General features: G+C 44.8%; 1 protein-coding gene across 2 annotated transcripts; it reads left to right on the forward strand.

Annotated features, from left to right (window-relative positions):
- Positions 1-15597: 15597 nt before the first annotated feature.
- On the forward strand, positions 15598-39556 carry LOC140713906 (sterile alpha motif domain-containing protein 9-like). 2 transcript variants are annotated; one of them, XM_073024572.1, is made up of 2 exons: positions 15598-15738; positions 35688-39556. In XM_073024572.1, exons 1-2 carry the CDS (start codon positions 15714-15716, stop codon positions 39170-39172), a joined length of 3510 nt encoding a protein of 1169 aa, XP_072880673.1. In that variant the 5' UTR covers positions 15598-15713; the 3' UTR covers positions 39173-39556. The 2 variants fall into 2 exon arrangements, with proteins under 2 accessions (XP_072880673.1, XP_072880674.1); XM_073024573.1 differs by lacking the exon at positions 15598-15738 and adding an exon at positions 34535-34618.
- Positions 39557-72089: the final 32533 nt, after the last annotated feature.

Consider the following 72089-nt stretch of genomic DNA (forward strand, 5'->3'; position numbering starts at 1 on the left):
GAGCCACTTTTATCTGGTTTAATATTCGTAAAGAATTCTTTAAGGTAAAGTTTTGTTGGATTAGCTTATCTGTTGAGGCATAAGTGGAAAGCAGAAGAGCAGGAAGTGAAGAATATTTAACAACAGAGGCTTCCAGCTGTAGCCATGAAGGATTTTCTTCGGTCTCAGCACCTTCACATTTCCAGTGTGTAAGAGCCCTGGAGTTAGCTGCCCAATAGTAACGTCTGAAAATTGGCAGACTCTTCTTGAGAGGTTTGTGTAGGTGAGCCTTAGATATCCTGTGTGATTTATAGCCCCACACGAAGGGCAATATGATAGTCAAGTTTCTTAACAAAGGATGCATTTAAGTATATAGGCAGGTTTTGAAAAAGATATAGAAACCTGGGTAGGGTCACCATTTTGATCGCATTTACCCGTCCAATCATGGATAAGGGCAGTATCCTCCAGGACTCGATATTCCTTCTGAGCTTTTCGAAGGATTCTGTAAAGTTAAATTTGAAAAGAGGCTTTGGGTTCTTAGTCAGTTTAATCCCCAAATTGGTGAAACAGTCCTTCTCTACTCTAAAAGGCAATTTTTTCAGGAAGTCTTCAGTAAATTGATCCACTAAGGGCATGAATTCGCTCTTTCCCCACTTTATGGTATAGCCAGAAATGCTCCCAAAGGAATTTATATATTCTAGTAGGATGGGAATAGAGACCGCTGGGTCAGCTAGACAAACAAGGAGGTCGTCTGCGTACAGGGTCACATGGGTCTCAATATTGCCCAGCTTAATACCCTTAATATGTGGGTGGCTCCTAATGCCAATTGCCAGGGGCTCCAGCGCTATGTTAAACCGCAGGGGGGACAATGGGTCCCCTTGGCGAACACCACATTGCAGGGAGAACGGATTGGATTTATCCCCATTTGTGAAAATGGAGGATTTTGGATTAGCATGTAATATTTTAACCCGTTCTATAAAAGTATCGCCGAATCCAAACTTCTTGAGTGTTGCAATTAGATAGGGCCACTCTATCATATCGAATGCCTTGTGGGCATCTAGAGACTGTAGAGCAGCTCTATCATCTTTCCCATAATCGACATACAAAATATTGAGAATTTTGCGAACATTACAAAAGGAGTACCTGCCCGGGATAAATCCCGTTTGGTCCGGGTGAATGATATTTGCTATATGCTTACCAAGCCGATTCGCTAACACTTTTGTAATTATTTTCCGATCATAATTTAGTAATGCAATGGGCCTATAGCTTCCAGGGTCCGTTTCGTCTTTATCTTTCTTTAATAAAATACAGATATTTGCTTCACTGAGAGAGAATGGGAGCCTCTTGTTTATAAAGGTATCCCGAACTATTCTCAGCAAAGTCGGTGTGAGGACATCTCGGAAGGCTTTGTAGAACTCTGGCCCGAACCTGTCAGGTCCAGCTGCCTTACCAGTGGGAAATGCTTTGATGGCATCCTGTAACTCAGACAGCGAGATTCCAAATCTAAATTCTCCCTGAAAGCTGCATCTAATTGTGGGAAGTAAAGCGGATCAAAAAACTTATCAAAATCTTCCTGTGTAGCTGTTGATTTGGAGGTGTAAATTTCTGAATAGAACTCACTAAATGGTTTGTTAATATCCTTTAAGTCCATAAGCATCAGGCTAGATTTGGATATTATTTTGTAAATGGCTCATTTTGCTTGTTCTCCTTTTAACTGCCTTGCCAATAACTTCTGTGGTTTGTCACCAAACTCAAAATGTCGCTGTTTAAGTTTAAGTAGTACGTTGCCAATTTGTTCCCCTAGAATGGAGATGTATTCGTATTTTAATTTGAGAATGTTATTATAATCTGATTGGAGCAAAGAGTTTTTGTAAGCCTGTTCAGCCGCTAGTAATTCTTTCTCAATCACTTCCAATCTACCTCGCTTAGCCCTTTTCAGTGTTGCTTCATAAGAAATAGTTTGTCCTCTGATATACACTTTAAGTGTTTCCCAGAGTGTTGAGTCATTCACCTTGCCGTTGCCGTTGGTCTCAAGGAACTGCAAGATGTGCATCGTAATATATTCTTTAAATGCCTGATCCTTGAGCAAAAAGGGATTAAGGCGCCAGTTATATGTTTGCTTAGGGAGGAACAATTGAAGATTGAGATTGACAGGACTATGGTCAGATATCATTATGCTGTGATATTTGGTGTGATCAATATTAGAGAATAATCTAGAATCAACTAAAAAATAATCGATCCGTGCATATGATCTGTGTGCATGAGAATAAAAAGAATAATCACGGTCAGGTGGGTGTTGTAGTCTCCAAATATCCACCACTTTCTTTGACTTCATCAAATTGTTAAGAGTTTGCACAGCAAGAATATTGGGTGGTGGGGGGGGCAGAGGAGAGCCTGTCTAAATACGGGTCCAGGTAACAATTAAAGTCACCTCCAATCAATAAGTGGCTTGAATCGTTATCTGGGATCAAGTCAAACACCTTATGGAAAAAACCTGGATCATCCGAGTTCAGCCCATAATTGTTTACCAGTGTAATGGGAAGTGAATTGATATGCCCAGTTAAAATTATAAACCTGCCATTTGGATCAATTGTGGATGAGTGAAAACAAAAAGGAACAGTCTTACGGAAGAGAATGGCAACGCCTCTGGCTTTGGAAGTGAAAGGAGCCTGATAAACCTGTGAAATGTAATTAGCCCTGAGTTTCCTATGCTGAGTGGTTTTAACATGAGTTTCTTGTAAGAATATAATGTCAGATTTCAGTGACTTCAAATGTGCGAAAACTTTACCTGGCTTTATTGGGTGACCGAAACCAGGAACATTCCAAGAGACCAAGGATATGAAGTCAAGAGTATTATTCATTTGTGATACCTTTTGCATTATAATGAAACGCAAACTTAACATTCAGTCTGGCAGCCAGCAAAAACCAACAAAAAATAACATGAACTGTTAACAAATATATGAACAAAACCCCCACCCATTGCTTCCCCAAAAGGAGCAGAGTTGCCCTCATCCTAATCCGGGACCGCCGGACAAAAGCAGAGATAACCACGTCCAACTAACGGCCCCTCATTAGCACATAGTAAAGAACAAATTGAGGATAGATAACAGAACTGCCATAATTAAAGTCTGCTCAGGGCACGTTTAGACTCTCTTCATTTATGTTGTGAAAAATAGCCTTTCAAAGTTTTTGGTCTACAAAAGTCTTGGCTTCAACCAGGTTGCTGAATACTTTCACTTGCCCTTGGTGATGAACATGGAGCCTGGTCGGGAACCGTAGCAAATGCCGGACCTGCCTCTCTCAGCAGTTGTAGCACCTCACGGAAACTCCGCCATTGCTCCATAACCTCCACAGTGTAGTCGGGATGGATTAAGATTCGATGACCTCCATAATCCATCAAGTGTTGCCTCCCGAGTCGCAGAATCTTTTCTTTCTCCTGTGTGAAATGCACCCGTGCAGTTATCGTGCGGGGCCTTGAGCCTTCCGGTGGTTTGGGCTGTTGTAAGCGGTGCGCTCTATCGATAACGACCGGCTTGGTGAAGTTATCATCCCCAGAAGCTTGGGGGATCGGATTAGTGACGAATTGAGTCGGCCTCCCTTTCTCCTCACCTTCTGGGTTGCCAACAATCTTTATGTTATTGCGTCTGGATCTCCCTTCCAGATCTGAAAGCTTGGCCCGCAGCCTTTTATTTTCTTGCTGCAGCTCGGTGACTGAAGTTTCCATGACATGGACTCGCTGCTCGTGGTCAGCGGTCTGATTTTCGGTGTTCGACAGTCTCTCAGTGAGCGCTTGCTGGGCGGACAACAGACTCTGAAAACTGTGCTCAAACTTGTCAAACCGCTCATTGAAGGACTGCAAGAGCTTGTTTAACATTTTCTGCCAAATAAGCGGAAGCTTGTCTTCCTCTTTGGCTGACGACATTTCTGGAGGGTTCTTGCTAGTTTGGTCCCGGCTAACGTTAGTTGCAGCATTGGCTAGCGGGCAAGCGGTTTGCTTCCTGCCTCGTGCATTTTACTGGACGTGTTCATGTTACACTTTTTGGTGGTGTAAAAGAGAAACAAACAACAGATCTTGTAACAAAAACTGAGAGTCAAGTGTTCAAAAAGGCAGTTGTAACTCGTAAAGTTTGGTGTATGATGAGGAGCTGGAAAAAACACGTCTATCAACTCATCTCACTAGCGCCCCTCCCTTCCTGCACGTCTCATGCCATTTTTCAATCTTTTTTATTGATTTCCAAATGAAGAATATACAAATCGGAAGAGGAGTTTAACAAGTAGATAATATAAAAGACATATAAACAGCAACAGTAAAAACAAAAAGTATGTAATATCAAAATCAAATAAGTAAAATATTATGCTGTTAAATATACAATGGTCAAAAAAAACTACAACTCCTCATAACAATCATAAAAAAAAGATTGGAAATTTTATTGATAAGGAAAAAAAACCCCACTAACTAAACTGAAACAAAAAACAAAAAAAAAGAAAAGAAAAAGAAAGATTGGGCAGTCCAATTGAGGATAAAATTAGAAAAAACAGAGAGAGAGAAAAAAAAACACATCCTTCCAGTCATCTCCGAACCTTCATGGATAAGGATTTTCCCCAAAGAGAATAAAGAAAAATAAATAAATAAAAATAAATTAAATCATGTGAAAATATTGAATAAAAGGTTGCCAGATTTGTTCAAAATTAAAGGATGTATCAAATGTCTGGCTTCTAATTTTCTCCAAGCTTAGACATGACATAATGGAGGAGAGCCAATAGAAAACAGTAGGTGGGTTAAATTCTTTCCAGTGTAGCAAAATAGCTCTCCTTGCCAGTAAAGTTGGAAAAGCTATCACGTGTTGGGCGGAAGCAGACATTTTGCTTGCTTCCTCTGGAAAACTCCCAAAAATTGCCGTAAGTGGGTTAGGTTGAACATCCATATCTATAACTTTAGATAATATTCCAAACACATCCCTCCAAAAATTGTTTAAACTTACACATGACCAAAACATATGAGTTAGAGTAGCCACTTCTGCGTTACATCTGTCACAAATAGGGCTTATATTAGGAAAAATATGTGCCAATTTATCTTTGGACATAAGGGCCCTGTGTACTATCTTAAACTGAATTAAGATATGGTGTGCGCAGATAGATGAATTATTGACTAAATAATAAATTTTACCCCATTGATTACCTGAAAGTGAATGTTGAAGTTCTACTTCTCAGGTGCATTGAACCCTATCATTAGGCAACATGCAAGCATTCATTAACTGTTTATAAATGATAGCTATTAATCGTTTTTGAAAAGGTTTAAACTGAAAAATAACATAAGCCAAATTTGAAGAGCAGGCCAAGGGGTAATTCGGTAAAAAAATCACGTAAGAAATTCCTAACCTGTAAATACCTGAAAAAATGTGTATTAGAGATATCATATTTATTCATTAACTGTGAAAAAGACATTAAACAGTCCTGTAAAAACAAATCTAAAAAAGTTTTTATTCCCTTAATTTTCCATGTTAAAAAAGCCTTATCCAAAGTTGATGGTTTAAAAAAGAAATTGGAATAAATATTACTGGAAAGTAGAAAATCATTTAATTCAAAAAATCGACGAAACTGAAACCAAATTTTTAAAGTATGTTTAACAATAGGGTTAAAAGCTTGTCTACCTATTCTGGAGAGCGAAAACGGAAGAGGAGCTCCTAATAAAGAAGCTAACGAAAACCCCACTACTGAATTTTCCTCCAGCTGTAACCATAAAGGGCGATCTTGGTCGTCTATATCATAAATCCAAAAAGTAATATAGTGAATATTAATTGCCCAATAATAAAATCTAAAATTTGGTAAAGCCAGTCCTCCATCTTTTTTTGATTTTTGCAATAAAAGTTTAATCACTCTAGAGCTTTTATTATTCCAAACATAAGATAAAATCAAAGGATCTATTTTATCAAAAAATGTTTTTGGAATAAAAGAGGGAACTGCTTGAAATATATATTAAAATTTCAGTAGAATAACCATGTTTATAGCATTTATTCGACCTATCAATGACATCGACATAGGTGACCATTTAGAAAGCGCCTGTTGAGTATATTCAACTAAAGGGAAGAAATTATACCTATATAGGTCTTTAAAATTTTTTGTAATTTTGATACCAAGGTAAGTAAAATGGTTTTTGGCAATATTAAAAGGTATTTGATCATAATAATCAGAATAATTATTAATAGGAAATAATTCACTTTTATGTAAATTAAGTTTATATCCAGAAAAAGTACCAAATTCCATAAATATAGATAACATAGAAGGAATAGATTTCTTAGGATTTGAAATGCATGTCTATACTGCAGTCATCTCACTAGCACCCCACCGTGGTGGGCTCTCTTCTTCACACAGTTCAATTTCATCCTCACTTATCGACCCAGCCGATGCTCTCTCCCGGCAGTTCGACAGATCTGAGGACATTGCCAATCCAGAGCCCATTCTTCTTCTCTCGTGTTTCGCTGCTCCGGTGATCTGGGGAATAGAGGCTGAGGTGAGGGCCACCCAACAAGCAGATCCAGGCCCGGGTGAGGGACCTCCCATGCTGCGGTGAATTCCAAAGTGCTGAAATGCAGTCACTCCTCCCGTCTGGCTGGACGTCCAGGAACTCAACAGACTCAGGAGTTTTATAAAGAGACAATTTTGGTGGCCATCTATGTCCCAGGATGTCCCCGACTTTGTATCTGCCTGTCCCACCTGCGCTCAGAACAAGACATCACGCCAGCGTCCTGCCGGTCTGTTATGTCCACTGCCTGTGCCCCACAGCCCCTGGTCCCACCTCTCGGTAGATTTCATCACTGGTCTGCCCCTGTCTAATGGAAACACCACCATTTTGGTCGTTGTGGATCAATTTTCCAAGGCTGCCCACTTCAGTGCCCTCCCCAAGCTCCCATTGGCTCGTGAGACTGCCACACTCATGGTTCAGCATGTGTTCAGGCTCCATGGCTTTCCTCAGACAGCGTCTGATCATGGACCGCATTTCACTTCCCACTTTTGGAAGGCTTTCTGCTCTCTTGTAGGAGCCACAGCCAGCCTCTCATCTGGCTTCCACCCCCAATCTAACGGCCAGACTGAGAGAGTGAACCAGGAGTTGGAGACAACCTTGCGCTGTCTTGCCTCCTCCAACCCCACGTCCTGGAGCTCCCAACTGGTTTGGGCAGAGATCACCCACAATAACCTCCAGTTGTTCTCCACGGGTATGTCTCCCTTTGAATGCCAGAAGGGATTCCAGCCCTCGCTCTTTCCTGATCAGGAGATTGACGTAGGAGTTCCTGCTGCTGAACAGCTGATCCAGCACTACAAACTCACTTAGAGACACAAACAAGGAAATCTGCAGATGCTGGAAATTCAAACAACACACACAAAATGCTGGTGGAACACAGCAGGCCAGGCAGCATCTATAGGGAGAAGCACTGTCAACATTTCGGGCCGAGACCCTTCGTCAGGACTAACTGAAAGGAAAGATACTAAGAGATTTGAAAGTAGTGGGAGGAGGGGGAAATGTGAAATGATAGGAGAAGACCGGAGGGGGTGGGATGAAGCTAAGAGCTGGAAAGGTGATTGGTGAAAGTAGTACAGAGCTGGAGAAGGGAAAGGATCATGGGACAGGAGGCCTCAGGAGAAAGAAAGGGGGAGGGCGGAGCACCAGAGGGAGGTGGAGAACAGGCAGAGTGATGGGCAGAGGGAGAGAGAGTAAAAAAACAAGCAACTAAATATTGTCAGGGATGGGGTAAGAAGGGGAGGAGGGGCATTAACAGAAGTTAGAGAAGTCAATGTTCATACCATCAGGTTGGAGGCTACCCAGCTGGTATATAAGGTGTTGTTCCTCCAACCTGAGTGACTTGGAGACAGGCCACGGCTTCTCTGCTGCGTGCACAGAAACAGCATCCCTGGCAGGCTGATCGGCTCCGTCGACAGGTAAGGCCATTCAAGTCAGGGGAGGAGGTCTGAGTGGCATCACGGGATCTTCCCCTGAAATTCAAGAACCGGAAATTGGCACCGCGCTACATGGGACTGTTTGTAGTGGAAAGGTGTCCTATAGTTTGTGTCTACCAGCATCACTGAAGATCCAATCAGTATTCCATGCTTCCGAGCTCAAGCCAGTTGTTATCTTTCCCCTGGCCCCAGTTACCCCACCTCCCCCTCCTCCCCACCTGGTACATGGTTCCCTCGTCTATACTGTGCTGCGCCTCCTGGCATCTCACCGGGTACACGGTAAGGTCCAGTACCTTGTGGACTGGGAAGGGTACGGTCCAGAAGAACGTATTTGGATCCTGGCGAAGGACATCTTGGACTGATCCAGGACTTCCAGCGGACACAGTCTGTGGCATCTCAGGGGCTGCACCTGGAGAGGGGGACCCTGTCACAACAACGGATTCGGCAGCATAGTAGATACAGCAATTGCTCTTTGTGAATTTGCACGTGTCAGCTAATTATTTAATTGGGGCTTCCCCACGTGCTGATCCTTATCGTGGTGGGGAGGTTTGTGTGCCTTAATGATCCTGGGAGCTATACCAGCTGGGACTTCAGTCCCTGGTAGGTTCAGCCTTGCTGGGCAGGTTCCAGGTGAAGGGCCAGACGAATACAGCACCTGGTCCTCCAGGTTGGGGGTTGGGCCTACGTAGGGCCAGCAACCCTACCCTGTAAAATCTTTACCGCTACAGAAACTGAAACAAGGAAATTTATTGATGCCGGTGAGAGGAGTGATGCAGAACTGGGAACAGAAATTATGATGGACGGAGATCAAAGCCACCAGGACATCTCTGGACTGAGAGCTAATCTTCTTTCACCCAAAGTAACTCTCCATATTGGATGCTGGAATGTTCGAACTTTATATCAAACTGGAAAGCTTGCACAGACTATCAAAGAGATGCATAACTACCGACTGCAGCTGCTTGGAATACAAGATACACATTGGACAGATTCTGGAAGGCAACCCCTAGCATCTGGCGATAGAATTATATGGTCAGGCCACATAGACAACCATCATTTACAAGGTGTGGCACTCATCATGGACAAGGATGCCTTAAGGGCCTTATTAGAATGGAACCCCATCTCTGAAAGACTCCTGTATGTTCGTTTAAACTCTAAGTTCACTAAACTGTCCATAATTGTGGTATATGCACCTACTGAGGATGCAGAAGAAGAAACTAAAGATGAGCTTTATAACAGCCTTCAAGCTGCCGTGGAAAAGATCCCCAAACACAATGTGCTCATTATAATGGGGGACCTTAATACAAGAGTTGGGAGTGAAAACAGCAATCGCCAAAGTACTATTGGAAGGCATGGTGTTGGAATCATGAATGACAATGGTGAAAGACTTTGTGACTTTTATGAAATGAACCATCTTACAGTAGGAGGCACCATTTTCCAGCTTAAAGATATCCATAAACTCACATGGAAATCCCCAGATGGGAAAACTGAGAGTCAGATTGACCGTATCATTATCAACAACAAATGGAAGAGATCACTCAATGATGTTCGGGTAAAAAGGCTAGTGGACGTTGGCAGCGATCACCATCTCCTTGTAGCAAAAGTGAAACTAAAGTTGAGGAAAGTGAGAATAGGCTTAGGCAGAGGCCGACACTTCAATTCCAGCAAACTTCAAAACTTCGAGATACAGAGAAAATTTACACTCAAACTTACAAACAGATTTAGCATACTTGGCAAAGATACTGACATGACAATCCACGACTTTAATAATGTGATGAAGGAGACTAGTAAAGAGATCCTGGGATACCAAAAGAAAAGGAAAGAAGATTAGTGAGACAACCTGGATGAAAATAACGAAAAGGAAAGAAACCAAGAAAATACAACTTCCCGTCGGCTGAAGGAGAGACTTGCTGCTGAATATGCCGAGAATGACAAGGACATTAAACGAAGCTGCAGAAAGGACAAGCGACAGTATTTCGAGACACTTGCCTCAAAAGCTGAAGAAGCTGCAAAAGTTATGGATATGAGAACATTATACAAAATAACCAAGTGCGTGAAGGGGAACTAGGGAAACAAGCATGATATCGCTATAAAAGCAAAGGATGGCAATATTATCAAAAACGAGAAAGGAATAACCAGCAGATGGAAAGAACATTTTGAAGCAGTTTTGAATAGACCAACTCCTCGAGAAACCCCTGAGATCTGTGACAGTAATGAAGACCTTGATATCTCCACGGAACCACCCACAGTTGAAGAAGTCCAGCAAGCCATTAAGAAAATGAAATCAGGAAAGGCACCCAGAGAAGATGAGATAAATGCAGAAATGCTTAAGGGAGATAGCAGAGAAATGCGCCATGTGCTGTGTCAAATCTTTAACACCATCTGGAAACGTGAAGTAATACCCGAGGAGTGGAAAACTGGACTTATTGTAAAACTGCCAAAGAAAGGAGTTTTGAGTATATGCAACAACTGGAGAGGTGTTACACTCCTCTCAATTACAAGCAAAGTTTTCACTCGCATCTTGTTAAATCAGCTCTCAGAGGTTGTGGAAGATATCATCCGGAAAGAACAAGCTGGCTTTAGAAAAGGTCGATCTTGCATAGACCATATATTTGTACTAAAACAAATTCTCGAACAATCTGCAGAGTGGAACAGCAATCTTTATGTACTATTTGTGGACTTCGAAAAAGCATTTGACAGTATCCACTGAGAAACACTCTGGAAAATTTTAAGAAGATACGGATTTCCCCAAAAAATTGTAAGCATTATCCAAATGATGTACAGCGACTTTCAATGCAAGGTGATTTGTGGAAAGCAAGCTTCAGGGTATGCACAGGAGTTAAACAGGGATGTATTCTATCACCTTCTCTCTTCATTTCGGCAATGGATTGGCTTATGAGGGAAACAATCACGGAAAAGAAATGGGGTATTCAATGGACACTTACCTCAACACTTGAAGACCTAGTTTTTGCTGACGATATCAGTCTGCTAGCGAGTCATCATTGTGACATTCAGGAGAAATCAGACAGACTTACATCATATGCATCGCAACTTGGGATGAACATTCAAGTGAGAAAAACAAAGATCCTAAAGATGAGCGCTTCCAACCTCCAACCAGTAATCATCAATAATCAGCAAGTGGAAGAGGTAGATGAGTTCACTTACCTTGGGAGTAAAGTCAGCACTGATGGAGATATTGGTAAGGATGTATTAGCAAGACTATCTAAAGCAAATCAAGCTTCTGGCAGCCTCAATGCAGTTTCAAAATCCACACAACTCAAACTTAACACCAAAATCAGAATTTTTTAAAAGCAACGTCCTAAGCGTGCTACTTTATGGAAGTGAATGTTGGAAGATGACGAAAGACATCTGCAAGAAACTTGACACGTTCCAGACAAAATGTCTATGATGTATCAAGAAGATCTTCTAGCCTGAGAAAATCAGAAACCAAGACCTGCTTACATCTTGCAATATGGAATCAATCTCAGTTTGTGTGAAAAGACGACAATGGAGATGGCTGGGCCACGTGATGAGAATGCCAAATGATCAGCTGGAAAAAGTAGCACTAAGGTTGTCCCCACAGGGAAAGTGAAGTAGGGGCAGGCCCAAAATGATGTGGTGAAGATCTGCGGAAGTAGCACTAAGGTGGACTCGACAGGGAAAACAAAGTAGGGGCAGGCCCAAACTGACGTGGTGAAGATGTGTGGAAGCAGAACTGAAAGAAGTAGGCATGAACTGGGTAACGGCGAGCAGTAGAGCAAAAGACCGGCAGAAATGGAAGACCCTTGTGGAGGCCCCATGTGCCACCTAGGCACTAAGGGTTCAGACGATGACTAAATCACCTGGACCAGATGGTGTACACACCAGAGTTCTGAAAGGGCTAGCTGAAGAGATCGTGGTGCCATTAGTAATGATTTTTCAAGAGTCACTACAGTCTGGAATCATTCCAGAAGCCTGGAAAATTGCAAATGTCACTCCACTGTTCAAGAAGAGAGAGGGGCAGAATAATGCAACTCTACAAATCTCTGGTGAGACCGCACTTAGAGTATTGTGTTCAATTCTGGTCACCTCATTACAGGAAGGATGTGGAAGCTATGGAGAGGGTGCAGAGGAGATTTTCCAGGATGTTGCCTGGATTGGAGAACAAGTCATATGAAGCAAGGTTAGCAGAGCTGGGACTTTTCTCTTTGGAGCATAGAAGAATGAGAGGGGACTTGATAGAGGTCTACAAGATTATAGATAGGGTGGATAGTCAGTATCTATTTCCCAGGGCACCAATAGCAAACACCGGAGGGCATAGGTACAAAATTAAGGGAGGGAAGTTTAGGGGAGACATCAGGGGTAAGTTTTTTACACAGAGGGTTGTAAGTGCCTGAAATGACTTACCAGATATGGTGTTGGAGGCTAAAACATTAGGGGTATTTAAGAGCCTCTTGGACAGGCACATGGATGAAAGAAAAATGGAGGGTTATGGGGTAGTGTGGGTTTAGTACTTTTTTTTAAGGATTATATGGGTCGGCACAACATGGAGGGCTGAAGGGCCTGTACTGTGCTGTAGTGTTCTATGTTCTATGGTTCTATAGACCAGTTAGTCTGACCTCAGTGGTTAGGAAGATGGTGGAGTCGATTTTTAAGGATGAGGTCTCACGGCACTGGGTGGCACATGATACAATAGGTCATTGTCAGGATGGTTTCCCCAAGGGAAACTATTGCCTGACAAATCTGTTGGAATTATTTGAAGAAATAACAAGGAGAACAGACAAAGAAGAATCGGTTGATATTGTGTACTTGGATTTTCAGAAGGCCTTTGACAAGATGGCACAAAAAAGGCATAGAACATAGAACAGAACAATACAGCACAGTACAAGCCCCTCGGCCCACAATGTTGTGCTGACCCTTAAACCCTGCCCCCCAAATAACCCTCCACCTTAAATTCCTCCATATATCTGTCTAGTAGTCTCATAAATTTCACTAGTGTATCTGCCTCCACCATAGATTCAGGCAATGCATTCCACGTACCAACCACTCTCTGAGTAAAAAACCTTCCTCTAATATCGCCCTTGAACTTCCCACCCCTTACCTTAAAGCCATGTCCTCTTGTACTGAGCAGCGGTGCCTTGGAGAAGAGGCGCTGGCTGTCCGCTCTGTCTATTCCTCTTAATACCTTGTACACCTCTATCATGTCTCCTCTCATCCTCCTTTTCTCCAGAGAGTTAAGCCCTAGCTCCCTTAATCTCTGATCATAATGCATACTCTCTAAACCAGGTAGCATCCTGGTAAATCTCCTCTGTACCCTTTCCAATGCTTCCACATCCTTCCCATAGTGAGGCGACCAGAACTGGACACAGTACTCCAAGTGTGGCCTAACCAAAGTTTTTTAGAGCTGCATGATTACATCGTGTCTCTTAAACTCTTTTCCTCGACTTATGAAAACTAACACCCCATAAGCTTTCTTAACTACCCTATCTACCTGTGAGGCAACTTTCAGGGATCTGTGGACATGAACCCCCAGATCCCTCTGCTCCTTCACACTACCAAGTATCCTGCCATTTACTTTGTACTCTGCCTTGGAGTTTGTCCTTCCAAAGTGTACCACCTCACACTTCTCCGGGTTGAACTCCATCTGCCACTTCTCAGCCCACTTCTACATCCTATCAATGTCTCTCTGCAATCTTTGACAATCCTTTACGCTATCCACAACACCAGCAACCTTTGTGTCATCTGCAAACTTGTCAACCCACCCTTCTACCCCCACATCCAGGTCTTTAATAAAAATCACGAAAAGTAGAGGTCCCAGAACTGACCCTTGTGGGACACCACTAGTCACAACCCTCCAATCCGAATGTATTCCCTCCACCACGACCCTCTGCTTTCTGCGGGCAAGCCAATTCTGAATCCACCGGGCCAAACTTCCCTGGATCCCATGCCTGTCTTTCTGAATAAGCCTACCGTGTGGTACCTTGTCAAATGCCTTACTAAAATCCATATAGATCACATCCACTGCATTACCCATATCTATATGCCTGGTCACCTCTTCAAAGAACTCTAACAGGCTTGTTAGACACGATCTGCCCTTCACAAAGCCATGCTGGCTGTCCCTGATCAGACCATGATTCTCTAAATGCCCATAGATCCTATCTCTAAGAATCTTAAGGCAGCTTAACAAGCTATGAGCCCATGGTATTACAGGAAAGATTCTAGCATGGATAAAGCAGTGGCTGATTGACAGAAGGCAAAGAGCTGGAACAAAGGGAGCTTTTGCTGGTTGTTCCACAGGGGTCTGGGTTGGGTCCGATTCTTTTTATGTTATAGGTCAATGTTTTGATTAATGGAATTGATGGCTTTGTTGCAAAGTTTGCAAATGATAGAAGGATAGGTGGAGGGGCAGGTAGTTTTGACAAAGCAGAGAGGATACAGAAGGACTTAAACAAATTAGGAGAATCAACAAAGAAATGGCAGATGGAATACAGAGTCGGGAAGTGTATGGTCATGCACTTTGGTGGAAGAAATGAAAGGGTTAACTATTTTCTAAATGTCGAGAAAATACAAAAAAACTGAGGTGCAAAGGGACGGGAGTTCTTGTGCAGAATTCACTAAAGATTAATTTGCAGGTTGAGTCTGTGGTGAGGAAGACAAATACAATGTTAGCATTCATTTCAGGAGGACTGGAATTAAAGGCAAGGATGTGATGTTGAGACTTTATAAAGCACTGATGAGGCCTCCCTTGGAGTATTGTGAACTGGTTTGGGCTCCTTACCTTATAACGGATGTGCTGAAACTGGAGGGGGTTCATGAAAATGATTCCAGGATTGAATGGCATGTCATATGAAGAGCGTTTGATAGAATTCAGAAGATTGAGGGGTGACCTCATTGAAACCTATGGTAAGGTGAAAGGCCTTGATAGAGTGGATGTGGAGAGGATGCTTCCTCTGCTAAGTTCAGGGGACACAGCCTCAGAATAGAGCCGAGTCCTTCTGGAGTGGAGATGAGGAGGAATTTCTGCAGCCAGAGAATGGGAAATCTGTGGAATTCTTTGCTGTGGAGGCCAAGTCTTTATGTACATTTAAGGCTGAAATTGATAGATTCTTGATTGGTCAGGGTATGAAGGGATATGGGGAGAAGGCAGGAGATTAGGATTGATAGGAAAATTGGATCGGCCATGATGAAATGGTGGAGCAGACTCGATGGGCCAAATGGCCTAATTCTGCTCCTATATCTTATGATCTAATAACCGGATAACAAAGTTACCCCTAACGGCCAGTAAATTACCCCTATCAGTCAGTTACCAAATTTACTCCGAACAGCAAGATACCAAAGTTACGGCTAATGTCAAAGTACTAAAGTTGTCCCTAATGGTCAGGGACTAAAGTCACCGCTAACCGGCGGGTACCAAAGCTACACCTAACGGCGAACTCCATGGTGAAATAAGTTTTGTGGCCGTCGGACAGAATGCACCGTGAAGTGCTGTACAACAATCATCGGATAGATTCCCACCGATCTTCATGGTTTGGCTGCCTGACTGCTGCAGGTATCCGGACATCGGTCCCGTCCCTCACGAAGAGATACTTCCGCGTTTCTCAGGCTCTGACGTAAAAGCTGATTGTAAATAAGCAAACTGAGGGAAATCGGAATGAGAATCGAAACTGAAGGTTGTTTGTGATTCGAGCCCTTCGGCGGACTTTCGCCGTCTCGGCGGGACAGTGTCTCCCGGTCCCCGGCAGGGCTTTCATCCCCTGTGCCGACGGGTGGCTTTTCCTTGAGCCGGTTTGTCACGCTCCCCGACGATGCAGAGTACCGGAGAAGAACCAGGTGAGCCCCGCGCCTCGCTTATCTGACTGAGATTAGCTCAAATGTCTTCCAGTCTCACTTCCTTAGTTATCAAAAACACCGAAAAGATGGGCACGACGAGACGCAGTTGTCAGTGTTAACAACGGTGCGTTATGTATGGCAGGGTGAGAGAGAGCGAGAGAGATTGTACATTATGACGAGATTGTGCGCAGGATGTGGGTCCCTTCCAAAAGGACTGACACCAAATACCCGAGATCAGGCAGCGACGGGACTGAACTTGGTTTAACACTGTAGTTCCAGAACTTCCATTGGACCCGGCTTCTCGGCTTTTACAGTATGTGCTATATTTTGCTTTCAGTTCCCAAATGGATATGTTTAAGGATGTTTTTAACCCAGTTGTCGCATTAAGACCATAAACCATAAAACATAGGAATAGAATTAGGCCATTTAACCCATCATTTCTGCTCCATCATTACATCATGATTGATTTATTTACACACGAAGAACTAGATTATTATAACACACTACAGCCCCTTGGCCTATGGTATTGTGCCAACTTTTAACTTTCTCCAAGATCAATCTAACCCTTCTCTCCCACGTAAACACCCCTCCCCCATTTTCTACCATCCATATGCCTATCTAATAGTCTCTAAAATTGTCCCTAATGAATCTGTCTCTACCCCCATCCCAGCAGGATCACAAACAAGAGAAAATCTGCAGATGCTGGAAATCCGAGCAACACACACAAAATGCTGGAGGAACTCAGCAGGTCAGGCAGTATCTATGGAAAAGAGTACAGGTGACGTTTTGCGTCTTGCCCAAGGGTTTCGGTCCAAAACGTCGATTGTACTGTTTGCCAAGATGCTGCCTGGCCTGCTGAGTTCCTCCGGCATTGTGTGTGTTAACCCTAGCAGGATGTTCTATGCACCCACCACTCAAACCGTCTGCAGTTGTGGAGGTTGAGAGGAGATTTGATTCGGGTTTATAAGGTTATGTGAGGCATCAATAGAATAGACAGACAATTTCATTTTCCCAGGGTGGATAGTCAGAGGCTTTTTCCCAGGGCTGAAATGGCTAGCACGAGAGGGCATAGTTTTAAGGTACTGGGCAGTAGGTACACGGGAGATGTCAGGGGTAAGTTTATTACGCAGAGACTGGTGAGTGCGTGGAATGGGCTGCCGGCAGTGGTGGTGGAGGCAGATACGAAAGGGTACATGGAGCTCAGAAAAATAGAGGGCTATGGGTAACCCTAGGTAATTTCTAAAGTAAGGACATGTTCGGCGCAGTTTTGTGAGCCGAAGGACCTGTATTGTGCTGTAGGTTTTCTATGTTTCTATGAAATGTCTAATACCAGAGAGCATGCACTTAAGGTGAGAGGGGGGTAATTTCAAAGCAGACGTGAGGGGCAAGTTTTTTTACAAATTGGTGAGGGCCTGGACTGTGCTGCCTGGGGAGGGGGTAGAGGCAGATATGTGAGAGGTTAAGAGACCTTTAGATAGGAGCATGAATGTGAGGAAAATGGAAGGATATGGACATTGTGTAGGCAGTAGGGATTAGTCTAATTGCCCATTTGATTGCTAATTTAATTGGTTCAGCACGACATTGTGGGCTGAATGGCCTGTTCCTGTGCTGGACTGTTTACGTTCTAAACCCATGGGCTGGGATTTGCAGGCTCATGCCAAAGTGTTGAGAATATTCAGTGACTCATTGTCTGAACTTGGCAAATTCAGAGATTCAGCACTGTAGCTATGCACAATGGAAATCCTGACTTACAAAGTGATTCACTGATAAATTTTGCTGAAATTCTCCAGACTTTATGCTGGGGAATTGCACCTGGATCCACTGTATATTTAGTCCAGGCATAAAATCTAACAACATGCTGATTTATTCCAGCTGGGATAAGAGGCTTCAGATTAAATAATAGTGGGCGGGGTATGTTATATTTAGTTTTAAACACATTCTACAAATGCTGGAAATCCATAGCAACTCAAACAAAATGCTGGAGGAATTCATTATGTCAGGCAGCATCAGGAAATGAATAAACAGTCAACAATTCGGGCTGAGGCCATTCATCAGAATGGAAAGGAAAGCGGAGGAGAAGCCAGAATAAGGGAGGTGGGACAAAGAAAGAAGCTGGGAGGTAATAGGCGGAAAAGTTAAAGGGCTGATTCCCCTTCCCTCTTCTTCCATACCCCACTCCGACACTCCTCTCACCTCTCCTCTTCCACTCACCTGCCTATCACCTCCACTTCCCTTTCTCCCATGGTCCACTCTCCTCACCTGTCAGATCCTTCTTTTTCAGCCCTTTACCCTTTCCCCTTTCCCCTATCACCTTCCTGCATCTTACTTCATTTCCCCCTCCCCAGCCCACCTGGCTTCACCTATCACCTTCGAGCTTGCCCTCATTCACCTCCCCCTGGTTCCCCATGTCCTTCCCTCATCTTTTTATTCTGGCATCTTTCCCCCTTCCTTTCCAGTCCCGATGAAGGAACTTGACCAGAAACATTGACTGTTTCCATAGATGCTGCCTGACCTGCAGATGTCTTTCACAATCTTATGTGTGTTACATTTAAATAGTTTGTTCAGTTTAATGTGTTCATTAATTTTAAGTGTATTTGTCTTGGAATGAAGATTATCTTCATTTCTTTTTAAAAAAATTCACTTACAATGGTATTAACTTTCCCTGAATATCAGTGATTTTTAAAAGCACTTGAAAGTCCCAAGCTGCATTAACAGCTGGCAGAACTGTGAGAGGATGCTTAGACTGTAAGGCTTAGGAGCAGAACCAGGCCATTCGGCCCATCAAAACTGCTCTACCATATCATCATGGCTGATCCACTTCCCTCTCAACCCCGTTTGCCTGCCTTCTCCCCGTAACCTTTCATGCCCTGACTAATCAAGAATCTATCATCCTCCACCTTAAATACACCCAGTGATCTGGCCTACACGGTGTGCATTTAAGGCGGAGTTTGATAAATTCTTGATTTGTCAGATCTCTATTTGTTGTCTGTCAATCAGGAGGTGTAGGATGGGGCCTTCAAAACAGCCACCTCTGAGCTCATATTAGGAAGTGCTCGAGGCTCGAGTTATAAGTCAAGATATTGTTGGCTGAAGTGGAGAGAATTTTATTCAATGTGATAATAAGCAGGTGGAATTTGCTGCCACAAAATGCTAAAACTTATTTGTTGTAGGCGTTAAGAATCGTGAGTGTTAATAACTAGTAAATAGGGATGTAGATTAAGCTAATATGATAACAGAGAAACATAAATCTTAGAAGTGTAGACATGGAATGCAGCAGCAACAATACCCAATCAGGAACGTGATAATTATGTTACAGAGTGTGACCTTTGTTATAATAGAAAATTGGACTTACTGTTAGACTTGTGGAAAATCATTTTATTCTGTAATCAGGACCTAGTCTGTTACTTAATTAAGTCTTCCTGTAGCCAGCATTTTAATATGCAAATGTAGTTTTACTGGTAATCTTCCACTGAGAATGTAAAAGCCACACCAAATTCACACTCAGGTAGATCAAACTTTAGCTGGTCTCCACGTGCACACCAGATTTAAATAAATTGACAGTTACTTTGACAACTCCACCTGGCCCTTCCGTTTGCTCTCACAAACCCTTTCAGAAGGAGTTGGAGAAATTTCAAAGATCATCACAGAGAATAGGGACAGAACAGGAATATAGACTCACTGGCCATTTCATTAGGTACACCTGTACACCTACTCGTTAATGTAAATATCTAAATCAGCCAATCATGTGGCAGCAACTCAACCCATAACAGCATGCAGATGTGGTCAAGACAAATAAATTGTTGTTCAGATTAAACATCAGAATGGGGAAGAAATGTGATCTAAGTGACTTTGACCGTGGGATGATTGTTGGTGCCAGATGGGGTGGTTTGAGTATCTCAGAATCTGATGATCTCCTGGGATTTTCACACAGAGCAGCCTCTAGAACAGAGGTTCACAACCTGGGGATAATGGTAGGGGTCCATGGCATAAAAATGTTGGAAACCCCTGCTCTGGAGTTTACAGAAAATGGTGCAAAAAACAGTGAGCAGCTTTTCTGTGAGAGATAACACCTTGTTAATGAGAGAGGTCAGAGGAGAATGGCCAGGCTGGCTCAAGCTGACCCGAAGGTGACAGAATCAGGATTAATATCACCAGCATATGTCATGAAATCTGTTAAATTTACGGCAGCAGTATAATGGTATCAGAGAGAAAAAGAAAACCATGAATAACATTAAGTAAACATATATAAAACAGTTAAGTTAAATAAGAAGTGCAAAAACAGAAATAAAAAAGTAGTGAGGTAGTGTTCATGGGTTCAATGTCCATTCAGGAATCAGACGGCAGAGGGGAAGAACCCTTCAGGCTTCTGTATCTCCTGCAGTGAGAAGAGGGAACGTCCTGGGTGGTGGGCTGAATGATGGATGCTGCCTTTCTGAGAAACGGCTTTTGAAGATGTCCTGGAAACTACAAAACCTAGGGCCCATGATAGAGCTCTCTGTACAACTCTCTGAAGTTTATTCAATCCTGTACAGCAGACCCCAGCCCCACACCAGACAGTGATGTGGCCGCTTAGAATGTTCTCCACGGCCGGTTGGAATGCTCTCCACGACCAGTTGGAATACTCTCCACGTCCGGTTGGAATACTCTCCACAGCCAGTTGGAATACTCTCCACGGCCAGTTAGAATACTCTCCACGGCCAGTTGGAATGCTCTCCACGTCCGGTTGGAATACTCTCCACAGCCAGTTGGAATACTCTCCACGGCCAGTTAGAATACTCTCCACGGCCAGTTGGAATGCTCTCCACGGCCAGTTGCAATAATCTCCACGGCCTGTTGGAATGCTCTCCACGGCCAGTTGGATTGCTCTCCACGGCCAGTTAGAATGCTCTCGACGGCCGGTTGGAATGCTCTCGACATCCAGTTGGAATGCTCTCAACGCCCTGTTGGAATGCTCTCCACGTCCAGTTGGAATACTCTCGACGTCCAGTTGGAATGCTCGCGACGTCCAGTTGGAATTCTCTCCACGGCCAGTTGGAATACTCTCGACGGACAGTTGGAATACTCTCGACGGACAGTTGGAATACTCTCCACGGCCAGTTGGAATACTCTCCACGACCGGTTGGAATACTCTCCACGACCGGTTGGAATGCTCTCCACGTCCAGTTGGAATACTCTCGACGTCCAGTTGGAATGCTCGCGACGTCCAGTTGGAATTCTCTCCACGGCCAGTTGGAATACTCTCGACGGACAGTTGGAATACTCTCGACGGACAGTTGGAATACTCTCCACGGCCAGTTGGAATAATCTCCACGACCGGTTGGAATACTCTCGACGCCCTGTTGGAATGCTCTCCACGTCCAGTTGGAATACTCTCGACGTCCAGTTGGAATGCTCGCGACGTCCAGTTGGAATTCTCTCCACGGCCAGTTGGAATACTCTCGACGGACAGTTGGAATACTCTCGACGGACAGTTGGAATACTCTCCACGGCCAGTTGGAATACTCTCCACGACCGGTTGGAATACTCTCCACGACCGGTTGGAATGCTCTCCACGGCCAGTTAGAATACTCTCCACAGCCAGTTGGAATACTCTCCACGGCCAGTTGAAATACTCTCCACGGCCAGTTAGAATGCTCTCCACGGCCAGTTGGAATGCTCTCCACAGCCAGTTAGAATGCTCTCCACGGCCAGTTGGAATACTCTCCACGGCCAGTTAGAATGCTCTCCACGGCCAGTTGGAATACTCTCCACGGCCAGTTAGAATGCTCTCCACGGCCGGTTGAAAAACTCTCCACGGCCAGTTGGAATGCTCTCCACGTCCGGTTGGAATACTCTCCACAGCCAGTTGGAATACTCTCCACGGCCAGTTAGAATACTCTCCACGGCCAGTTGGAATGCTCTCCACGGCCAGTTGGAATGCTCTCCACGTCCGGTTGGAATACTCTCCACAGCCAGTTGGAATACTCTCCACAGCCAGTTGGAATACTCTCCACGGCCAGTTAGAATACTCTTCACGGCCAGTTGGAATGCTCTCCACGGCCAGTTGGAATAATCTCCACGGCCAGTTGGAATGCTCTCCACGGCCAGTTGGATTGCTCTCCACGGCCAGTTAGAATGCTCTCGACAGCCGGTTGGAATGCTCTCGACGTCCAGTTGGAATGCTCTCGACGTCCAGTTGGAATGCTGTCCACGGCCAGTTGGAATACTCTCGACGGCCAGTTGGAATACTCTCGACGGCCAGTTGGAATGCTCTCCACGGCCATTTGGAATACTCTCCACGGCCGGTTGGAATGCTCTCCACGTCCAGTTGGAATGCTCTCCACGGCCAGTTGGAAAACTCTCCACGGCCAGTTGGAATGCTCTCCACGACCAGTTGGAATGCTCTCCACGACCGGTTGGAATACTCTCCACGACCAGTTGGAATGCTCTCCACGGCCAGTTGATATGCTCTCCACGGCCAGTTAGAATACTCTCCACGGCCAGTTGGAATTCTCTCCACGGCCAGTTAGAATGCTCTCCACGGCCGGTTGGAATACTCTCCACGGCCAGTTGGAATGCTCTCCACGGCCGTTTAGAATGCTCTCCACGACCACTTGGAATGCTCTCCACGGCCGGTTAGAATGCACTCCACGACCAGTTAGAATGTTCTCCACGGCCAGTTGGAATACTCTCCACGGCCAGTTGGAATGCTCTCCACGACCAGTTGGAATGCTCTCCACGACCCGTTGGAATACTCTCCACGGCCCGTTGGAATGCTCTCCACGGCCCGTTCGAATGCTCTCGACATCCAGTTCGAATGCTCTCCACGGCCCGTTCGAATGCTCTCGACGTCCAGTTGGAATACTCTCCACGTCCAGTTGGAATGCTCTCGACGTCCAGTTGGAATGCTCTCCACGGCCAGTTGGAATACTCTCCACGACCAGTTGGAATACTCTCCACGGCCGGTTAGAATACTCTCCACGGCCAGTTAGAATAATCTCCACGGCCAGTTAGAATACTCTCCACGGCCAGTTGGAATACTCTCGACGGCCAGTTGGAATACTCTCCACGGCCAGTTGGAATACTCTCCACGGCCGGTTAGAATACTCTCCACGGCCAGTTAGAATAATCTCCACGGCCAGTTAGAATACTCTCCACGACCAGTTGGAATACTCTCCACGGCCAGTTGGAATACTCTCCACGGCCGGTTAGAATACTCTCCACGGCCAGTTAGAATAATCTCCACGGCCAGTTGGAATACTCTCCACGGCCAGTTGGAATACTCTCCACGACCAGTTGGAATACTCTCCACGACCAGTTGGAATGCTCTCCACGGCAGGTTGGAATGCTCTCCACGGCCAGTTGGAAAGCTCTCCACGGCCAGTTGGAATACTCTCCACGGCCAGTTGGAATGCTCTCCACGGCAGGTTGGAATGCTCTCCACGGCCAGTTGGAAAGCTCTCCACGGCCAGTTGGAAAGCTCTCCACGTCCAGTTGGAATACTCTCCACGACCAGTTGGAATGCTCTCCACGGCAGGTTGGAATGCTCTCCACGGCCAGTTGGAAAGCTCTCCACGGCCAGTTGGAATACTCTCCACGGCCATTTGGAATGCTCTCCACGGCCATTTGGAATACTCTCCACGTCCAGTTGGAATATTCTCCACGGCCAGTTAGAATACTCTCCACGGCCAGTTAGAATACTCTCCACGGCCAGTTGGAATGCTCTCCACGACCAGTTGGAATGCTCTCCACGACCCGTTGGAATACTCTCCACGGCCCGTTGGAATGCTCTCAACATCCTGTTGGAATGCTCTCGACGCCCTGTTGGAATGCTCTCCACGTCCAGTTGGAATACTCTCGACGTCCAGTTGGAATGCTCTCGACGTCCAGTTGGAATTCTCTCCACGACCAGTTGGAATTTTCTCCACGACCAGTTGGAATACTCTTCACGGCCAGTTGGAATACTCTCGACGGCCAGTTGGAATACTCTCCACGGCCAGTTGGAATACTCTCCACGACCGGTTGGAATACTCTCCACGACCGGTTGGAATACTCTCCACGACCGGTTGGAATGCTCTCCATGGCCAGTTGATATGCTCTCCACGGCCAGTTGAAATGCTCTCCACGGCCAGTTAGAATACTCTCCATGGCCAGTTGGAATACTCTCCACGGCCAGTTAGAATGCTCTCCACGGCCGGTTGGAATATTCTCCACGGCCAGTTGGAATGCTCTCCACGGCCGGTTAGAATGCTCTCCACGGCCGGTTGGAATGCTCTCGACGTCCAGTTGGAATGCTCTCGACGTCCAGTTGGAATGCTGTCCACGGCCAGTTGGAATACTCTCGACGGCCAGTTGGAATGCTCGCGACGTCCAGTTGGAATTCTCTCCACGGCCAGTTGGAATACTCTCGACGGACAGTTGGAATACTCTCGACGGACAGTTGGAATACTCTCCACGGCCAGTTGGAATACTCTCCACGACCGGTTGGAATACTCTCCACGACCGGTTGGAATGCTCTCCACGTCCAGTTGGAATACTCTCGACGTCCAGTTGGAATGCTCGCGACGTCCAGTTGGAATTCTCTCCACGGCCAGTTGGAATACTCTCGACGGACAGTTGGAATACTCTCGACGGACAGTTGGAATACTCTCCACGGCCAGTTGGAATAATCTCCACGACCGGTTGGAATACTCTCGACGCCCTGTTGGAATGCTCTCCACGTCCAGTTGGAATACTCTCGACGTCCAGTTGGAATGCTCGCGACGTCCAGTTGGAATTCTCTCCACGGCCAGTTGGAATACTCTCGACGGACAGTTGGAATACTCTCGACGGACAGTTGGAATACTCTCCACGACCAGTTGGAATACTCTCCACGGCCAGTTGGAATGCTCTCCACGGCCAGTTGGAATGCTCTCCACAGCCAGTTAGAATGCTCTCCACGGCCAGTTGGAATACTCTCCACGGCCAGTTAGAATGCTCTCCACGGCCAGTTGGAATACTCTCCACGGCCAGTTGGAATGCTCTCCACGGCCGGTTGAAAAACTCTCCACGGCCAGTTGGAATACTCTCCACGACCGGTTGGAATACTCTCCACGACCGGTTGGAATGCTCTCCACGGCCAGTTAGAATACTCTCCACAGCCAGTTGGAATACTCTCCACGGCCAGTTGAAATACTCTCCACGGCCAGTTAGAATGCTCTCCACGGCCAGTTGGAATGCTCTCCACAGCCAGTTAGAATGCTCTCCACGGCCAGTTGGAATACTCTCCACGGCCAGTTAGAATGCTCTCCACGGCCAGTTGGAATACTCTCCACGGCCAGTTAGAATGCTCTCCACGGCCGGTTGAAAAACTCTCCACGGCCAGTTGGAATGCTCTCCACGTCCGGTTGGAATACTCTCCACAGCCAGTTGGAATACTCTCCACGGCCAGTTAGAATACTCTCCACGGCCAGTTGGAATGCTCTCCACGGCCAGTTGGAATGCTCTCCACGTCCGGTTGGAATACTCTCCACAGCCAGTTGGAATACTCTCCACAGCCAGTTGGAATACTCTCCACAGCCAGTTAGAATGCTCTCCACGGCCAGTTAGAATACTCTTCACGGCCAGTTGGAATGCTCTCCACGGCCAGTTGGAATAATCTCCACGGCCAGTTGGAATGCTCTCCACGGCCAGTTGGATTGCTCTCCACGGCCAGTTAGAATGCTCTCGACAGCCGGTTGGAATGCTCTCGACGTCCAGTTGGAATGCTCTCGACGTCCAGTTGGAATGCTGTCCACGGCCAGTTGGAATACTCTCGACGGCCAGTTGGAATACTCTCGACGGCCAGTTGGAATGCTCTCCACGGCCAGTTAGAATACTCTCCACGGCCAGTTGGAATTCTCTCCACGGCCAGTTAGAATGCTCTCCACGGCCGGTTGGAATACTCTCCACGGCCAGTTGGAATGCTCTCCACGGCCGTTTAGAATGCTCTCCACGACCACTTGGAATGCTCTCCACGGCCGGTTAGAATGCACTCCACGACCAGTTAGAATGTTCTCCACGGCCAGTTGGAATACTCTCCACGGCCAGTTGGAATGCTCTCCACGACCAGTTGGAATGCTCTCCACGACCCGTTGGAATACTCTCCACGGCCCGTTGGAATGCTCTCCACGGCCCGTTCGAATGCTCTCGACATCCAGCTCGAATGCTCTCCACGGCCCGTTCGAATGCTCTCGACGTCCAGTTGGAATACTCTCCACGTCCAGTTGGAATGCTCTCGACGTCCAGTTGGAATGCTCTCCACGGCCAGTTGGAATACTCTTCACGGCCAGTTGGAATACTCTCGACGGCCAGTTGGAATACTCTCCACAGCCAGTTGGAATACTCATCACGGCCAGTTAGAATGCTCTCCACGACCAGTTGGAATGCTCTCCACGGCCAGTTGGAATACTCTCCACGGCCAGTTGGAATACTCTCCACGACCAGTTGGAATACTCTCCACGACCAGTTGGAATGCTCTCCACGGCCAGTTGGAAAGCTCTCCACGGCCAGTTGGAATACTCTCCACGGCCATTTGGAATGCTCTCCACGGCCAGTTGGAATGCTCTCCACGACCAGTTGGAATGCTCTCCACGACCCGTTGGAATACTCTCCACGGCCCGTTGGAATGCTCTCAACATCCTGTTGGAATGCTCTCGACGCCCTGTTGGAATGCTCTCCACGTCCAGTTGGAATACTCTCGACGTCCAGTTGGAATGCTCTCGACGTCCAGTTGGAATTCTCTCCACGACCAGTTGGAATTTTCTCCACGACCAGTTGGAATACTCTTCACGGCCAGTTGGAATACTCTCGACGGCCAGTTGGAATACTCTCCACGGCCAGTTGGAATACTCTCCACGACCGGTTGGAATACTCTCCACGACCGGTTGGAATACTCTCCACGACCGGTTGGAATGCTCTCCATGGCCAGTTGATATGCTCTCCACGGCCAGTTGAAATGCTCTCCACGGCCGGTTGGAATATTCTCCACGGCCAGTTGGAATGCTCTCCACGGCCGGTTAGAATGCTCTCCACGGCCGGTTGGAATGCTCTCGACGTCCAGTTGGAATGCTCTCGACGTCCAGTTGGAATGCTGTCCACGGCCAGTTGGAATACTCTCGACGGCCAGTTGGAATACTCTCGACGGCCAGTTGGAATGCTCTCCACGGCCATTTGGAATACTCTTCACGGCCAGTTGGAATGCTCTCCACGTCCAGTTGGAATGCTCTCCACGGCCAGTTGGAATTCTCTCCACGGCCAGTTGGAATGCTCTCCATGACCAGTTGGAATGCTCTCCACGACCCGTTGGAATTCTCTCCACGGCCAGTTGGAATGCTCTCGACGTCCAGTTGGAATTCTCTCCACGGCCAGTTGGAATACTCTTCACGGCCAGTTGATATGCTCTCCACGGCCAGTTGAAATGCTCTCCACGGCCAATTGGAATACTCTCCACGGCCAGTTGGAATACTCTGCACCGCCAGTTGGAATGCTCTCTATGGCCGTTTAGAATGCTTTCCACGACCACTTGGAATGCTCTCCACGGCCGGTTAGAATGTTCTCCACGGCCGGTTAGAATGCTCTCGACGGCCAGTTGGAATACTCTCCACGGCCAGTTAGAATGTTCTCCACGGCCAGTTAGAATGTTCTCCACGGCCAGTTGGAATACTCTCCACGGCCAGTTGGAATGCTCTCCACGGCCAGTTGGAATACTCTCCACGGCCAGTTAGAATACTCTCCACGGCCAGTTAGAATACTCTCCACGGCCAGTTAGAATGCTCTCCACGGCCAGTTAGAATACTCTCCACGGCCGGTTGGAATACTCTCCACGACCAGTTGGAATGCTCTCCACGGCCAGTTGATGTGCTCTCCACGGCCAGTTAGAATACTCTCCACGGCCAGTTGGAATTCTCTCCGCGGCCAGTTAGAATGCTCTCCACGGCCGGTTGGAATACTCTCCACGGCCAGTTGGAATGCTCTCCACGGCCGTTTAGAATGCTCTCCACGACCACTTGGAATGCTCTCCACGGCCGGTTAGAATGCTCTCCACGGCCGGTTAGAATGCTCTCCAGGGCCAGTTAGAATGCTCTCGACAGCCAGTTGGAATACTCTCCACGGCCAGTTAGAATGTTCTCCACGCCCAGTTAGAATGTTCTCCACGGCCAGTTGGAATACTCTCCACGGCCAGTTGGAATGCTCTCCACGACCAGTTGGAATGCTCTCCACGACCCGTTGGAATACTCTCCACGGCCCGTTGGAATGCTCTCCACGGCCCGTTCGAATGCTCTCGACATCCAGTTCGAATGCTCTCCACGGCCCGTTTGAATGCTCTCGACGTCCAGTTGGAATACTCTCCACGTCCAGTTGGACTGCTCTCGACGTCCAGTTGGAATGCTCTCCACGGCCAGTTGGAATACTCTTCACGGCCAGTTGGAATACTCTCGACGGCCAGTTGGAATACTCTCCACGGCCAGTTGGAATACTCTCCACGGCCAGTTGGAATGCTCTCCACGGCCGGTTGGAATGCTCTCCACGGTCAGTTGGAATACTCTCAACGGCCGGTTGGAATGCTCTCGACGGCCAGTTGGAATACTCTCCACGGCCAGTTGGAATGCTCTCCACGGCCAGTTAGAATGTTCTCCACGGCCGGTTGGAATACTCTCCACGGCCCGTTGTAATGCTCTCCACAGCCAGTTAGAATGCTCTCCACAGCCAGTTGGAATACTCTCCACAGCCAGTTGGAATGTTCTCCACGGCCAGTTGGAATACTCTCCACGGCCGGTTGGAATACTCTCCACGGCCCGTTGTAATGCTCTCCACAGCCAGTTAGAATGCTCTCCACAGCCAGTTGGAATACTCTCCACAGCCAGTTGGAATGCTCTCCACGGCCAGTTGGAATACTCTCCACGGCCAGTTGGAATGCTCTCCACGGCCAGTTAGAATGTTCTCCACGGCCAGTTAGAATGCTCTCCACGGCCAGTTGGAATACTCTCCACGGCCAGTTGGAATACTCTCCACGGCCAGTTGGAATACTCTCCACGGCCAGTTGGAATGCTCTCCACGGCCAGTTGGAATACTCTCCACGGCCAGTTGGAATGCTCTCCACGTCCGGTTGGAATTCTCTCCACGGCCGTTTGGAACGTTCTCCATGGTCAGTTAGAATGCTCTCCATGGCACATCCGTAGAAATCTGCGTTTTTGGTGACATACCAAATTCCTCAAACTCCTAATAAAATACTGCTGGTGTCTTGCCTTCTTTATAGCTGCATTGATATGTTGGGTCCAGGTTAGATCCTCAGAGATATTGACAGCCACGAACATGAAACTGTTCTCACTTTCCACTTTTGATCCCTCCTTGAGGACTGGTGTGCGTTGCCTCACCTTACTCTTTCTGAAGTCCAGAATCAGTTCTTTGCTCTTATTTGCTGCACCGCCAGGCAACACTGGTATATCTCACTCCTGTATGCCTTCTCATCTCCATCTCAAATTCTGCCATAATTGTTACTGTATATAATCAGCAAATTTATAGATGGCATTGGACCTGTGCCTAGCCACACAGTCATGGGAGTAGAGAGAGTAGAGCAGTGGGTGAAGCATACATCCCTGAGGTGCACCAGTGTTGATTTTCAGCAAGTTGAAAATATCTTTAATTGTATTAAAACTCACATGTTTTAAATATAATAGACTTTATGTTTCTAATATTTAATGATTGTTTTCTAACACAAACATTGTAAACATGAGATTCTGCAGATGCTGGAAATCTTGAGTGATACACACAAAATGCTGGAGGAACTCAGCAGGTCTATGGAGAGGAATAAACAGTCGATGCTTCTGGCCGAGTCCCTTTCAGGACTGGAAAGGAAGGTGATAGAAGCCAGAATAAGAAGGTGGGGATGAGGGAGGAGTACAAGCTGGCAAGTGATAAGTGAGACCTGGTGGGTGGGGGAGGGATGAAGTGAGAAACTGAGATGTGATAGATGGAAAAGGTATAGAGCTGAAAAAGCAAGAATCTGAAAGCAGAGGAGAGTGGACCATGGGAGAAAGGGAAGCGAGGGAGCACCAGAGGGAGGTGATGGGAAGGGGTGAGAGGGGAACCAGAATGGGGTGTGGAAAAAGAGAGAGGAGGAGCGGAAGAAATGACCAGAAGTTGGAGAAATTAATGTTAATGCCATCAGGTTGGAGACCAATCAGAATGGGATTGGGGAGTAGCATTAAAATGGGTGACCGCTGGGAGATCTGGTTTGTTGTGCCAGGTGGAACAAATGTACTCGACGTAGTGGTCACCACTTTGTCAGAGGAGCTGCCTTTGGCCCATAATGTGTGTGGGGGTCAGAAAAAGAGCTATCAACCTAACCCCACATTCCCACAAAAGTTTCATAAACACTGCAAATCACTCAAGTCAAGCATTATTGAGTTATAACATCAATTAATTCCCAAACACTCAAAGGCATTGCCTGATTTGACAGCAGTGAGCATTGGCTGGAGCCCATGCTCCATTGAAGGAGCTGCTGGCAGGGATGTCAACAGAACAGCAATGGCGTGAGTTTCTGGGAAAAATGAGGAAGGTACAGGACATATGTATTCCAAAAATGAAGAAATGCTCAAATGGTAAAATAGTATAACCATGGCTGACAAGGGAAGCTATTGTACAAAGCTATTGTAGAAATAAAAGAATGGCATACAATAAAGCAAAAAAATTAGTGGCAGGATAGAGGATTGGGAAATGTTTTAAAACCTACAGAGAGCAACTAAAAAAAATCATTAGAAGGGAAAAGATGAACTATGAGAACAAGCTAGCAAATAATATCAAAGTAAAAGTTTTTAAAAGTATGTTAAAAATAAAAGAGAAATGAGAGCGGATACAGGACCGCTAGAAAATGAGGCAGGAGAAATAATATCGGGGGACAAGGAGATGACTGATGAACTAAATGAGTATTTTGCATCAGTCTTCACTGTGGAAGACACTAGCAGTGTGCCAGATGTTGTAGTGTGTGAAGGAAGAGAAGCGGGTGCAGTTACTGTTACAAGAGAGAAGGTGCTCAAAAAGCTGAAAGACCTAAAGGTACACAAGTTACCCCGGACCAGACGAACTGCACCCAAGGGTTTTGAATGAGTTAGCGTTAGAGATTGTGGAGGCATTAGAAATGATCTTTCAAAAATCATTGAACTCTAGCATGGTGCCAGAGGACTGGAAAATTGCAAATGTCACTCCACTCTTTAAGGAAGGAGGAAGGCAGCAGAAAGGACATTATAGACCAGTTAGCCTGACCTCAGCGGTTGGAAAGATATTAGAATCAATTGTCAAGGATGAAGTGATGGAGTATTTAGTGACATAGGGCAAGATAGTGCAAAGTCAGCATGGTTTCCTTCAGGGAAAATCCTGCCTGGCGAACCTGTTGGAATTCTTTGAGGAGATTACAATTACAATAGATAAAGGATGTTGCATATTTGGACTTTCAGAAAGCCTTTGACAAGGTGCCACACATGAGGCTGCTTACCAAGTTAAGATCCCGTGATATTACAGGAAAGTTATTAACATGGTTAGAGCATTGGCTAATTGGTCGGAGGCAGCGAGTGGGAACAAAAGGTTCCTTTTCTGGGTGGTTGCCAGTGACTAGTGGTGTTCTGCAGGGGTCGGTGTTGGGACCACGTCTTTTTATGCTGTATATAAATGATTTAGATGATGGAATAGATGGCTTTGTTTCCAAGTTTGCAGATGATACAAAGATTGGTGGAGGGGCAGGTAGTGTTGAGCAAACAGGCAGGATACAGAAGGACTTAGACAGATTAGAAGAATGGGCAAGAAAATGGCAAATGAAATGCAATGTTGGAAAATGCATGGTCATGCACTTTGGTAGCAGAAGTAAATGTGCGGACTATTTTCTAAATGGGAAGAAAATCCAGGAATCTGAGATGCAGACAGACTTAGGAGTCCTTGTGCAGAACACCCTGAAGGTTAACTTGCAGTTTGAGTCAGTGGTGAGGAAGGCAAATGCAATGTTAGCTTTCATTTCAAGAGGTCTAGAATACAAGAGCAGGGATGTGATGCTGAGGCTTTATAAGGCGCTGGTGAGGCCTCACCTTGAGTATTGTGAACAGTTTTGGGCCCCTCATCTTAGAAGAGATGTGCTGGCATTGGAGAGGGTCCAGAGGAGGTTCACACGGATGATTCCAGGAATGAAAGGGTTATCACACGAGGAATGTTTGTTGGCTCTGGGTCTGTACTCGCTGGAATTCAGAAGGATGAGGGGGGGGATCTCATTGAAACCTTTCGAATGTTGAAAGGCCTAGACAGAGTAGATGTGGAAAGGATGTTTCCCATGGTGGGAGAGCCTAGGACAAGAGGGCACAACCTCAGGATAGAGGGGCACCCTTTCAAAACAGAAATGCGGAGAAATTTCTTTAGCCAGAGGGTTTTGTTGCCACCTGCAGCTGTGGAGGCCAGGTCATTGGGTGTATTTAAGGCAGAGGTTGATAGCTTACTGATTGGACATGACATCAAAGGTTTCGGGGAGAAGGCCAGGAACTGGGGTTGTGGTGGAGATTTTAAAAAAAGAGGATCAGCCATGTTTGAATGACAGAGCAGACTCGATGGGCCAAATGGCCTAATTCTGCTACTATGTCTTATGCTCTTATGGAACCTCACCAGCTGTTCTGTGACAGCAGCCAGGTGCTGTGCTCCCAGACCAATGCTGGAATTGAACTCTGAATTCTGGAATTCTGCTGTGATAGTGTCACTGCTATACTACAGTAGCACCCATGGTACCTAATAAAGTGGTCACCGAGTGTAAGTTTGTGGTTTTCTGCTGCTGTAGCCCATCCACTTCAAGGTTCAATGTGTGCATTCAGAGCTGCTCTTCTACACACCACTGTTGAAACACATGATTATTTGAGTTACTGTTGCCTTCTTGTCAGCTTGAACCAGTCTGACCATTCTCCTCTGTCATCTCTCATTAATGAAGTGTTTTTGCCCACAGAAATGCTATTCACTGGATTTTTTTTTGTTTCGCGCACCATTCTCTGTCAACTCCAGATATTGCAGTATGTGAAAATCCCAGATCAGCAATTTCTGAGATGGTCAAACCATCCCATCGGGCACCAACAGCCATTCCATGGTCAAAGTCACTTAGATCTCATTTCTTCCCCAGTCTGATGTTTGGTCTGAACAACAATTGAACCTCTTGACCGTGTCTGCATGCTTTTATGCATTGAGTTGCTGCCACTTGATTGGCTGATTAAATATAAGACCATAAAACATAGGAGCGGAATTAGGCCATTTAGTCCATCAAGTCTACTCCATCATTTCATCATGGCTGATGCCAGATCCCACTCAACCCCATATAGTAGTTGTCACCAACCTTTTGAAGCCCAAAGATCCCCTACCTCGGCCTTAGTGAAAGTCAAGATCGACCCCAAATCGATTAGTTACACGCATGCGCACCGGGGCAGAAAAGACCGGAAGTAAAACCCCACAACCCGGAAGTAGAAATAATGTATGAACAGCAGGGGTCACCCTTTTTGCGGACTGGTGTAATGTTGACAATATTCTTGCGGACTGGCCGACGGGGGGTGCGGGAGTGTTAAACATGACGGGAATACAGCGATACTCGAAGCAGGTTCCTTATGTCCAGTCTATTCTGCAATTTAGTTTTCGTGGCTCTCAGCACTTAGCTTCTGTCCAGCTTGTTCACATTTTTTCCGCTTGAAAAAAACTCAACAGGTTTGTCTTTGAGTGCGGGGTGCTTGGACTCAAGGTACCAAAGCAGTTTTGAGTGTTTCGTTGCCTCATTAGACAACCTCCACCCGCCAGACGCCTTGGCCGGGTGCGGCTGTTCCCGTGCCGGGGCCGTGGCGGTCGCAGTCTGGAGAGAGCAACCAACCGAGTGAGAAGTGCAACAGGACGTGTGCCCGCCCACCTTGTAGGTTGGTAGGATCTATCGGCCGACAAAAGTTTGTCTCACAGCGAGGTACGAAACCCTGAGCCCAAATTAGGTTGTGTGAATATTTTAGCACTGGGTTCCCCACAAACATTTAGTGTGCTAAACAGGTTTAGAGGCGGCGCCCATCTGTCCGCACTCCAGGCCACTCGCAATGGCACTTCCCACTGGCCGCACGAAGCAGCCGGTTACTCGAGGCCAACCAGTGATCCCTGGCGCGAGGGTATCACTGCATTTAGGCAACTGATGATCTCGTGTGGGTTAAAGTTCAACAGTGGGCGTGACAGGGAATGGGGAAAGGTGCAATTGACTCATATCATTTCCTCACAGCCTGGTGGTTGAGGCCACTGAATTACACTTTTTACACTGTGCGTGGCGGGGGAGCTACACACATGCACACTGGGCAGAAAGAATGGAACTAAAACCCCGCAACCCGGAAACAATCTCTCAACAGTATTCGTGGTTTTTTTTTGGGGATCTACTGGGAAGGTCTCAAAGATTGATCGATCGCGATCGACGGGTTGGCGACCACTACCATATAGCTTCCCTCTCACCAGATCCCTTGATTCTGTACCCCATCAGGAAAATATCTACTTCTGGTTTGAATATACCCACGGACTTGGCCACAACCATAGTCTGTGGCAGAGTACTCCACAGATTCATTACTCTCTGGCTAAAACAATCCCTCCTTACCTCTGTTCTAAAAGGTCACCTCTCAATTTTGAGGCTGTGCCATCTAACTCTGGATACCCCCACCATAGGAAACTAGTGTCTTATAAAGTTTAAGCATTATCTCCTTGTTTTTATGTTCTATTCCCCTGAAATAAATACCAACATTGCATCTGCCTTCTTTACCACAGACTCAACCTGCGAATTAACCTTCTGGGAGTCTTACATGAGGACTTCTAAGTCCCTTTGCACCTCTGATGTTTGAATTTTCTCCCCATTTAGGTAATAGTCTACACTATTGTTCCCTTTACCAAAATGCATTATCATACATTTCCCAACACTGTATTCCATCTGCCAGATTTTTGCCTAGTCTTCCAATTCGTCTAAGTCTTGCAGCAAATGCACTGCTACCTCAGCACTATCTACTCCACCTATCTAAATATCATCCACAAATTTTGAGTCAAAGCCATCGATTCCACTATTCCAAAACATAGACAAACAATGTGAAAGGCAGGCCTCCTGCCTGTCAGCCATTCCTCTATTCATGCCAGTATTTTTCCTGCCATGCCATGGTTTTATCATGGTATTATAAAATCATAATCATAATCATAATCATAATCAGCCTCATGTGTGGCACCTTATCGGATGCCTTCTGAAAATCCAAGTAAGTGACATCCACTGCCTCTCCTTTGTCCATCCTGGTTGTCAATTCCTCAAAGAATTCTAACAGATTTGTCAGGCAACACTTCCCTTGACAGAAACCGTGCAGACCTTGAATTATTTTATCAATAGTCTTCAATTACCCTGAAACCTTGTCTTAAATAATTGACTCCAACACTTCCCCAACCACTGAGGCTAGGATAACTGGCCTATAAGTTCCTTCCTTTTGACTTCTTCCCTTCTTCATGAGTGGAGTGACAATTGCAATTTTCCTGTCCTCTAGGACCATGCCCGAATCAAATGATTCTTGAAAGATCATGACTAATGCATTTGTTATTTTTTCAGCAACCTCTCTCAGGACTCTGTGTTGTAGTCCATCTGGTCCAGGTGACTTGTCCCCCTTCAGACCTTTGAGTTTGCCTAGCACTTTTCCTTTTCTAATAGCAATGCACTCACTCCTACTCCCTGAAACTCACAAACCTTTGGCATACACCTAGTGTCTTCCACAGTAAAGACTGAAGTGAAGTATTTGCATTAGCAAGCAGGTGTACAGATGTACCATGTACCATGGTACCATGTACAAATGGCAAACTGAGTGTATGTCGGTGTACTTTTGACAAATAGTAAAGTTGATGCAAAAAGTTTAACGTGTTCAACACAAATAATTTGACAAATTGTGATTCCATTAAAGGTGAAGAAGCAAAGATGAACAAATCCTGCCGTTTACCCACTGACTTAACTGAATGGACCAAAGAGCATGTGAAATCCTGGGTGACTGGTGAGCTGAAACTGGATCAACAGTGTGGTGAGATATTGTACAATGAAGATGTTACTGGAGTGGTATTGGAAGGACTTACTAAAGCAGACATAAAAGAAATGGGCATAAAGGCTGGACCAGCTGCTCTGATAATAAATAAGCGTGATGAATTCGTCAAACGTTCAAAGAGTTCCACAAAGCAAACAACTGCTGAAAGATCCCTTTGCAAAGGGTCAAATGGTTCGGATTCTGAAGCACCTGAGTTACTCAACACAGAAGGTCAGAAGAGTAAATCAGCTTCCTCGGATCTCAACAAGAACCCCTCAGCACAGAAACACAGTACAAAGAGAAGGACAGGAGATCAAGTCACACAACCCAACTCAAGCCCCACAAATTCAGAGGAAAGTGAGACAAACGGACAAGAGACCATTGTTGCTGTTGCAAAGACAGAGTCCACCTCAGAATCTGAGGCAAGAAAAAACAGACAGCAGTTTGAAGAAAATGCCTCAAAACCAAGATGTGAGCCATATCCATTTGACCAGCGTCACAGAGGGTCAAGGTATATACAGAACTATGTCCTTCCTCCCGAAACAGGACCCTCCAATCTACTAGACCCAGTGCATGAGTTTAAGCTTTTTAATGTCCCTGAGAATGAAACGAGGACAGACGTGAAAGAAGATATGATGAAGAAGTTCAGTAATGAAGTTTTCAGGTTCTCAGCAGCATGTCTTAACAGCAGAACAAATGGGACCATCCATTTTGGGGTAGGAGACACAAAAAGTGGATACAAACATGGAGAGATTATAGGTGTGTATCTGGAGAACACTGACAAGTATGTTGATGTTTTTTTTAACAGCTTTTCTACTTACTTTGATAAGAAAGATGTTGAAGATGCAAAATCCTGCATTCGACCGCCCCGATTCGTGGAGGTTTTGAACTCAGATTCAACACTGTCACAAAGATTTGTAATTGAAGTTGATGTTGTCCCAAGCTCCAACATTTGTGGCCCTTATAAGTTGTATTATATCCACCTGCTGAAGAAAACGGGCAAGAAGTGGATGAAGGTTAAGGAGAAGCAGTTGTTCATACGTGATGGAACCAGTTCCAGAGATATTCTGGGAAATCAAAATATCACAGAGAGAGATGCAGAGCACAACAGATTTCTCACTGAAACTTTAAAGGGCTTGGTCGAGATGCGACAAAAGGTTGAAGCAAAACCACAAAGAATGACAAAGACACAAGAAGGATACAATCTGACCCGGATGATTACAGGTGGCTCAGACATGATCGACACTTCCTATTATCAGTGGTACATTTTGGTAACGAATAAAGCACAGCAGAATCAAATTCAACATTTAGAGTTCCTAAACGAATTGAACTGGTTTTGTGTGTTAGAATTTGACCCTGAGTCTGTAAGCAGTGGGCTGTGTCATTCTTATTGTAAAGAGAGAACAGCAAATCTTCACTTCCCGGGACAGTTCCAGGATACTGATACATCACTTAATGAAAATATTGAGAAACTAAAATTGTACAAACAACCAAGCTGGATATTCTGCAATGGAAGATCAGATCTTGAAGTCCAGGAATACAAGCCACTACAACCCAAGCAGTGGCTTAAAAGACAAGCTGCTGATGTCAGGAGGCTGGTTTCATTCCTGTGTCGACCAGACATAATGCCTAAAGGGAAATTTCTGGTAGTGTTTTTGCTGCTGGCTAAAGTAGATGATCAAAGAGATCCCTTTCTTGAAACCTTCTGTTCATTTTACCAGGAACTGGGAGGGGTCGAAGACATCATGTGCATCTGTGGAAATGAGCAGACTTTCTTGCGTTGGAAGGATCTTATGCAATGCAGGTGTGATTCAGAGGAAGTTACCCAGAGATGTGTTTCTGCTTTAAGCCTGGCAGAAGTCAATGACACTATTCTGAAGATAAAATCAGTCACTCGGTCCACAAGGCGATTCTTGCCCTCAGCATCTTCCTCATCTGTTGTTCTTAAGAAGAAAGATGAGGAACTTATGACAGCACTTGAAATCTTGTGTGAAAATGAATGTAAGGATACTGACATAGAAAAGGATCAAAATAAGTTTAAGGAATTTCAAAAATCCAAAGAAGAACAGTTTTACAGAGGTGGTAAAGCATCATGGTGGAATTTTTACTTTTCCACAAAAGTTCCCTTTATCAAACGGCAAAGCTACGACCATCTTGTTGAGTTAATTAATGTAAAATCAACTTCTGCAACATGTGTGATTATCAGTTTGTTTCATCATCCAGGCTGTGGTGGGACAACTTTGGCCATGCATGTTTTATGGGATTTAAGGAAAAAGTTTAGATGTGCTGTGTTGAGGAACAGTAAAGAAGATTCCTTAGAAGTTGGAAGACAAATTGTAAAGTTGGTGACCTATGGGACTTCCTGTCATCCTGTCTTACTTTTGGTAGATGACTTTGAAGAATTTAAAAATGTTCGTATGTTACAGAACTCAATTCAAAGTGCTGTTGCTGAGAAAGGACTCCAATTTGATACACCAGTGGTAATCATTTTGAACTGCATGAAGTCACAGGATCCAGTCAGGAGCTCAAAGATGATGGTGTTGGAAAGTATTGCGTTGAAGCATCAACTGACTGATGCTGAGCAGCATTCATTTGAATCAAAACTTAAGGAAATTGAAGAACAACACACAAAACCTGAAGATTTCTACTCATTCATGATCATGAAGCGTAATTTTGATAAAAAGTACATTGAAAATGTAGTCCATAATTTATTGAAGGATTTGGATATTGCAAGCAGGCAAGCACAGCTGATCTCATTCCTAGCTTTACTGAACTGGTATGTTAAAGATTCCTCCATATCAGTTTCAAAATGTGAAGAATTCTTGGGATTAGGACAAGTGAAAACCACATTTTGGGGTCCTGAGAAGTTTGAAGACTTGATAGGCCCTTACAATGCCCTGCTTATACGCATGGAAGTGGAAGAGTGTGGGAGGTACCAGGGAATTCGGATCATTCATCCACTGATTGCAAGTGGCTGCCTAGAAGAACTTAAGCAATCTTACCATCTTCCCAAGAGTGACATTGTCTTGACACTTCTCAGGGATAACATTTTTCTCCAACGCGGTATTGGAAGAGAAAAACTCCTACAAGACACGTACAGTATGTTAATTACCAGACAGCGGAAAGAACACGGAGATGAGGCCAATACTCTGTTCTCTCCTTTAATTGAAGCAGTACAGAATGAGGAAGGAACTGATAAAGTCATAAACATTTTAACTGAAGCATCAAGCACGTTTGACCAAAGTTCCGTCATTTCACTGGCCTTGAAAAACTGCTGCTATCTGGTCAGGAAAGATATTGATTCAGCACTCAAAAGGGCTTTAAAGGCTAAAGATCACGCAAAAGACAATTCCTGCTGTAACGCACTGTAAGGTTTCACTGCAAGCGTTATGGCCTGTCTGTAATGTTTTGCTATTTCACTGTCATGGTTTCTCTGTAGCAGGAATGTTTGGGTTATGACTAGAGATATCGGGGTTTTGGAATGTATGCTATCCAATGAGAAGCATGTTGTTCTTTCTTATGGGTTTGGGAGCAGGGATTTCGCAGTCTTTTGTCGACAAGAGATGAAAAGAGAAGACGCGAATGGAAAGAGTTGGTAGACCAACAGACGGAGTGGACTCGGAGCGAGGGTCCAAAGGTCAGTGACGCTCGGAGGAGGTCAATGGGGAATGACGGGACATATCCGTGAGCTCCAACGTGCACTTTAGACTGTTTCATTAAAATGGGCCCTCTTTCTTTTTATTTTCTTTACTAACCCTATAGTCAGATTAAGATTTATAAAGTTCAATTGTTAAATTGCAAATGGTGTACTGTCTGATATTTTGTGGTTTGGATTTGTAACCAGGCAACACATCAGCAGCAAACGAGATTCATCAGTTTGGCTGGGCCAAAGGCTGTTTTCCCCTAGACAAAGGCATGCTGGCCGAACCTGAGGTTACAAATGTGGGAGCTCATCCAGGATTGATTCCATTGGATGCTGTGTGATTGCCCTGAGCATTGAACCAGTGGGTTGTGTGTTGAAGTCTGTGCTCATGTGGATGCTGACAGGATAGAGTGTAGGTGTGCCTCCATGGGATTACCAGTAACTAATGCATATGTGTGTTGAGCGGGATGGATATTCGTACCCTGGATGAATTATTTATTCGATTTTTGAGTACGGTTAAAGCTGGTGGAAAAGTTGTGGTTATAGGGCGGAGATTTGATAAAATGGCAGGCTCAGACGTTGTTTTAGTTCGGACTTGTGCTGATGTAACGGGAGTGGAACTGCCAATGTCTATCGCTGCCCCAGCTGAGGCAGGGCCATGGCCTGTCCATACTGTCAAGGAGGAGAATGTGTTGCAGAGCGGGATGAGTCACAAGTCAAGCTTCCCATAGCTGAGGGCGGAGACTTCAAAGACAGGGTTCTATCGTTTCTCAGGAGTGAGGGGAAGGAGTGGTCAGATTTGGAATGTTCACGTTCCCCAGTGAAGAGTGAGAATTCTGAGGCAGTATCCACCCTACCTCTCTGGCGAATAAATGGAAAAATATCCAGGTTCAAGGTCCCTGCTATGGTAGGCTCCGCTTATTCTCTGGAATAATGCCCACCCCTGAAGGGGAAGAGGAGTATGAGACTTGGGCGGAGCAGACCTCTCAGTTGTTAGATGAGTGGCAGTACCCTAATGACGTAAAGCAACAGAGATTGGTTGAGAGTTTGAGTGGGTGAGCTGCTGACGTGGTAAGAACTGTGAAAACTTGCTGACCTTGCCGATTATCTGGGCGCATTGGAGAGCGCTTTTGGTATGACAGGAAGCCCACTGGAGCTCATGGTGGGGTTTCAGAACATGCGTCAAGAGAAGGGAGAGAAGCTTTTTGCTTACATTTTTCAGCTAGAGAAGCAGCTAAATTGCTTGCGATGCAGAGGGGTCATTCAGGAGGTTGACGTGGATCAGTTAAGAATGGACCAGATAGCCAAGGGCACTCAGTCCCAGAAATCTGATTGCTTGGGGTCACCGACAGTCTCGTAAGATGCACTCCCCTCTCTCATTTGTTGAGCTGATCAGAGAGGTACAGCAGGAGGAGGAGGACACATCGGAGGTGCAGGAGGCCTCCGTCTGCAGTGTACAGTCCTCAGTAGTAGCCCCTCAGTAGTGACCATGGATAGCCTGCCCCGGTGACCGGTAGAGGAGATAGTGGCAGAGTTGAGAACGGAGGTACATCGGCTGTTATCAGTGGGTGTAACCCTCCCCCATATGATGGAGCTGATGGGGGGAGCAAATCCCCTAGCAGGACGAACAATGCGGAGGGTTGCTGGCAGTAGGTGTCATGCAAGAAGGTAAGTGAGCCCCCGGGTACCTAAGAGAGTCATTGGGAAAACTTAGAGGAGACCCAGTAAGGGATTGGCCTGGTGTCTCTGGGAGAACACGTTCCCAGCAATATACCAAGAACCCCCGAAAGTGAAAGGCCCTATTCCTGAAGGCTTGGTGGGACCATGCTCCAGTGTGTCGCTACGGATAGAGGGTATTTATGCTAAAGGCATACTCGGCACCAGGTCACAGGTCATGCTGTTGTACCGTTTGTTTTACAACCGGTATCTGAAGCATTTACCATTGACACCATTCAGGGCACTGGAGATATGGGGGCTTAGTGCTAAGTGATTATCCCTATGATGGTTATTTGTCAGTGAAGCTGGAGTTTTCGGAGGTGGATGTGGGAGCATCTGAGGTCCTTGATACATTAGTGCTGGTTTGTCCAGACCCCGTTGAGAAGGGTGGCGTTTCAGCTTTGGTGGGAACCAGCACCCGTCTTGTGAGGAAAATCATGGAGGCCTGAAAGGAGAAGGCTGGCGAGAGCTTTCTGGGAACATTATCCATTCACCTGATGTTTTGAGATGCTTTAAGGAAGTGCGTGGCAGCATTAGGCCGGATACTGAATTTAGACGAGGAATTGTGTGGCTCACCCAGTCAAATCCAATGGTGGCATGGTCTGGGAAAGTAGCGAGAGTGATGGGGTCCCCCAAATTTCCTGGAGCGCCTGAGAGCGAGGCCCTCTTAGTGGCTTCTCTGGAAGACAACGGCGGGGGGGCGGGTTCAGGATTTCCTGCTGGGGTACTGGTGAGGCTCGAATTGCAGAAGCCCTCGGTTGTACAGGCAAGCAGGATGGCAGTGATAGTCAGGAACACTATGAAGAGGGAGGTCACCTTCAAGCAGGGGATGCCTCTGGCGCATCTGTTCCCGGTAACAGTAATGTCTCGTGTCTCTGTGAGACCAGCCGGTGAGAAACTATTGGAAAAAGAGGGAAAGTTGACCGCTGAGTCATTCAACTTCGGGGACTCCCTAGTTCCTGTGGGTTGGAAGATGTTGAAGCTGGAAGGTGTCTTTTCCACTGACGAGTTTGATGTGCGTTGTTCCAAGAGCATTTGTCACACTATCCGGGTGACTGAGGACACCCCGTTTAGAGAGTGATCTTGGAGACTGGCCCCCGCAGAGGTGGAGGACGTTCAGCAGCATTTGTGCAAGCTGAAGGAAGCTGGGATCATCACTGAGTCCCGAAGCCCCTATGCATCCCCAATAGTAGTGGCCTGAAGGAAGAATGGGAAGGTACGGATGTGTGTGGACTATAGACTCTGAACAGGTATACTTTCCTGAGGATTGAAGACATGCTGGCCTAGCTGAGTGGTGCGAAGTGGTTCAGTGTGCTGGACTTGAGGAGTGGATATTACCAGATCTCCATCAGTGAGGCTGACAAAGAGCAGACAGCATTTATATGTCCCCTTGGATTCTTCCAGTTTGAAAGGATGACCCAGGGCATTTTGGAAGCCTCTGTAACCTTCCAGCAGGTCATGGAAAAGATGGTAGGAGATATGAACTTCCTTGAGGTATTGGTGTATCTGGATGACCTTATAGTGTTTGGATCCACCTTGGAGGAACATGAAGTGAGGCTACTGAAGGTGCTGGGCTGCCTGAAAACTGAAGGGTTAAATCTTTCCCTGGACAAGTGCCAGTTCTGCCAAACGTCTGTTTGCTATGTTGGGCACATAGTCTCACAGGATGGAGTAGCTACAAACCCAGCTAAGATTGAGGCGGTTACCACTTGGCCAAGACCCCAGACTGTGAGCACTCTGCCCTCATTCCTCAGGTTCTGTGGTTACTATCGGAGGTTTGTGAAAGGCTACGCGAAAGTGAGTCACCCTATGAATCAGCTTCTGTGCGGTTACCCTCCCTTGGGGAAGAAAGAGGTTGAGAGTGGAAGACTGAAGCATCGCGGAGGGAAGCTCGTTTTTCTTTTCTTTAACTGATCGGGGAAAAGAGGCTAGACTGCGCAGGCACGTGACATAGCGCGCTGTTTAAAAGAAAGACCGCCATATACAGCGGCCATTGTTGGAGTGGACTCAGTCGGAGTGGGACGGCCTTGGCTCAATCAGGCTTCGGCGAGAAACAGGCAGAGGCGAGGATAGGTTCCGGTAGGCTTCTGTTTTCTTTTTTTTGTTCAGACTAGAGAAAATGCCAGACAGGATGTTAGAATGCTCCTCTTGCAGGATGTGGGAAGTCAGGGAGACCTCCGGTATCCCTGACAACGATACCTGCAAGAAGTGCATCCAGCTGCACCTCCTAACAGACCGCGTTAGGGGACTGAAGCAGGAGCTGGATGACCTCCGGATCATTCTGGAGACTGAGTAATTTATAGATAATAGCTTCTGGGAGGTAGTTACACCTAAGGAACAGGGCACAGGTAATTGGGTTACCGTCAGGCGAGGGAAGGGGAAAGGGCAAGTAGTGCAGGGTTCCCCTGTGGCCATTCCCCTCCAAAACAGGTATACCGATTTGGATACTGTTGGGGGGGGATGGCTTACCTGGGACAAGCTGCGGCAGACGGATCTCTGGCACCGAGTCTGGTTCTGCGGTGCAGAAGGGAGGGAGGAAGAAGAGGAGAGCTGTAGTGATAGGGGACTCCATAATCAGGGGTACAGATAGGAGATTCTGTGGTCGTGACAGAGACTCCCGGATGGTTTGTTGCCTCCCGGGTGCCAGGGTCAGGGATGTCTCTGATCGCGTGCACAGCATTCTGAGGCAGGAGGGTGATCAGCCAGATGTCGTGGTACACGTCGGTGCCAATGACATAGGTAGAAAGAGTCAGAAGGTCCTGAAGAGTGAGTACAGAGAGCTTGGTAGGAAGTTGAAAAACAGGACCTCGAGGGTAGTAATCTTTGGATTGCTGCCTGTGTCATGTGCCAGTGAGGGTAAGAGTAGGATGCTCTGGCAGATGAACACGTGGCTGAGAAACTGGTATAGGGGACAGGGTTTCAGATTTCAGGATCATTGGGACCTCTTCTGGGGCAGGTAGGACCTGTACAAGAGAGATGGGTTACACCTGAACTACAAGGGGACCAATATACTTGCAGGGAAGTTTGCTAGTGTTATTGGGGAGGGTTTAAACTAGATTTGCAAGGGGATGGGAACCAGAGTGCCAGAGTAGATAGTGGAACGGGGGTAAAAATAAATGATGTTAGTAGTTCATGCAAAGTCACAAATAGTAAGGTTGTGTGTGGTGGTAATAATCTTCTGAGGTGTGTATATTTCAATGCGAGGAGTATTGTGGGAAAGGGAGATGAGCTGAGGGCCTGGATTGACACATGGAATTATGACATCATAGCCATTACTGAAACTTGGCTACAGGAGGGGCAGGACTGGCAGCTCAATGTTCCAGGGTTCCGATGTTTCAGACGTGATAGAGGCAGAGGGATGAAGGCTGGCTGGCTGTGGTGAACTACATATACCTGTCTGGACATGCCCCTCTGCTGACTGCTCCTGTGGCTCCTCCCACAGACCCCTGTATAAAGGCGATTGGATGCACTGCTCCTCCCTCAGTCTCCAAGATGTTGTGGTCACGTTTGCAACTAATAAAAGCCTATCTTTTGCCTCCTGTCTCTGAGAGTTATTGATGGTGCATCACTGGCTTTGCTAGTCCGGGAAAATATTACAGCAGTGCTTCAGCAGGACAGATTAGAGGGCTTGTCTACTGAGGCCATATGGGTGGAGCTGAGAAACAGGAAAGGTATGACCACATTAATAGTGTTGTATTATAGACCACCCAATAGTCAGTGAGAATTGGAGGAGCAAATCTGCAGAGAGATAATAGACAACTGCAGGAGACAGAAAGTTGTGATTGTAGCGGATTTTAATTTTCCACACATTGATTGGGACTCCCATACTGTTAAAGGTCTAGATGGGTTAGAGTTTGTAAAATGTGTTCAGGAAAGTTTTCTAAATCAATATATAGATGTACCGACTAGGGAGGATGCAATATTAGATCTCCTATTAGGAAATGTGTTAAGACAGGTGATGGAAGTGTGTGTAGGGGAACACTTTGGTTCCAGTGATCATAACGTCTTTAGTTTCAACTTGATCATGGATAAAGATAGATCTGGTCCTCAGGTTGAAGTTCTAAACTGGAAAAAGGCCAAATTTGAAGAAATGAGAAAGGATCTAAAAAGCGTAGATTGGGACAGGTTGTTCTCTGGCAAGGATGTCATTGGTAAGTGGGAGGCCTTCAAAGGAGAAATTTTGAGTGCAGAGTTTGTATGTTCCGGTCAGGGTTAAAGGCAAAATGAATAAGAATAAGGAACCTTGGTTCTCGAGGGATACTGGAACTCTGATAAAGAAGAAGAGAGAGATGTATAACATGTATGGGCAACAGGGAGGAAATAAGATGCTTGAGGAGTATAAAAAGAGTAAGAAAATACTTAAGAAAGAAATCAGGAAGGCTGAAAGAAGACATGAGGTTGCTTTGGCAGTCAGGGTGAAGGATAATCCTAAGAGCTTCTACAGGTATGTTAAGAGCAAAAGGATAGTAAGGGATAAAATTGGTCCTCTTGAAGATCAGAGTGGTCGGCTATGTATGGACCCAAAAGAAATGGGAGAGATATTAAATGGGTTTTTTGCATCTGTATTTACTAAGGAAACTGGAATGGAGTCTATGGAAATAAGGCAAACAAGTAGGGAGGTCATGGAACTTATACAGATTAAAAAGGAGGAGCTGCTTGATGTCTTGAGGAAAATCAGAGTAGATATATCCCCAGGACCTGACAGGGTATTCCCTCAGACCTTGAAAGAGACTAGTGTTGAAATTGCAGGGACCCTGGCAGAAATATTTAAAATGTTGATATCCACTGGTCAGGTGCCGAAGGATTGGAGGATAGCTCATGTAGTTCCGTTGTTTTAAAAAGGCTCAAAAAGTAAGCCGGGAAATTATATGCCAGTAAGTTTGACATCGGTAATAGGTAAATTATTGGAAGGAATACTAAGAGATGTTGATGTTAATGTAACATGTTAATGTTGGACAGAGTAAATGTGGAAAGGCTGTTTCCCTTGGTGGGTGAGTCCAGGACAAGAGGTCACAGTCTTAGAATTAGAGGGTACCCATTTAAAACAGAGATGAGGAGAAATTTTTTTAGCCAGAGGGTTGTGGATTTATGGAATTCATTGCCACATACAGCTGTGGAGTCCCAATCATTGAAGGCTTTTAAGGAGGAGATTGACAGGCATCTGATTAGTCAGGGTATCAAGGGATATGGGAAAAAAGCCGGAAATTGGAACTAGATGGGAGAATAGTTTAGCTCATGGTGGAGTGGCGGAGCAGACTCAATGGGCCAAATAGCCTACTTCTGCTCCTTTGTCTTGTGATCTTGTAAGATAGGATCTACAAGTATTTGGATAGACAGGAACTTATTAGAAAAAGTCAGCATGGCTTTGTGCATGGTAGGTCATGTTTAACCAGTCTATTAGAGTTTTTCGAGGAAGTTACCAGGAAAGTGGATGAAGGGAAGGCAGTGGATGTTGTCTACATGAACTTCAGTAAGGCCTTTGACAAGGTCCCGCACGGGAGGTTAGTTAGGAAGATTCAGTAGCTAGGTATACATGGAGAGGTAGTAAACTGGATTAGACATTGGCTCAATGGAAGAAACCATAAAGTGGTAGTGGAGGATTGCTACTCTGAGTGGAGGCCTGTGACTAGTGGTGTGCCACAGGGATCAGTGCTGGGTCCATTGTTATTTGGCATCTATATCAATGATCTGGATGATAATGTGGCAAATTGGATCAGCAAATTTGCTGATGATACAAAGATTGGAGGTGTAGTGGACAGTGAGGAAGGTTTTCAAAGCTTGCAGAGGGATTTGGACCAGTTTGAGGAATGGGCAGAAAAATGGCAGATGGAGTTTAATGCAGACAAGTGTGAGGTATTGCACTTTGGAAGGTCAAACCAAGGTAGAACATACAAGGTAAATGGTAGGGCACTGAGGAGTACAGTAGAACAGAGGGATCTGGGAGTACAGATACATAATTCCCTAAAAGTGGCTTCACAAGTAGATAGGGTCGTAAAGAAAGTTTTTGGTACATTGGCCTTTATAAATCAAAGTATTGAGTATAAGGGTTGGAATGTTATGGTGAGGTTGTATAAGACATTGGTGAGGCCGTATTTGGAGTATTGTGGGCAGTTTAGGTCACCGAATTACAGGAAGGATATTAATAAGGTTGAAAGAGTGCAGAGAAGGTTTACAAAGATGTTGCCGGGACTTGAGAAACTGAGTTACAGAGAAAGGTTGAATAGGTTAGGACTTTATTCCCTGGAGTGTAGGAGAATGAGGGGTGATTTGATAGAGGTGTATAAAATTATGATGGGTATAGATAGAGTGAATGCAAGCAGGCTTTTTCCACTGAGGCTAGGGGAGAAAAAAAACAGAGGTCATGGGTTAAGGGTGAAGGGGGAAAGTTTAAAGAGTACATTGGGGGGGGCTTCTTCACACAGAGAGTGGTGGGAGTGTGGAATGAGCTGCCAGATGAAGTGGTTGAATGCAGGCTCACTTTTGACTTTTAAGAAAATCTTGGACAGGTACATGGATGAGAGGAGTTTGGAGGGATATGGCCCAGGTGCAGGTCAGTGGGACTAGGCAGAAAAATGGTTCGGCACAGCCAAGAAGGGCCAAAAGGCCTGTTTCTGTGTTGTAATGTTCTATGGTTCTATGGTTCTATGGGAGGGGGAAGAAAAGACAGGAGGGTGGAGAGTATCTTAGCCTGTTGGAGCCCTTTGGATGGAGGTGGGATGCAAAATGTGAGGAGGCCCTTCAGTTGCTGAAGGAGCTGCTGACCCAGGTGCTGGTGCAGCATTATGCGGACCGCCAATTGCCGTATGTATTGTACACGGATGCCAGCCAAGAGGGTTTAGGGGGCATCCTGTATCAAGGATCAGGGCTCCGGGTTGAGGCCCATTGCATTTGTCAGCTGGAGTCTGTCACCCTCCGAGAGAAGCTGGAATTTCTGGCGTTGAAATGGGCGGTGGTGGATAAGCTGAGTGACTACCTCTATGGGGCCAAGTTTGAGGCGAGGACGGACAACTCCCTAAATTATGTCCTTACCTTGGCGAAACTGGATGCCACAGGCCATCGGTGGCTGGCGGCATTGTCTGTCTATGATTTCAGCCTGAAGTACTGTCTGGAAAGCAGGAACATTGATGCTGATGCTTTGTCCTGACAGGTGCACGAGGGACTGGACAGGGACGAGGAGTGGGAGAGCATTCCTGCCCCTGGGGTGAAGGCCCTGTGTCAGTTTGCCATCACCGTGAAGGCAAAAGAGGGGCAGGATTGAGTGGTGGATCAATTGGGGGCTTCTAATGATGCCATTCCCCAAAATTACTGTAACCTGACTGCTCTGAAGACAAATCGGCTGCTGGAATTGAGTTCTGGGGAAGTGGCAGCTGCTCAGTGAGAAGACCCAGGCATCGGTATCATTTAGTCAGCGGTTGAAATGGGAGACATGGCTCAGGCAGAGAAAATGAAATGCGCAGTGGTGCCTCCATTACTGAGAGAATGGCCTTGGTTGGAGTTGTGGAACCAGATCCTATACTGGGTCATATCACCCCCGGTCTGACCTCAGCGTTGCCAGCTGGTTCTGCCCGAGAAGTATCGGAGGATTACGTTGAAATCACTTCATGATGATTCTGGACATTAGGGGGTTGAAAGACCTACGGAGTGCTCAGAGGCCAGTTTTACTGGTCTCAAATAAAGTTGGAGGTCGAAGAATACTGCAAGTCCTGCATTTGATCCATATGGTGGAAGACGCTGCCTACGTGGGCAGCTCCCTTTCCCACCTGCAGAGTGCAAGGCACCTAGACCTGGTGTGTATGGATTTCCTGTCAATAAAACCCGATGCCAGCAACATGGTGAATGTCTTAGTCATATGGACCACTATACCAGATACGTGCAGGCTTTTCCTACCAAGGACCAGAGGGCATTCATGGTGGCCAAAGTGTTACGGGAGAAGTATTTCATTTATTATGGCTTTCCCAGCCGGATACATAGAGATCAGGGATGGGATTTCGAAAGCAGACTCATCCGTGAGTTACTGGGCATGCTTGGATTCGAGAAGTCAAGGACCATTCCCTATCATCCGCAGGGTGATCCCCAGCCAGAGACATATTAGACATGCTTGGGACCATGGAGATCAGCAGAACAGCAGGTGGAGTCAACATATTGGACATCTGATTCACAGTTACAACTGTACTCGAAATTAAGCTACTGGGTACTCGTCATGCTATCTGATATTTGGGTGCAAGGTGAGGTTGCCTGTTGACCTTTGTTTTACCACCAAAGGTCTTTTGTGACTTACCACCAAAGCCATACCTGAAGTATGTGTCTAACATGAGAAGAGAGCTGAAAAGGCTTATGAATTAGCTGGGGTCGAAGCTGCCAAGCAGAATCAAGGGAATAAGAGGAGGTATGATCAAAAAGTGAGGTTCTCCCAACTCCTGCCAGGAGACCGGGTCCTCTTAAGGAATTTGGGGTTACCTGGGAAATATAAATTGGCAGACCACTGGGCGGCTAAGCCCTATCTGGTGGAGAGTCAGGTGCCAAACCTACCAGTGTTCCGGGTGAAACCAGAGGATGGGAATGGGCCTGTCAAGATTCTCCATCGGAACCACCTGTTGCCCCTAGAACAAGAGGTGCAGGTAGACCCAGAGTCCGACTTGGAGCCTGCACCTAGTAAGAGGACTCTGTGGAAACATGAGGCAACTGCAGGGCCCAAGCAGGAGAGGTTAGGCCAACTCCCACCCCTGAGAGGGATACTGATTTGGAGGATGAGGACGTGGATGTGTGGTATATGCTGCCTTTTCTTAATTCCCCATTGATTGAGGAAGAGACTTCCAGCCCTTCTCCTGCTGAGTCGGGTGAAATGAGGGGATTATCTATGGACAGCCTGGGTTGCAGTGGGAACCTGCAAAGAATGAAGCAGGGCTTGGCCATAGGACAGTGGGGTCCAAGTTGCAGGTGGGCACAAGTGATAAGTCAGGGGAGGCCTCGCCAGGTAGACCAGAAGTATCCCAAGTAATGTCTGAACCAGAAGAGTAAGGTGAGGTGATATGGAGGTCTCAGAGAATTAGGAGACCACTAGATAGGCTGACCTATGTAGCACCAGGGGAGCAAAGTGTGACCCCTATCCTTTTGGAGAGCTATGTCACTGCCTTTTACACCTGGATTGAACTTTGTGTTTTGAAGGAAGGGTTGGTGAATTATCTCAATGTCAACAAACAGCAGGTCAGAAAGGCAATGTTATGAGAATCGTTGGGGGTTTTAACATGAAAGTGGATTGGGAAAACCAGGTCAGTACTGGATCTCAAGAGAGAGAATTTGTAGAATGTCTAAGGGATGGCTTTTTAGAACAGCTTGTTGTTGAGCCCACTAGGGGATTGGCTGTGCTGGATTGGGTGTTGTGCAATAATCTGGAGGTGATAAGAGAGCTTAAGGTTAAGGAACCCTTAGGGAAAAGTGATCACAATATGATCGAGTTCATATTGAAATTTGAGAGAGAAAAAATAAAATCCAATGTGTCAGTATTTCAGTGGAATAAAGGAAATTACAATGGCCTGAGAGGGGAACTGGCTGAAGTTGACTGGAAAGGGACATTTGCAGGAAGGACAGCAGAGCAGCAATGGCTGGAGTTTCTGCAAAAAATGAGGGAAGTTCGTGACAGATATATTTCAAATAACAAGAAATTTTCAAAGGGAAGAAAAACACTGCCGTGACTGACAAGTGAAGTCAGGGCCAAAGTAAAAGTAAAAGAGAGGGCATACAAGGACGCCAGAGCTTGTGGGAAGATAGAGGATTGGGAAGCTTTTAAAAACTTGCAGAAGGAAATGAAGAAGGTCATTCAGAAGGAAAAGATGAATTATGAGAGGAAGCTGATGTCTAATATCAAAGAAGATACTAAAAGCTTTTTTAAGTATATAAAGAGTAAAAGAGAGTCGAGGGTAGATATAGGACCAGTAGAAAATGACATTGGAAATATTGGTATAAGAGACATAGAGATGGCAGAGGAACTGAATGCATATTTTGCATCAGTCCTCACAGTGGAAGACATCTGCAGTATACTGGACTTTCAAGAGTGTCAGGGAAGTGAAATATGTGCAATGAAAATTACGACTGAGAACGTGCTCAGGAAGTTTGATGGTCTAAGGGTGGATAAATCTCCTGGACATGATGGAATGCACCCTCAGATTCTGAAGGAAATAGTTGAAGAGATTGTGGAGGCAGTAATGATGATCTTTCAAGAATTGATAGGTTCTGGCATTATACCGGATGACTGGAAAATTGCAAATGTTACTCCGCTATTTAAGAAGGGTGGGAGGCAGCAGAAAGGAAACTTTACCCTGACATCAGTATTGGGAAATTGTTGGAATTGATTGTTAGGGACAAGATTATGGCGTACCTAGAGGCACATGACAAGATAGGCCAAAATCCTGCCTGACAAACCTACAGCAATTCTTTGAAGAAATTACAAGCAGGGTAGGCAAAGGAGATGCAGTAGATATGGTGTACTTGGATTTTCAGAAGGCCTTTGACAAGGTGCAGCACATGAGGCTGCTTAGCAAGATCAGAGCCCATAGAATTACAGGGAAGTTACTAGCGTAGGTGGAGCATTGGCTGGTCAGCAGAAAACAGAGAGTGGAAATAAAGCAATCCTATACTGGCTGGCTGCCGGTTACCAGTGGAGTTCCACAGGGGTCAGTGTTGGGACTGCTGCTTTTTATGATGTATGTCAATAATTTGGACTATGGGATTAATGGATTTGTGGCTAAATTTACCGATGATACAAAGATAGGTGGAGGAGCAGGTAGTGTTGAGGAAACAGAGAGCTTGCAGACAAACTTAGATAATTTAGGGGAATGGGCAAAGAAGTGGCAAATGAAATACAATGTTGGAAAGTGTGTGGTCATGCACTTTGATGGAAGAAATAAACAAGCAGATTATTATTTAGATGTGGAGAGAATTCAAAATGCAGAGATGCAAAGGGACTTGGGAGTCCTTGTGCAGGATACCCTAAAGGTTAACCTCCAGGTTGAATTGGTTGTGAAGAAGGCGAATGCAATGTTGGCATTCATTTCTAGAGGTATAGAATATAAGAGCAGGGATGTGATGTTGAGGCTCTATAAGGCACTTGTGAGACCACACTTGGAGTATTGTGTGCAGTTTTGGGCTCCATATTTTAGAAAGGATATACTGACAGTGGAGAGGGTTCAGAGAAGATTCACGAGAATGATTCCAGGAATGAAAGGGTTACCGTATGAGGAACGTCTGGCTGCTCTTGGGCTGTATTCCCTGGAGTTCAGGAGAATGAGGAGCGATCTCATAGAAACATTCCGAATGATAAAAGGCCTGAACAGATTAGACATGGCAAAGTTATTTCCCAATGGTAGGGGATTCTAGGACAAGAGGGCAGAACTTCAGTATTGAAGGACGTCCTTTTAGAACTGAGATGCAGAGAAATTACTTCAGTCAAGGGGTGGTAAATCTGTGGAATTTGTTGCCACATGGCTGTAGAGGCCAGTCATTGGGTGTATTTAAGGCAGAGATAGATACGTTTTTGATTAGCCAAGGCATCAAAGGCTTTGGGGAGAAGGCAGGGGAGTGGGGATGACTGGAATAATTGGATCAGCCCATGATTGAATGATGGAGCAGACTCAATGGGCTGAATGGCCTACTTCTGCTTCTATATTTTATGGTCTTATGGAATTTTTTTTAAACCAGAGAGTAGTTATTCTGTGGAATGCTCTGCCACAGACCTCGGTGGAGGCCAATTTTGTGGAGATATTTAAAGAAGAAGTTGATAGTTTCCTGATTGGTCAGGGCATCACAGGATATGGAGAGAAGGCAGGTGTATGGGGTTCAGTGGGATCCGGGATCAGCCATGATGGAATGGCAGAGCAGACTCGATGGGCTGAATGGCCTAATTCTGCTCCTGTGTCTTAGGGTCTTAGAAGGTTGGCACAATATCATAGTCTGAAGGGCCGGTGTTGTTCTGTAAATTTCTAAGGTCTGTGTTCTATTTTGAAGTCTGATGGAAAGCTATGTACAAAGCTGTGTATCAGTGTTTTCTCAGAGCCCCTATCTGTAACACTTAAATTGTAGTCTCAATGTCATATGCAATTGGTCCATCCATAGAGAACCCCAAGTAGAAGGATACATTCTCAATGCTTAGACCACTTCTCAACTTGCCCAAATATACTGGTCTCACAGGAATTTTGACACTGCCAAACTCTGCGTACACCTTGTTATCCTCCCCTTCCTGCCCTTCATGCGGACAAGAAGTCTTTTGACATCAGGTTCCTTCCAGATTTCTCCAGATTGCCATAAGGAATTGGGGTTTGGCACCTTTCTGAAAATTTGATCAATTTTTGCTTTGTGTGTGAATCTCTTCAAACCTTGTTCTTTGCAGAGATAGAAGTGTGCAACAGGATGTTTGGAATGACTCATTCGTCCGTAGCACCCTCTGAATGACTGACGGATTGCTGTTATGCATTTCAGAAGAAGTCTGCAATCTTCTTCAGCTTCATTTCCTTTTGTTGAATAACATACAGAGCAACTTCAATCTCTCCCAGATATCCAGAGGTATTGTACATGTCAGGTTTTGATCTGGTCCTCCATTCATGCCAGTCAGCTCTTACTTCTTTCTGTTCTGTCCGTTGCTGTGATTGTTTGAAAGCTTCTGATGCAGACTGTGCAAGATCCAGGAACTCCTTCAGTTGGGTAGGAGTCACCACCGTTGTTTTGTCAAGTTTAACCGATTCCAACTTGTATTTTAATTTGCTTTTGAAACTTGGTCCAGTGTATCTCTTATGTAGTATAACCCTCAGGTTTGGCCAGCATGCGTTTGTCTAGGGGAAGACAGCCTTTGGCCCAGCCAAACTGATGAATCTCGTTTGTGTGGATGCTGCGTGATGTGTTGCCTGGTTACAAATCCAAACTGCAAAATATCAGACAGTACACCATTTGCAATTTAACAATTGAACTTTATAAATCTTAATCTGACTATAGGGTTAGTAAAGAAAATAAAAAGAAAAAGGGCCTTTAGAACTACCTAGGGTTACCCATAGCCCTCTATTTTTCCAAGCTCCATGTATCCATCCAGGAGTCTCTTAAAAGACCCTATTGTTTCCACCTCCACCACCGCTGCTGGCAGTTCATTCCATGCACTCACTACTCTCTGCTTAAAAAAAAATTACCCCTGATATCTCCTCTGTACCTGCTTCCAAGCACCTTAAAACTGTGCCCTCTCATGCTAGCCATTTTAGCCCTGGGAAAAAGCCTCTGACTATCCACACGATCAATGCCTCTCATTATCTTGTACACTTCTATCAGGTCACCTCCCATAATCTGTCGCTCCAAGGAGAAAAGACTGAGTTCACTCAACCTATTCTCATAGGACATGCTCCGCAATCCAGGCAACATCCTTGTAGATCTCCTGTGCACCCTTTCTATGGTTTCCACGTCCTTCCTGTAGTGAGGCGACCAGAATTGAGCATAGTACTCCAAGTGGGGTCTGACCAATGTTCTATTTAGCTGCAACATTACCTCTTGGCTCTTAAACTCAATCCCAGGATTAATGAAGGCCAATGCCTTCTTAACCACAGAGTCCACCTGCGTAGCAGCTTTAAGTGTCCTATGGACTCGGACCCCAAGATCCCTCTGATCTCCACACTGCTAGGAGTCTTAACATTAATACTATATTCTGCCATCATGTTTGACCTACCAAAATGAATCACCGCACACTTATCTGGGTTGAACTCCATCTGCCACTTCTCAGCCCAGTTTTGCATCCTATCCCACTGTAATCTCTGACAACCCTCCACACTATCCACAACACCCCCAACCTTCGTGCCATCAGTAAACTTACTAACCTATCCCTCCACTTCCTCATCCAGGTCATTTATAAAAATCATGAAGAGTAGGGGTCCCAGAACAGATCCCTGAGGCACACCATTGGTCACTGACCTCCATGCAGAATATGACCGTCTACAATCACTCTTTGTCTTCTGTGGGCAAACCAGTTCTGGATCCACAAAGCAATGTCCCCTTGGATCCCCTGCCTCCTTACTTTCTCTATAGCCTTGCATGAGGTACCTTATCAAATGCCTTGCTGAAATCCATATACACTACATCTACTGCTCTACCTTCATCAATGTGTTTAGTCACATCCTCAAAAAATTCAATCAGGCTCATAAGACACGACCTGCCTTTGATAAAGCCATGCTGACTATTCCTAATCATATTATGCCTCTTCAAATGTTCACAAATCCTGCCTCTCAGGATCTTCTCCATCAACTTACCAGCCACTGAAGTAAGACTCACTGGTCTATAATTTCCTGGGTTATCTCTACTCCCTTTCTTGAATAAGGGAACAACATCTGCAACCATCCAATCGTCCGGAACCTCTCCCATCCTCATTGATGATGCAAAGGTCATCGCCAGAAGCTCAGCAATCTCCTTCCTCGCCTGCCACAGTAGCCTGGGGTACATCTCATCTGGTCCTGGTGACTTATCCAACTTGATGCTTTCCAAAAGCTCCAGCACATTCTCTTTCTTAATATCTACATGCTCAAGCTTTTCAGTCTGCTGCAAGTCACCCCTACAATCGCTAAGATCCTTTTCCATAGTGAATACTGAAGCAAAGTATTCATTGAGTAAGATCCTTTTCTGTAGAGTTACGTACACGCAAGCCTGTAAAAATATCAGCACCAACAGAACACACCTGGGGTCTGGATTTACTGTTAACAAACACTATTATTGATTACGTCATATAGCAATTTAAACCAGGTAAATCAAAAGTTAGCAATGTTATATGTATATATGTGTATTAATATAATTCCCAAACTCATTCAAGCTTGGGTGGCAAGAGTTACAGTCTTACAATGGTATATAAGAAAGTTCAGTTGAAATGCACAGGTTAATTAATGTGAGAGATTTGTAATCCAAAGGCGAATGTTGTGAGAAGGCAATTACGTCAATATTCCCCAGATTCCACGACAGCAATACAAAATAACATTATCAGTAGGTTTTATCTCTGAAGTTGTTCCACTCCACACACGAAGTATCACCGACAGTGATCTTCAACGAATATCCTTTCAACACAAGTGGTGCCACACCCAAATTCAGCTACAGGACATCTCAAAGTGGTGGCCACGGGACACTCAAACAGAATCCATGTATGGATTATCACCAACAGTAGCTTATCACAAAGGGGACCATCTTCAAGGGAACCACCACCCAGGCAAGGGTCAACACACCGGTAGATTTCACAAGGTTACCTCAATCACACAACGTGATAGCCACTTATCCAGTTCCACAACATACGAAGTAACTCCACAGGGGTCCCTTTCTTCTGTGAACTACCACACCCAGACAAAGGGTAAACACACATGTGGTATTCACAAAGGTTTTCCCCTCACCAAAGAACCCACTCCTGTGGATTAACTAAGTGAGAATCACACTTTCATATTTGAATGGAAACAAACTCAGCCTTACAGGCTACTTGGAGAGAGTCCAAACAGTGATTTCTTTGTCACTAGGTTTCTTCTGTTTCAAACCTTCCTCTCCTCTCCTCTCTCGCTGCAAACTTCTTCTAGTTGCAGCAAACTTGTGAGAGTCATTTATCAATACACTGGATTGATCTCAACTCACTCCTTTTGGGCTACTGAAAGTTTAAACCAGCGACTGACTCACTGGTGTCTTTCATTGACAGAATCCATTTTGACTCTGAGCTGTGTGTATATGTGTGTCCTTGTATATTCAAAACAAGCTGCAGAAAAACCATAACATTTGATTGTCCATCAAATAACTCCACCTCTCTCTCTCTCTCTCTCTCTCTCTCTCTCTCTCTCTCTCTCTCTCTCTCTCTCTCTCTCTCTCTCTCTCTCTCTCTCTCTCGCAGCTCAAACAGTGTCCAAAAGTCAGTCTCATTCTTTCGGCGTTTTAAAGTGACAGTCCACAAAAAAAATGAAGCCTTGGGGTACATAACAGTAGTGAATACTGAAGCAAAGTATTCATTAAGTAATGAAGTGAGTTGCTGTCCATTGACCCTCGCACCAAGTCCACTCCATCTGCAGGTCTACCAACTCGTTCCATCCGCATCTTCTCTCTTCATCTCTTGCCGATAAAAGACCGCAGAATCCCTGCTCCCAGACCCACAAGAAAGAACATGCCTCTCATTGAATAACACACATTCCAAAGCGCCATTATCTCTAGTCACAACCTAAACATTGCTGCTACAGAGAAATCATTACATTAACAGTGAAACCTTACAGCGCATTACAGTCTCCCCCCACCAAATCCCAACTGTCATGAGCAGATTCTTCCCAATGCCCTGTTTTCCGCCATAAGAAATCGTCCTGTTCAGTGCTCCTGGTGCTAAAATTCTGCCACTGCATATTTGGTGAATGCTGGGACCAAGCAGGATGTATCTAGAGAACTTTGTGCACAATCCAGTATTTTTGCCTCTATTCTGATGATATATCTGCCTCTATTCCTGATGATTCAAATATACATTTGATAACTTCTTTTATAAACAAAGCTTATGCAACTTATTGGACTCTGTGATTTGTCTTTTTAATAAATGCATTATTTACAAAGTATGTTTGTCTTTTTTCCTTCTCATAGAGTCACAGAGCACTATTGCACAGAAACAGGCCCTTCAACCCATCTAGTCCATGCCAAACTATAATTCTGCCTCATTCCATCAGCCTGCACCCGGACCATGGCCCTCCCTACCCCTCCCATCCATGTACCTATCCGGATTTGTGTGAAATATTGAAATCAAACCCACATCCACCATTTCTGCTGGCAGCTCATTCCACACTCACATCACCCTCTGAGTGAAGACATTCCCCATCAGGTTCCCCTTAAATATTTCACATTTCGTGTTTTTGTTGTATAAAATAACCAGAAGCTATTTCCAGCTGCTACCTTTTTATTTTAAGATCGAAGTCAAACATATCAGGAGTTGAACTGTGCCTGATCATTTACTAGGAACATGAGCAGAAGAGGCAATTTCACTTGGGTTTGCAGCTGAAGATTAAAAAGGCAGCACTTCATGGCAGTTTTTGGAGTTGGACTGTGCCCAATCAGTGAACGGGATTCATTAGGGCGTACAAAACTACGGCAAGGGCAAACGGAACGGCCATTATGTGAGTGGGCCGTGTTGAAGTGGCTTTGTCTCCAGGCGAGGTAAATATCTGGTAAGTTTCTCCATTATTGTTTGTACCTCATCTGTTGGGGCACAGTTAGTCAGTGAGAATGGCCCCACGGTACAGTTAGTGAGAATGGCCCCAGGGTACAGTTAATGAGAAGGGCCCAGGGCACAGTTAGCTCAGTGAGAATGGCCCCAGGGTACAGTTAGTGAGAAGGGCCCCAGGGTACAGTCAGTGAGAATGGCCCCAGGGTACAGTTAGTGAGAATGACCCCAGGGCACAGTCAGTGAGAATGGCCCCAGGGTACAGTTAGTGAGAAGGGCCCCAGGGTACAGTTAGTTCAGTGAGAATGGCCCCAGGGTACAGTTAGTCAGCGAGAATGGCCCCAGGGTACAGTCAGTGAGAAGGGCCCAGGGCACAGTTAGCTCAGTGAGAATGGCCCCAGGGTACAGTTAGTGAGAATGACCCCAGGGCACAGTTAGTGAGAATGGCCCCAGGGCACAGTTAGTTCAGTGAGAATGGCCCCAGGGTACAGTCAGTGAGAATGGCCCCAGGGTACAGTTAGTTCAGTGAGAATGGCCCCAGGGTACAGTCAGTGAGAATGGCCCCAGGGTACAGTTAGTGAGAAGGGCCCCAGGGTACAGTTAGTTCAGTGAGAATGGCCCCAGGGCACAGTTAGTTCAGTGAGAATGGCCCCAGGGTACAGTTAGTGAGAAGGGCCCCAGGGTACAGTTAGTTCAGTGAGAATGGCCCCAGGGCACAGTTAGTTCAGTGAGAATGGCCCCCGGACACAGTGAAGTGAGAATGGCCCCAGGGAACAGTTAGTGCAGTGAGAATGGCCCCAGGGTACAGTTAGTGTGGTGAGAATGGTTCAGGGGCACAGTTAGTCAGTGAGAATGGCCCCAGGGGCAGTGTTTTGTTTTCTGTGTCTGATTTGCAAATTCTGGAGACCTCTGGCCTCCCAGGTAACCACATCTAGACCAGATGCACCAAGCAACAGTTCCTCAGAGAACGTGTTAAGGAACTGGAGCTGTAGCTCAATGACCTACGGCTTATACAGGAGAATGAGGAGGTGATAGACAGGAGCTACAGGGAGGTAGTCACCCCTAGGTTGCAGGAGACAGATAACTGTCAGGAGGAGGGGAAATGTACAGAGTACACCTGTGGCCATTCCCTTCAATTAGTATTCAACATTAGATACTGTTGAGGGGGTTGACCAACCAGGGAGGGACCACAGTGACGAGGTCTCTGGCACTGAGTCTGGCGCTGTGGCACAGAAGAGAGGAGAGGTGAAGAGGACTGCTATAGAGATAGGAGATTTCTTAGTTAGAGGAAAAGAGGCAAGATTCTGTGGACACGATAGAGACATCTGGATGGTATATTGCCTCTCAGGTATTGGGAGAGGAATGTCTCGGATCACGTCCATGGCATTTTCAAGGACGAGGGTGTGCAGCCAGAAGTCTTGATACATATTGGCACCAATGATATAGGTAGACAAGATGAGGAGGTTCTGAAGAGAGATTTTAGGGAACTAGGTAGAAATCTGAAAAGCAGTACCTCCAGGGTGGTAATCTCTGGATTGCTGCCTGTGCCATGTCCTAGTGAAGGTAAGAATAGGATGATTTGGCAGATGAGTGCATGGCTAAGGAACTGGTGCAAGAGGCAGGGGTTCAGATTTATCAATCATTTGGAACTCTTCTGGGGGAGATACAATCTGTACAAAAGGGACCGGTTACACCTGAACTCGAGGAGGACCAATATCCTTGCAGGCAGGGCTGTTAGAGCTATTCAGAAGGGTTTTAACTAATTTGGTAGGGGAATGGAAACTGGAGTGAGAGGGTTGAGGATGGTTTACAAACAGAGGCAGTGTGTAATGAGACTGCTAGCAAGGAGAGACTGATGGTAGGACAAAATTGCAGTTAATGAAATGTAAGAGGCAGGTAAAATCAAAAAGGGTGATGAGTACAGGACTGAAACTGTTATATTTGAAGCTGTGTACACAAAAAGGTTGATAAACCTGGAACACAGTTACAGATTGGCACGTATGATGTTGCAGGCATTACCAGGATGTGGCCGAAAGAAGATTATATTTCAGAGCTTAACATCAAACGATACACATTGTATTGAAAGGGCAGGCAAGTAGGCTGAGGGGGTGGTGTGGCTCTGTTGGTAAAAAATAAAATCAAGTTATTAAAGGTGACATAGAATCGGAAAGTGCTGGATCCTTGTGGGTTGAGTTAAGGAACTGCAAGGGTAAAAAGACCTGATGGGAATTATATACAGACCTCCAAACAGTAGTAAAGTAGTCTACAAATAACAATGGGAGATTGAAAATGCATGTCAAAAGAGCAATGCTATGATATTCATGGGGGATTTCAATATGCAGATAGATTGGGAAAGTTAGGTTGGTGCTGGATCCAATGACATGGGTAGGACGAGTGATGTGGTTCTGCAAAGGGAGTTCAGGGAGTTAGGTGCTAAGTTAAAGGGCAAGGTCTCCAGAGCTGTGATCTCAAGATTGCTATGTATGCCACGTGCTATTGAGGCCAGAACTAGGAAGATTATACAGTTTAATACATGGCTAATGAGTTGGTGTAAGAGGGAGGGCATAAGATTTTTGGATCATTGGGCTCTCTTCCAGGGAAGGGGGTCCTGTACAGAAGGGACAGTTTGCATCTGAACTGGAAGGGGACTAGTATCCTAGTGGGAAGGTTTGCTAATGCTGCATGATTGGTGATAGAGAGGGAGGGATTAAAGGAGGAGGTGTGGCTTTACTAGTCAGGGAAAATTTCACAGCAGTGCTCCATCAAGACAGACTGGAGAACTCAACTAGTGAGGTGTTATGGATGGAACTGAGAAATAAGAAGGGTAATGGAGCTATATGACAGACCACCCAATAGTCCTAAGATTTAGAGGAACAAATTTGTAAAGAGATTGTAGACTGTGCAAGAAACATAAGGTTGTTATAGTAGGTGATTTTAACATATTGACTGGGAATCCCATACTGTAAAAGGACTAGATAGGATAGAGTTTGTCAAACATGCTCAGGAAAGTTTGCTTCATCAGTACATAGAAGTTCCAGTGAAGGAGTGTGTGATACTGGATGTGCTACTAGGGAATGAGACAGGGCAGGTGACAGAACTTTGCATCCAGTGACCACAATACCATTAGTAAATATGCAAAAAGATAGGTCTGGTGCATGGGTTGAGATTCTAAATTGGAAAAAGACCAATTTTGATGGCATCAGAAATGATCTGGCAAGTGTAGACTGGGAGAGACCATTTTCTGGCAAAGGTGTTCTTGGTAACTGGGAGGCCTTCAAAAGCAAAATTTTGAATACAAAGCTTGTATATGCCTGTCAGAATAAAAAGCAAAGATAACAAATGTAGGGAATCAGTTTTCAAGACATATTGAGGCCCTGATTAAGAGAAAAAAAGGAGGTGCATAGCAGGTATAGTCTGATAGGAACAAATGAGGTGCTTATGGAGCATAAGAAATGCAAGAGAACACCTAAAAAGAAATTGGAGGGCTAAAAGAAGACATTAAGTTGCTCTCGGAGACAAGGTGAAAGAGAATCCTGAGAGATTCTACAGATATATTAAGAGCAAAAGCATTGCAAGGGACAAAATTGGTCCTCTGGAAGACTAGAATGGTAATTCATATGTGGAGCTAAAACAGATGGGAGAGACCTTTAATACATTTATTTACTCAGGAGATGAACACAGAGTCTATAGAAGTGAAGCAAAGTGGCATCAACTTCATGGACCCTGTACAGATTACAAAGGAGGAGGTATTTGCTATCCTGAGGCAAATCAGGGTGGATAAATCCCCAGGGTCTGACAAGTGCAGCTATTGCCAGTGCCTTATCAATGACACTTAAATCATCCTTAGTGACAGGTGAGGTATCAGAGGACCAGGGGATAGCCCTAATATTGTTCTGCAATTTAATAAAGGCTTTAAAATAATCAGCATGGCTTCATGCATGATAGATTATGTCTAACCAATCTTATAGAGTTTTTTGAGAAAGTTACCAGGAAAGTGGATGAAGGCAAGTCAGTGGATGTCTTACATGGACTTTAGTAAGATATTTACAAGGTCCTGCATGGGAGGCTGGTCAAGTAGGTTCAGTTGCTCAGCGTTCCAGATGAGGTAATAAACTGGATTAGACATTGGCTTTGTGGGAGAAGCCAGAGAGTGGTGGTAGTTGGATTTTTCTCTGACTGGAGGCCCGTGACTGAGGGAATCCTTTGTTGTTTGTCATCAACATCAATGACCTAGATGACAATATGGTCAACTGGATCAGCAAATTTGCAGGTGACGCCCAGACACCCAGGGGTGTAGTGGACAGCGAGGAAGGCTATTATGGCTTGCAGAGGAATATGCATTAGCTGAAAAAATGGCCTGACAAATGGTAGATGGAAATTAGTGCAGACAAGTATATTACATTGCACTTTGGGAGGTCTTACACAGTGAATGGTAGGACACTGAGGAGTGTGATAGAACAAATAGATCTGGAATATAAGTCCATAATTCATTGAAATAAGACACACTTTGATTCTTGAATGGTCAGAACATGAAGGGATATGGGGAGAATATAGGAGATTGTGGCCAGGAGGAAGAATAGATCAACCATAATGAAATGGCAGGACAGACTCCATTGGCCAAATAGCCCAGTTCTACTCCTATGTCTCAGGAGCCTTATGGACTTATGGAAAGTGCAGTCACATGTAGATAGGGTGGTAAGGAAAGCTTTTGGCACATTGACCTTCATAAATCAATGTATTGAGTACAAGAGATGAGATGCTACGCTGAAGTTGTATACAATGTTGGTGAAGCCTAATTTGAAGTATAGTGTGCAGTTTTGGTCACCTACCTACAGGAAAGATGTAAACAAGATTGAAAGAATACAGAGAAAATTTACAAGGATGTTGTCGGGTCTGGAGGACCTGAGTTTTATGGAAAGATTGAATAAGTTAGGACTTTATTCCTTAGAATCTAGAAATTGAGAGGAGTTGAATAGAGGCATATAAAATTATGAAGGCTATAGATAGGGCAAATGCAAGCAGGCTTTTTCCACTGAGCTTGGGTGGAACTACAATCAGAGGCCATGGGTTAAGGGTGATGGGTGAGAAGTTTAAGGGGAATTATGTTAATTGCAGAAAGGAAGTATGTGTGTGAGGCCAGTTTTCTGTGCTCGGTGTCAGATGGGGGTGTCCTGGAGTCTCCCAGCCTCCCAGACATCCATATCTGCACCAAGTGTGTTGAGCTGCAGCTCCTGAGGGATTGCATTAGGGAACTGGAGATGCAGTTCAATGACCTTAATCGAAAGGAGTTATAGGCAGGTGGTCACACCAGGGCCACAGGAGACAGACAAGTGGGTAACAGTTAGAAGAGGGAAGGGGAAGAGTCAGGTACTAGAGAGTACCCCTGTGGCTGTACCCCTTGACAATAAGTACTCCTGTTTGAGCACTGTTGGGGGGGGACAGCCTACCTGGGGAAAGCAACAGTGGCCATGCCTCTGGTACAGAGTCTGGCCCTGTGGCTCAGAAGAGTAGGGAAAGGAAGAGGAAGGTAGTAGGGATAGGGAACTCTATAGTCAGGGGGTCAGACAGGCAATTCTGTGGACTCAGGAAAGAAACTCGGATGGTAGTTTGCCTCCCAGGTGCCAGACTCTGGGATGTTTCAGATCGCGTCCAAGATATCCTGCGGGAGGGAGAACAGCCAGAGGTCGTGGTATATATTGGTACCAATGACATAGGTAGAAAAAGGGAAGAGGTCCTGAAAGAAGACTACAGGGAGTTAGGAAGGAAGTTGAGAAGCAGGACCTCAAAGGTAGTAATCTCAGGATTAGTGCCTGTGCCACACGACAGTGAGAATAGGAATAGAATGAGGTGGAGGATAAATGAGTGGCTGAGGGAATGGAGCAGGGGGCAGGGATTCAGATTTCTGAATCATTGGGACCTCTTTTGGGGCAGGTGTGACCTGTACAAAAAGGACGGGTTGCACTTGAATCCCAGGGTGACCAATATCCTGGCAGGGAGGTTTGCTCAGGCTACTGAGTTTAAACTTGAATTGTTGGGGGGTGGGAACCAAACTGAAGAGATTGGGGAAGAGGTGGCTGGCTCACAAATAGAGAAAGCTTGGAGACAGTGTGTGAGGGGGGATAGGCAGGTGATAGAGAAGGGATGAGCTCAGACAGATGGTTTGAGATGTGTCTATTTTAATGCAAGGAATATTGTGAACAAAGCCGATGAGCTTAGAGCGTGGATCAGTACTTGGAGATATAATATGATGGCCATTACAGAGACTTGGATGGCTCAGGGACAGGAATGGTAACTTCAAGTACTGGATTTTAGATGTTTCAGAAAGGACAGGGAGGGAGGCAAAAGAGGTGGGGGCGTGGCATTGTGAATCAGAGATAGTGTCACGGCTGCAGAAAAGGTGGATGCCATGGAGGGGTTGTCTACGGAGTCTCTGTGGCTGGAGGTTAGGAACAGGAAGGGGTCAATAGCTCTACTGTGTGTTTTTTATAGGCCGACCAATAGTAACAGGGATACCGAGGAGCAGATAGGGAAACAAATCCCGGAAAGATGTAATGATAACAAATATCGATTGGCATCTCCCTAGAGCAAGGGGTTTAGATTGGGTGGAGTTTGTTAGGTGTGTTCAGGAAAGTTTCTTGACACAATTTGTAGATAAACCTACAAGAGGAGAGACTGTACTTGATTTGGTATTGGGAAATGAACCTGGTCAGGTGTCAAATCTCTCAGTGGGAGAGCATTTTGCAGATAGTGATCAGAATTCTATCTCCTTTACAATAGCATTGGAGAGAGATAGGAACAGACAAGTTACAAATTTTAATCCATGCTTAATTGGAGTAAGGGGAATTATGAGGCTATCAGGCAGGAAATTGGAAGCTTAAATTGGGAACAGATGTTCTCAGAGAAAAGTATGGAAGAAATGTGGCAAATGTTCAGGGGATCTTTGTGTGGAGTTCTGCATGGGTACGTTCCAATGAGACAGGGAAGTTATGGTAGAGTACAGGAGTATGGTGTACAAAGGCTGTAATAAATCTAGTCAAGAAGAAAAGAAAAGCTTACAAAAGTTTCAGAGGGCTAGGTAATGTTAGAGGTATAGAAGATTATAAGGCTAACAGGAAGGAGCTTAAAAAAGGAAATTAGGAGAGCCAGAAGGGGCCATGAGAAGGCCTTGGTGGGCAGGATTAAGGAAAACCCCAATGCATTCTACAAGTATGTGAAGAGCAAGAGGATAAGACGTGAAATAATAGGGCCTATCAAGTGTGACAGTGGGAAAGTGTGTATGGAATGGGAGGAAATAGCAGTGGTACTTAATGAATACTTCAGTATTCACTATGGAAAAGGATCTTGGTGATTGTAGTGATGACTTGCAATAGACTGAAAAGCTTGAGCATGTAGATATTAAGAAAGAGGATGTGCTGGAGCTTTTGGAAAGCATCAAGCTGGATAAGTCACCGGGACCAGATGAGATGTACCCCAGGCTACTGTGGAAGGCGAGGGGGGAGATTGCTGAGCCTCTGGGAATGATCTTTGAATCATCAATGGAGACAGGCAAGGTTCCGGAGGATTGGAGGGTTGCGAATGCTGTTCCTTTATTCAAGAAAGGGAGTAGACATAGCCCAGGAAATGATAGACCAGTGAGTCTTACTTCAGTGGTTGATAAGTTGATGGAGAAGATCCTGAGAGGCAGGATTTATGAACATTTGGAGAGGTGTAATATGATTAGGAATAGTCAGCATGGCTTTGTAAAGAGCAGGTCGTGCCTTAGAAGCCTGATTGAATTTTTTGAGGATGTGACTAAACACATTGATGAAGGAAGAGCAGTAGATGTAGTGTATATGGATTTCAGAAAGGCATTTGATAAGGTACCCCATGCAAGGCTTATTGAGAAAGTAAGGAGGCATGGGATCCAAGGGGACATTGCTTTGTGGATCCAGAACTGGTTTGCCCACAGAAGGCAAAGAGTGGTTGCAGACGGGTCATATTCTGCAAGGAGGTCAGTCACCAGTGGTGTGCCTCAGGGATCTGTTCTAGGACCCTTTCTCTTTGTGATTTTTATAAATGATCTGGATGAGGAAGTGGAGGGATGGGTTAGTAAGTTTGCTGATGACACAAAGGTTGGAGCTGTTGTAGATAGTGTGGAGGGCTGTCAGAGGTTACAGCTGGACATTGATAGGATGCAAAACTGGGCTGAGAAGTGGCAGATGGAGTTCAACTCAGATAAGTGTTAAGTGGTTCATTTTGGTAGGTTAAATATGATGGCAGAATATAGTATTAATGGTTAAGACACTTGGCAGTGTGGAGGATCAGAGGGATCTTGGGGTCCGAGTCCATAGGACACTCAAAGTTGCTGCACAGGTTGACTCTGTGATTAAGAAGGCATATGGTGCATTGGCCTTCATCAATCGTGGAATTGAATTTAGGAGCCGAGAGGTAATGTTACAGCTGTATAGGATCCAGGTCAGATCCCACTTGGAGTACTGTGCTCAGTTCTGGTCGCCTCACTAAAGGAAGGATGTGGAAACTATAGAAAGGGTGCAGAGGAGATTTACAAGGATGTTGCCTGGATTGGGGAGCATGCCTTATATAGGTTGAGTGAACTTGGCCTTTTCTCCTTGGAGCGACGGAGGATGAGAGGTGACCTGATAGAGGTGTATAAGATGATGAGAGACATTGATCGTGTGGATACTCAGAGGCTTTTTCCCAGGGCTGAAATGGCTAACTCGAGAGAACATAATTTTAAGGTGTTTGGGAGTAGGTATCTGTGGAATTCTAACCTGTGGAACACTAACCTGCTTGGGAATTCCATAAAACAGCAACTAAATGATATCAAGTCAGAGCTCACCAACGTTAATCAAAAAATAGCGGTTGCAGAGTCACAAATTGAAAAGGTGGAAGATCATTTTCAAAATGTGGAACGGACACTAAGTAAGATGATAAGAGTGTTAAATCAACAAGAAAATAAATTACTAGACCAAGAAGGAAGGTCACAATGGAGGAATATCAGGATATATAATGTTCCCAAAGGAGCAGAGGGTTGTCTATGGTGGAGTTTGTAGAAACTTGCTATGGGATACACTGGAGCTTCCCCCGACCATGGCACTTGACACCCAGACAGCACACCATGCTCTTGTCCCAAGGCCTTCTGGAGACAGGGAAGATAAATAGATTCCTTCGGTACAAACCAAAGCAGAGATTCTGCACAAGGCCTGGGGAAAGAAGAAGGTAATTTTGAATGGAAAATTGATATATTTTGATCAAGATTACCCCCCAGTGATCCTGCAGAAACATAAGGAATATTCTGAAGCAAAGCGAATATTAAAGCAAAGAAAGATTAGCTTCCAGACTCTGTACCCTGCCAAACTGCAAATGTTTTATGAAGATGGGATCCAGCTATATCAGACAGTGGGAGAGGCGACTACAGACATGAAGGCCAGAGGGTTGCCCATCAGCGTGGTCAAACCGAGGGAAAGCCTGGCTGAGCAGCTATCCCGCTCTGCTTGGGAAATAGTGAGAGAATGGAGAAAGTAGGGGATGGGAGGAGGGCAAGAGGAGCATATCAGGAAGAGACTGTGAGTTTTCAGAAGACAGCCCTCGCCCCCTCCAGAACAGCCATAAGGTCTGATTAATTTCAAAAGTGTTGATAAGCTAAACAGAAGCAAAAATGGACGGTGCTATACTTACCTCAAGAAGAACATATTATAATGTGGATTTTATATTACTCAATTATTTTATTTTTTATTCATTCATTTACTCCTTTTTCCCAACTTAAATGAGAATATGTACATGGGAGGAATGCACAGCAAAGTATTTTCTGTGAAATGGACATAGATTTTTTCACTTACTTTTATGGGTACTGCAGTGAGGGCCCTCAACTCACAGGTAGGAGAGGCTATCCCCCACAGCTAGACATTTCCTCTAGCTCAACCCAGGGTCATCTACTAGAGACCCCAGCCTTGGAATCACACCTTTGGTACCTTTTTTTCATTCGTGTTTCTTGGTTCTTATTTGTTCAGGGAGTAGATCGATTAAGTTCTATTTTGCTAATTTTAATGATATACTGACAGATAAATACACATGGCTAAAGACAAAGCAAAATTCATTTCTTTTAATGTCAATGGCCTGTTAAATCCAATCAAATGCAATAAAATTCTATCAAAAATGAAGAAAAAACAAGCCTATGTAGTATATTAACAGGAAACTCACTTACGTGATAATGAGCATGGAAAACCAAAGAGAATGGGCTTCACTAATTTGTTTTTCTCCTCATATAAATCAGGACATAGGAGAGGTGCTGATATTCTCATCCCCAGCAAGCTAAATTTTGAAAAAGTATTCGAAAGGGGAGATAAGGAGGGCAGATATATTTTGGTAAGGGGGAATATAGATGGAAATTCAGTTACTCTGTTGAATATATACGCACCCCCTGGAAGTGATATTAGTTTCTTTCAGAAAATTACTAACATTATGGTAACTGAAACAGAAGGTCTCCTGATATGTGGGGGAGACTTAAATTTACAATTATAACCAAAGTTAGACTCTTCCAATAGAAAAACCTATGAAACAAAGTCCTTACATAAGGAAGTTAATACACTTTTTGAGGATGTTGGTCTAATTGATATATGGAGGGTCCTTTTCCCCAGCAGAAGGGATTACACTCATTATTCTGCTCCCCATTCTGTATATACAAGAATAGACTATTTCATAACATTTGGAAAAGACAAAGACAAAAAAAAACCCGTGGAATTAGGACAATAGATGTAAGTGACCATGCACCTATATATTTATCTGTTGATTTTGACCTACAACCAAAGAATACTATTTGGAAACTAAATTCAAGTCTACTCAATGATCCCTACTTTAAGGAACAAATTAAAAAAATAATTGGTCTTTACTTAGAATTCAATGATAATAGAGAAGTTTCACCTCCCATTCTATGGAATACACTGAAGGTGGTCTTAAGAGGGAAAATTGTAGCGATATCTTCATCTAAGAAAAAATAAGGGATAAAACTTTAGAGGAATTACAAAATAAGTTGAACTACAAAAAAACACAAATTAGATTTGGCACAGGATATATTAGAGGAAATTTAAAAAATTAGGAATGAAATTAATAGTTTGGCTACACAAGAAATCAGGAAAAATCTAATGTTCCTGAAACAGAGACACTATGAAAGTGGATCTAAATCTATGAAAATACTGGCATGCAAACTGAAAAAAAGATAGCAGAAAATACAATTCCTAGAATTAGGGATCCAAGAACATAAATGATAAAAAATAAGCTAAGTGAAATTCAAGAAGCTTTTGAAGTATTTTACAAAACTCTATATTCCAAAGTTCCAGGGGGAAGCATAACCCAAATTGACACCTTCCTGAATTCTCTAGAGTTACCCACTTTAAATGAAGAACAAAATAGAACGATAACTACTGACATAACTGAAGTTGAACTAAAAGCTGCAATTAGTAGGCTTAAATTAAGCAAGTCACCAGGATCAGACGGGTATACGGCAGAGTGGTACAAAGAATTTTAAAATGAGTTAATTCCTTTCTTACTCCCCACGCTGAACTGGGCTCTAAAAAAGGCACAAATACCACCCAGCTGGAAGGAAGCGATAATCTCAGCTATACCGAAAGAAGGCAAGGATAAAATGGAATGTGGGTCATTTAGACCAATATCCGTTCTTAATGTAGATTATAGATTATTTACCTCCATCATGGCCAAACAATTAGAAGAGTTTCTACCCATACTGATACATAACAATCAGACAGGTTTTATACAACAGTGCCAGACTCAAAACAATATATGAAGGACACTTCACATTATGGATCATACACAAAAAAATAAAATTGAAGCAAAAGTGATAAGCGTGGACGCTGAAAAAGCATTTGATTCAGTTAATTGGAATTTTCTTTACAGAGTTTTACATAGATTTTGTTTCTATGACAGAATTATTAAAACTATACAGACACTATATGACAATCCTACTGCTAGGATTAAAATCAATGGATATTTATCAAATAGTCTTACCCTAGAAAGGGGCACAGGACAGGGTTGTGCATGGTCACCACTACTCTTCGCGTTATATCTGGAACCATTAGCTCAATACGTCAAACAAAATGAAGATATCAGGGGAATTACTATTAATGGGACAGAGCATAAATTGGCCTATTACATGGATGACATTTTGATCTATCTAGGGCAACCAACATACTCTTTACCTAAATTGATGCAATCATTTGAACAATATGGTCAAGTATCAGGATACAAGATCAACATAGATGAAACCCAATTACTTTCATATTACTATAGCCCACCAAGAGAAATTGAAAGTAGATACCCCTGGGCATGGCACACAGAATCTTTCAAATATTTGGGCATCATTATGCCAAAAGATTTGGCAAAATTATCAGAATGCATTATCAGCCTATATATAAAAAAATAAGGAAGATATAACAAGATAGAACCTAATTCCTTTTTTCAGTCTCAGTTCAAGGATTGAACCTATTAAAATGAATATACTGCCCAGACTATTATATCTCTTTCAGACCCTACCAATAGAGATTAACCAAAATCAATTCAATGAATAGGACAAGATGTTATCAAGATATATATGGCAAGGTAGAAGGCCTAGAGTTTGTCTTAAAACTTTGCAATTAGCCAAGGAAAAAGGGGTATGGGGCCTAGCTTCTTTTAGAGATTATTATTTTGCAGCACAGTTGAGAGCTGTAATATGCTGGTGCAACCCATCATATGATGCACAATGGAAAAACATTGAGGGGAGGATTCTTTCCATCCCCATACAGGCAATTTTGGCTGATAACAACCTACAAAGTTACATAAATACTATTGTCAACCCATGGGTGCAATTGTCTCTTAAAATATGGAAAACTGTTATAAAAGAATACAAACTAAAGGGAGATATTGCAATTCTCAAATGATGTGTATATGAGTCGGATTTTACACCGAATAAACTGGATGCTAAATTTAAGGACTGGACAGATAAAGGAATAACAGTTCTTTGCAATACAATGAAAGAAGGAACACTGTTCAGTTTTGAAATGCTTAAAGAGAAACACATTAGAAAAACAAGACTTTTATCAATATTTGTAGATGCGACAGTATGTTGATAGGAGGGTTAAAAATTTAACCAAGGCAAGTACATTCTTGATAGAGCTATTTAGAAAAGCATATAATTCAGATAACAGTAGCAGAATCATTTCAAGCGTGTATAAGGGTTTGTCAAATCTTAAAAAAAATTTGACTTCATACATTAAAACAAAATGGGAGAAGGAGGGAGGGATAATTATATCTGAGGAAGAATGGACAATAATATGGAGGTATCAATGGAAGTGTACCAATTCACAGAAATGGAGGGAGTTCGGATGGAAAATCTTGATATTTCAAAACACCCTGTCAGAAATCCCATTGCGATAGTGACCTCCCTGTTTGCTGGAGAAATTGTGGAAATCAAAATGCAAACCATTACCATATTTTCTGGGAATGCCCTGTTATCAAAGACTATTGGAGTGGGATACACAATGCCCTACAAGACATCTTTAAATGTGAAATACCCTTAGAAAGTAAGACCATATATTTTGGGTATATATCTCAAGAATGGTTGAAAAGAGATAAATATTTAATGAATATACTGCTGGTGACTGGTAAAAAGACACTTACCAGGAAATAGTTATCACAGAAGAGCCCAACCTTAAACATATGGATGGAAATTACAATGGACATTTACAAAATGGAGAAGATAATA

The sequence above is a fragment of the Hemitrygon akajei genome, chromosome 20 (assembly GCF_048418815.1).
Source record: "Hemitrygon akajei chromosome 20, sHemAka1.3, whole genome shotgun sequence".
Taxonomy (NCBI): Eukaryota; Metazoa; Chordata; class Chondrichthyes; order Myliobatiformes; family Dasyatidae; genus Hemitrygon; species Hemitrygon akajei.

Coding starts and splice junctions, on each gene's coding strand:
- LOC140713906 (XM_073024572.1), top strand. CDS start 15,714: ATGCAGAGTACCGGAGAAGAACCAG. Junction 15,739..35,687: donor GAGTACCGGAGAAGAACCAG/GTGAGCCCCGCG, acceptor ATTCCATTAAAG/GTGAAGAAGCAAAGATGAAC.